Genomic DNA, 72,089 nt, shown 5'->3' with positions numbered 1-72,089 from the left:
GAGTCGATCTTGGGCAATCCGAGCCCAATTTCCGGAGACACTCCGTCCATGGAATCTGATGACTTCGTGCGCAAGTTGGAGGAGTATGGTCTCGGCGATCAGCCTGAAGTCAACTCCGCCCAGCCGAAGCAGGTTCTCGCAACGGTAGCAGCGCTGGGACAAACCGGATCTGGAGACCAAGTTAGCCAATCCGAGCCATCTCAACAAGGATCCCCAATGTCTCGGGTGCGACCCCAAAGGGATTCTCCTTCGGAGGAAATCCTGTCAGCAGAAGAGGTGGCCGCGCGAGCAGTTCTTAACACACCTATAACTCCGGGCCACGCCGCAGATCTGGAGGCTCTAGAAACCGCCGTGAAAGGAGATGCCGGCCACGGCCAAGAGGCTCGCCGACGCCGAAGCTGCATTAAAGATAGGAAGGGCAGATCATGCCGCCCGGCTGGAAAACTTCGACAGACAGGACCGCGAGATTACTAACACACTCGAGCATGTCAAGAGCATGAGGGCTGAGTGGGAGGTAAAGATGACCTACGCGCAGGCGGAGGCTGATCGTATTGTCAGAGAAGCAATTCCGCCTCGCAGGATAGCCTTCAACACGCCCGCAGCTCACCAGCCGCTGGAAACTCCAAAAGACAACATGCTGAAAGCAGCGGAATTGCTGAAGAAGAAGGACGAAGAAGTTGATATCAACCATCTCCGCACACTTGTCGCTTCAGCAATGCAGCAGCAGAGCAAGGCAGATACTTCGCGCAGGTTGGAATCCAATCCGGATAACTGTGTATCTACCGCGCAGAAGGACGCCCGCGCTGATCGGCATCCCGACGATGAATCACATACCGGATCCTCAGAGCGCAGAAGAAGGGCCAGGGAACACCCAAATCCGATCCCCGTCCCATCACAGACGCCCCCGTCGGATCCAAGAAAGGGAAAGGATGCGATGTACTCCGGACGAGACAGATACCGCAACCCCTCTCCTCCGCCCAACGGTTACCCGCGACCCCCTCGCCGCCGTAGTCCAGCCGGAAACACCAGGCCCATAGGGCACGGTGCGATTGTTATCCGCGACAACGTGCTGCCAAGAAACAGAAACAGGGAGCGTTCGCCGGAACCTCGCCGGAACCAGAACAATGTTCCTGAGCCCGAGCCCAGAAGGAGTCGGAATGAAGACCGCGGTCCAGAACCTCGCCGGAACCGCGATCCAGAACCTCGTCGAAGCCGCGACCCAGAGCCTCGTCGGAGCCGTGACCCGGAGCCTCGCCGGAATAACCAGGGCAGCCAGCCGCCAAGGCGAAGGCAGCCACGAGCCGGAGTCGGCACCAGGAAGGTCGTGGAGATTCGGATGGCGGAAGCAAGAAGTCGGACCGCCCACCTCGCAGGTCTCCTCACCACCACCTAGCGGTGGCGGCGGAGGTGGAGGCGGAGGCAATGGCCGGAGATCTCGCTCGCGCTCAAAGTCTCCCCGCCACGGCTCACGCGACGCACGGGACCGCCTTAACGGGTACAGAACTGACTACATTGGTCCGAAGTGCTTTGGCAGAATGATTCGAGAGGAACCAAAGCCAAGGAGCTCCCTCAAGCTACCCGGAAATCTGAAGCATTATGATGGCACCGAAAGGCCGGATACCTGGATTGAGGACTACTACAACGCAAGAACCTTTGCCGGAGGAACCCCTAATATCGCCCGCCGCATGCTCCAGCTTGTACCTTGTAGGACCAGCCCGGATCCGGCTCGGTGACCTCGAGAAAAACTCCATCTTTTGTTGGTTCGATCTGAAGACCGCTTTTGAGAAACACTTCAGGGGCACCTACAAAAGACCCGCCACAGCAAGCGACCTACAAGCTTGTATCCAGAAGAAGGGAGAAACCTCAAGAAACTTCCTCACACGATGGTTGGCATGCAGGAACGAGTGCGAAAACGTCGATCACACCACTGCCATGTACGCTTTTATTGGTGGACTGCAGAGAGGAGGATTGCTGAGGCATAAGCTTACATGTTTGGCTAACGCCAACAAACTGACTCTGGATGAGATGATCTCCATCGCCGATGATCACACCGCCGCCGATGACGATGCGGGCGGTGACATCGCAGCTACAAGCAATCCCCCTGCACCAACAGAAGAAGAACCGTGATAACGGTAACAATAGCGGCCACAAACGCAAAAACCCTGATGACCAGAAGAGTGGCGGATCCGAGATGGTCGCCATGGCGTTCCAACGCGGAGGTTCAGGAGGCGGAAGAGGACGCGGCCGTGGAGGCGGAGCCGGCAGGGGGCAGCATGGCACCGTGGTCACCGCCGGCGGATCCCGCGCCCCGCAAACCTACGAGGAGTACGGAGACATGCCCCTGCCCGGCCCACTTGGATCCGGCTACGGGGAAGTCCACTCATACCAACCGCAACTGCAAGTGGGTCAACGACCTCAAGAACGACCCGGAGGCAGGATACAAGCGAGCCCGGAAGCACCGCCCACGCGGCAAAGGAGGCAAGGGCAAGAACAAGGACAAGGAGGAGGACAGTTCCGAGGCGATGGACGAGGATGATAACTCGCCGGATCCCAAAGCCGGATCCGCAGGAAAATCCAACCCCTTCGAGACAAAGAGCGTGGGGGCTTACCACACCTTCCTCGGAACCCCCACGATCCGTGCTACAAAATCAGCTACCCGGTTCCCGAACGCCACGGTTCCGGCTGTGCCGCAAGTATGTCGGTGGTCGGAAGTTCCGTGCACATTTGATAGGGGAGATCATCCCGCCACCGTGCCAAAAGAATACTACGCCTTGGTTGTGAGTCCCCGCATAGACGGGTATGACTTCTCCAAGTGCCTCATGGATGGCGGAGCCAGCCTTGAACATCATGTACCCGGAGACTCGGAGCGGATGAACCTCACCAAGGAACAGCTCAAACACAGCACCACCGAGTTTCACGGCGTGGTTCCGGTAAGAAGGCGAACTCCCTCGGCAGCATCACACTTCCCGTGGCTTTCGGTGATGTTCATAATTTCCGCGAAGAAAAGATCACGTTTGAAGTTGTTCCCTTCAAGAGCTCCTACCACGTCATCTTCGGCAGGCCCACCTACCACAAGTTCCACGCAAGAGCATGCTATATCTACAACAAGCTCAAGATGCCGGGTCCCAATGGTATGATCACCATAACCGGAGACTACAAAAAGGCTCACGAGTGCGAGTTGGGCGAAGCCGCCTTCGCAGAGTCCGTCATATCCGGAGAAGAGCCGAAAGGCTACTAGGCCGCGGTGGATCCGACCGAGATGCGGACCACCAAAAAGCAAATCTCCGAGCAGTAAAACCTCCTTCAAGCCCGCGATAGAAACCAAGAAGCATGACCTTATTCCGGGTGACTCTTCCAAGCAGGTTTCGGCCGGGGCAAACATGGACCCCAAATAGGAAAGCGCGCTCGTCGAGTTCCTCCGCGCTAACATGGATATCTTCGCATGGCAACCTTCTCGACATGTCCGGAGTACCTAGGGAACTCGCCGAGCACTACCTCAACATAAATCCGGGGGCTAAACCGGTAAAGCAAGCTATGCGACGCTTTGGAGATAAGAAGCGCCGCGCCATAGGAATGGAACTAGCAAAGTTACTAGAAGCAGGTTTTGTAATAGAAGTTATCCACACCGATTGGGTCGCGAATCCCGTCCTTGTACCCAAAAAGAACACTGGAAATACTAAGAATGTGCATCGATTACTCTGGCTTGAACAAACACTGCCCGAAGGATCCGTTTCCCTTGCCGCGCATTGACCAAGTCATTGATTCGACGGCGGGGGCGGAGCTTCTGTGTTTTCTTGATGCGTATTCCGGGTACCATCAGATCCGGATGAAGGAATCCGACCAAAAGGCGACTTCATTCATTACCCCGTTTGGTACTTACTGCTATGTTACTATGCCTTTTGGTCTAAAAAATGCAGGTGCTACTTACCAACGTACGATGCAGCGGTGCCTGAAGGACCAAATAGGCCGGAACGTGCACGCTTACGTCGACGACATCGCGGTCATGACCCGGAAAGGATCCGACTTGATCAGCGACCTCACGTGAAACCTTCGACAACCTCCGCAGGTACAAGATGATGTTGAATCCGCTGAAGTGCGTCTTTGGCGTGCCAGCCGGAAAACTCCTTGGCTTCATAGTCTCTCACGGAGGCATTGAGGTGAACCCGGAAAAGATCAAGGCAATCCCGTGCATCAAGCGACCAACTTGTCTCAAAGATGTGCAACGACTAACCGGTTGCGTCGCAGCAATCAGCAGAGTTTGTTAGCCGTCTTGGCGAGAAGGCGCTACCTCTGTACAAGCTGCTGAAGAAAACAGACAAATTTGTCTGGGACGACGCAGCCGACGCAGCTCTTCGTGGGTTGAAGGAAATACTTACCTCCCCACCTATCTTGGCAGCCCCAGCAGAGTCAGAGCCAATGCTCCTTTATCTGGCGGCTACCAACAAGGTCGTCAGCCTCGTCATCGTGGTGGAGCGAAAGGAAGAAGGTCATGAATATGACGTGCGAGACCTGTCTACTACATTAGCGAGGTGCCGACAGAATCAAAGCAAAGATACCCTCACTTTCGAAGCTAGCTTATGGAGTTTTCCTAGGCAGCCGGAAGCCGAGACACTACTTCCAAGAGCACCCAAGTAATCAGCTAGGAGCAAAGCTCCGCCGTCAACAATTCTCAACAACGCCGACGCAACAGACGAACAGCTAAGTGGGGCATCGAATTATCCGCCTTCGACATCGCTTACAAGCCAAGGACTGCGGTCAAATCCCAAGTCTTGGCAGATTTCGTTGCAGATTGGACGAAGCTCCGGATGCAAGTCCGGAGCCGGAACCGTAAACATGGGTCATGCACTTCGACGGATCCAAGCAGCATCAAGGCTCGGGAGCCGGAGTCACCCCGAAGTCCCCTAGCGGAGAAGAACTCGCAGATGTTCTGCGATCCACTTCGAAGCTACAAATAACATGGCGGAATACGAGGCTCTACCGCACGGACTGCGCATCGCTAAGGAAATAGGGATCAAGCACATCATTTGTTGCGGAGATTCCGACCTGGTGGCACAGCAAGTAGCCGGAACCTGGAACGCCAGAAATTCCGTCATGGCGGCCTACAGAGATGAAGTTGACGAGATCGCCAAAAGCTTCCTCGGATACGAAGTCAAGTACGTCAGAAGAGACGACAATACAGCGGCAGATATGCTATCCAAGCTCGGATCCGGCAGAAAGCCAATTCCGCCCGGAATTTACCTAGAGCACCTCCGGATACCCTCGGTGAAGGGCGCTAACCCGGAAAACCCAGAAGTGGCAGTGTCTCCGGCTAAAGAGGTATTAGCTATCATTCCGGCTTGGACACAGCCTTTCCTGGACTACCTCATCGATCGAAGTTGCCGGAGGACGAGGTCCTCGCACGCCGGATCATCGACGAGCACGATCCTACACAATTGTCGATGGACAGCTCTACAAACGAAGCGCAACAGGGGTATTTCTCAAATGCGTATCAAATCAAGATGGCATTGAAATCCTCGTAGAGATCCACGCAGGGACTGCGGGCACCATGCCGCTCCCGGATCACTCGTTGCAAAAGCTTTTCGGTTAGGCTTTTATTGGCTCACAGCCTAAAGAAGACGCTGATAAGATAGTCAAGACCTGCCGAGGTTGTCGATACTACGCTACTCAACCAAACGCTCCAGCCCAAGAGCTGAAGACCATACCTATCACCCGGCCATTTGCGGTCCGGGGGCTCGATATGGTTGGTAAGTTAAAAAGATCATCTCCCGGTGGTTGTGAATACCTCCTGGTCGCTCGTTGACAAGTTCAGCAAGTGGATCGAGGCCAAGCCAGTGAGAAAAGCCGACGGCGCTACGGCACTAAAATTTGTCATCAGCCTCGTAATGAGATTCGGCATCCCACACAGCATCATCACAGATAATGGCACAAACTTCGCTCAGGGAGAATTGAAGGATTACTGTGAGACAATGGGGATTCGATTGGACCTTGCATCCGTGGCTCACCCACAATCCAATGGTCAAGTCGAAAGAGCTAACGGTCTAATATTATCGAGAATCAAGCCACGCCTCGAAGAACCGCTGCGAAGAGCAGCCGGAGCTTGGGCCGACGAACCGGACGCTGTTTTGTGGAGTTTGCGAACTACCCCTAACAGGTCAACAGGGTTTACCCCTTTCTTCCTGGTATACGGATCCGAAGCCGTGATTCCCTCCGACATCATCCATGATTCACCGCGAGTTTCCGCCTATAACGATGAAACAGCTGACGAGGCCAGACAGCTATCTGTGGACCTGATCGAAGAAGCTCGGAACCTAGCCGACCAGCGTTCCGCCATCTACCAGCAGAAGCTCCGACGCTATCACAGTCGTCGAGTTCGGAAGCGCTCCTTCATGGCCGGAGACCTGGTCCTCCGCCTTCGACAGGTGAAAGACCATAGGTTGCAATCTCCATGGGAAGGACCCTTTGTCGTTAGCAAAGTGCTTCATAACGGATCGTACTACCTTGTCGATTTCCGCGAGCTGAGGGATAGACCTGCTAACTGGCGCCGGAAACGCAAGCGTGAGGATCCGGATGACATCTACGACGAAACAGATCGCCCTTGGAATATAGCACAGCTACGTCCTTTCTACACTTAGCATATTTTTCCGAGTTACAAACTCTGTAATAGTTATACATGATCAATGAAATAAAGCTTATGGTTCACTCCTTGAGTCTTTTACCTCCTTTACTTGTTCATTTTAGATCGTGTATGTTTTTTTCCGACTAAAACCGCAGAGCTGGATGTTTTCCGCCTAGGCGTGTATAAAAGTTGTGATTTCTAAAATCGTCCTTTAGGACGTAAGCTTAAGTTTTCTGATTAAGTGGTTATCTGTTGCGAACTCGTGGATTCCTAGTAGCGATTTCCGGCACCTATGCCTGGGGGCTTGTTTCCGCGGTTATGGACGGATTGCCATTGGGCTTCGTCGCCACTGGCGAGCGTCTCCGGCTAAGGTTTTCCGGCTCGCGGAAGGTCAAGCGGGCAAGCCGGAGAATAACGAGATCAGCACTTGCTTTCCGACAAAAAACGAAACATGCACATAATATTAAACGGATAGCAGGATAAGTTTTTCCGCCCCATGCATAATCGTTTCGTTCCTAGCTACTTAAGAATTTAAAGTTTTATTACAAACCCTCGCTGGGGCCAAAATGATGCATTGTTTTTCCCGCAGGAATAAAAGTTCTCATTCCCCCTTAGCCGGAGAAGTCTTGCCCTCCGGATCTTGTTCCTTGGCGCCTTCGGCCGGAGAAGACACATCTTCTTCACTTTCTTTTTCGAAGCAGCGAAGCACCGGTCTTGGGTTCCTCTTGGGGAGTTTCCTTGGAGCTGGTCCAGGTGAATTGGGTTCCGGATTCCGCAGGTCGTGCCTTGGCAGCAAGCTCCTTCCGAAGTTCAGCCTCGCGGGCTCGTCAGCAGGGAGGACGACCTTGTCGTAGAATTCCTCATGCCGGATCCTGCGCGCGATACGGGTGTCGTAGCCGCTCACTGCATCCAGTAGCGCGTTGACATCCGCATCCGGAGGAACGCCCGTGGTCACTACATCAAGATCAAGATTCGGAGCATGTGCCAGGCACATAGTTAAGGCCATTGCAGCTGCGCCTCGGGCTGAGGATGCTTGCAGATCTGTCACCAGCTCCGGCAGGACATCCATCTTTCTAATAAGTTTCCGGACGTCGCAAGTGCGGCTCCTCTTGATGGATAAGTTGTAACATATCTTGCGGGAGGCGGAGATAAGATCTTTGCAGTCATCGCCTGCAAGTTGAAGAAGGTCGTCACGGGGGTACAAGTTCCGGCGTTCTTCGGAATACCCAAGCGGCTCTGCATAAAACAGTGAGGATATAAGCATACAGTTTTGAGCATAAAGAAAAACGTCGGAGCAAATATCTGGGCAAGGTGCTAGTCCTGGTACCCAAAATGTTCTCATTGAGCAAGTCCCAGTGCTGCTCCGCCGTCCGCATAAATTTCCGGAGCCCGTCAATCTCTTTTTGTTGCCTCTTGATGGTCTCGCTGTCAGCATTCTTTTTTAGCACCAGCTCGCCCTTTTCTCTGGCATGCTCGGAGTTTTTCTCCGCCAGCTGCTTTTCGGCTTGCTCCCTCTTAAGTTCCGCCTCCTTTAGCTTCGTCTCCAATTCTTGGTACGAGGAGCGCAGGTTCTCAAGTTCGGTTGAGGCTGTAGCAAGGGAAGAGGATGCGCCTATAATAATATAAGTTAACAATAAGTTCAAAGTCGGAATTTGGTTAATAACGAAGAAGGCGGAAACCAACCTTGGGCGTCCGCCAGTTGTTTAGCCAAATCTGCTTTTTCATCCTTCAGGGTCCGGATATTTTCCGCTTGACTCAGAGTAACGCGGCGCTGCAAGGCAATGTTCTTATGCAGCTCGTAGTGCAGCGCCTGCTGTTCCTGTAAAAGTTAAACAGTGTGCGAGAGTAAAAATTCCGCCTGTAGCAGTGGTTTCTCTTAAAAGCATCATTGCCGGAACCTTTCCGCCATGATGCTTGGGGGCTACTGGTCCATTCTAAAAAACTTTCCCGGAAGTAATCTTTCTCTAAGCATCTAAGCGCTAACTACTTTTTCAGTTTCCGCTTACATGCTTGGGGGCTACTGGGGAGTACCTTTTGCTTGCAGATGAGTTGGTCGCAGAACTGGCCAACATTTTTCTTGAAGTCTTGGATTTCCGACGTCCTGGAGTCAGGCTTCCCCCAGGCATTGTTCAGCATGGCGTTAAGCAGGTCTTGTTGAAGCTCCCACTTTTCCGCCTCAGTCAGCTTGTTGAAAAATTTGGTGGCGTAGGCCTTTGGGTTGGAAGTGATGTCAGCCGGATCTCCAAAGTTCTTCGGAAAAACGACCATGTCGCCAGCACCTTCTCCAGCTTTCTCAGAAGAAGTTACTTCCGCCTCTCCTTGTACTTGTTTTCCCGCCTCCTCTTGGGCTGGGCCTTTGGCCTTAGGATCTTCGTCGCCCACATTCTCGCTGCTAACCGGAATTATTTCCGGTGGAGTGTTTGCAGCAGGTGGGGAGATGGATCCGCCCGAGGGGGCGACGGTTGGGGAGTTGGGTGGGGGACGCTTGGTGGAACTGGGGTAGAGGGACCAATAGCCGGAGATTTCTTCATATATTTAGTGATGGGCTCTTGGCTGGTGGTCCGCGTGGCAGTGACTTTCGGGTTCCTGCGAACAAGAGGAAGGGTTTAGACAGGAGATAATTTCGTTAAGTTAAAATCGCATCATAACTCGGAAACTTACGGGGCGCCGGGGATGATGGGGCGCGTGCCTTGGCCGGCCGTCGAAAGCATCCTTATGCGTGCACGCTCCGCTTTCCTTGAGTCTAGCGGAGGTGGTTTTACTGTTTTCAGTTTCTTGGCGGAGCCCTCGCCGCTAGCTCCGGCTTCGGAGCCGGAAGCCTTGGCGCGGGGACGCTTTGTAGGTCGAGGGGCCGCCTTGCGAGGTGCCTGCTCCTCTTCCTCCTCGTCGTCATCCGGAACCTCCTCCGCCGTGTCTTCGGTGACGGGGACGCGGAGAATGGCGCGAAAGTCTTCCTCCGCCAAAGTGTTGAGCTGGAAAGAAGATGGATAAAAGTTAAGTTAAACATCTAAAAACTTGTGAAGTCTGAAGCACTGAAAGGAACAAAGCTTACCGGAGGACACTGATCGTTTGTAAAAATGTCTTTGGTCAGTTCCGGGACCTGTTGGCCCCTCGGAATCTTCACCAGCGTCTTGATCCTTCTCTTCAGAGAATCGGCCGGAAGGTCGTGGCGGGTTACTCGGAGAAGATCATCCGCCCCGGTATAGGCGCACATCAGGCGCGCGTTATAGCGTAGAGGCTGGATTCTCCGAGAAAACCAGCTAAGTGTGAGCTGGGCTCCGGTTAGTCCGTCGTGGACTAGCCAGGAGATTCTCCGCGCAGCCTTCTCCAGAATTGGGGTCTGGGCGAGCGAAGGGACGAAGCTCCAGCTTGCAAGCTCTTCCGGAGGTTCGTTGACAAACTGGGGGAGGCCTTCATGGACCTTCGGAACTGAGGCGTTCCTCTCATAAAACCATCCGGCGTTCCAGTACCGGACGGATTCGTGTGAATCATGAGGAGGGTACATGCGACTAGGGCGGAGCATAAATGTCATGCTTCCGCAGTTCACCATAGCTTTCTCCTTGGTTTCTTTCTTTACCCGGAAAAGAACTGCCACAGCTTGACGTCTGGTCGGATCCCAAGATGTCCTTCGCAGAGAGTCACGAAGTTGGACAAAAGAAGGTATGAATTTGGGCATATGTTATGGGGCTGGAGCCCGTAGGTGCTGAGGATGGAGAGGAAAAACTCCGAACAAGGAAGTGAAAGTCCGCGTTCCACCCAAGCCTTAGTCATAACAACTTCTCCGGCTTCTGGCTTGGGGACGATGGAGTCACGTGTGAAACTCCAATGAGTGGAGATCATTCCTTCGTTCGGAGCTCTCTAAGCTCCACGTCGGTGGTTTCGCAAGGCCACCATTGACCCCGTTCTCCTTCGCGGATCCGGGCCTTGGACGCCTTCTTGTTTTCCGCCTCCTGCACTTTAGCTGCCATCCGAGCTTGCCCTTCGAGTTCTTCTTGGAGCTCTTGTAGGGTAGGAATCCGGCTTGGAGCGGTGCTGGAAGATGCGGAAAAAGGTTGAGCTAGTCTGATGTCGGAAACATATGGTGGCAGGAATGATATGGGATCCGGGCATATGGGTTCTATCTGATTGGGATCCGGGCTACTCGAAGAGCTACCAGTGCAAAATGACGATTCGAGTGGCATGCTTCCGGCTGCACCCATACAAAGTGTTTGAGTACCCGGATCACTAAACCTATCTTCTACACTAGGTTGTCTTCTACAAAGCCGATGAACTTACCGCTAATGGCGCGGTGGCTCGACGGAGCTCCGGCGGAGATGGGGTCGCCGAACTTGGAGGAAATCAACCTGCGTGACCACGAATCGGCGGCGGAGCAAGTTTCTCGTTCAACCGTGAGGATCTTGGTGCGAGGGGAACCTTGGTTTGGCGGCGCGCGAAGTTCGCTGTGGCGAAGGTCGCCGGAGTTGAGATCTGGCGAGCGGCGCTGGCGCGAGGTGGAAGACGATCTGGTGAGAGGGGGTGAAAGAATGATTTTTCACCGAGCCGCGGGGTATTTATAGGCCGCGCTCGGAGATTCGGGATCCGGATCCAACGGTGGAAAATGAACGGTCACGCCGTTGGATGGATGACACGTGTTTAGGTCAAATGCGGTAAAACGACGTGGAGGTAATTTAACCATGCACTCCCGAAAATTCCGGCTGAAGATTTGCGTCTGCGAAAATTTAGCGCGGGAAACAAGGAAGTTGTGCGCGGGAAATACGGATCTTCCGTTGTTGAGCATGATCTGAAGATAGAGGATTTCCGAAGCCGTTTGAGTCTTTTAAGATTCCGGATATAGTTTGTCTCTCATTCGAGCAGGGGGTAACCCGGAGATGTTCTTTGAATGTCGATGGATGAAGTCCCGCGGGGTGGGAGCATTTTCCGGCTATAAGTTGGAAAAAATAAGAAAATGCAAAGTTGGAGCTCTTCAAGTTTCTCCGCGTTACCACTGTTGCCGGAGATTATAATGAACCAGCAAGGCGGAAACTGCAGGTGAAACTCGGAGAACTCTGGGGGCTACTGTTGTGGGTATACTTCATAGGTGTACCATCGACAGTGCCTAGATCCGGTAAGCCCGGGTGGCCCACAGACGGTGATGAGGCATGTGGCCCATCGGGCGGCCCAGTTGCTGTTGATCATGAAGGAAGAAGTTCAGCCCAGGATCAGCAGGCCGGATCCGTACCGACATAGAAGTAATCCGGATCCATGGAGGCCCATGAGGAACCCGGATCCAGTACGACGTATGTGGAAGGCGGATCCGTGACGTGCACGGCAAGATATTGTACCGTAGTTAGGCTGTCTGTAATCCGGCTAGGATTCTCCGTGTAAACCCTAGATCCGTGCGCCTTTATAAGCCGGATCCCGGGAGCCCTAGAGGCACAACCACAACTCATTGTAACAACGCGAAAGCGCCCGGATAATTCCGGACAAGCAGCAGTAGGCCCCGTCATCGAGCAGGTGTTCCGAAGCTGGGTAACTCGCGTACCACCGTCCCGTGTGCACTCCGCCCTATGGCCCCTACTTCTTCTCCCCCTCGTGAGGATCCCTCCTCCGAGGTACCGTCGATTAGGCAACGACAGTCGCCGTGCCCATGAAAATCTGTATCTTCCTATGGCAGCTCCTACAGAAGCGCCTACCATCGAACGACAATATTCACCGTAGAAGGAGTCCATCGTCGGGGCGATGTGCCCTTTGCTCGGAGGCGGAGGATACCACTCACATTTTCTTCCTTTGCCCACTGTCGAGATTCATGTGGAGTGCAGTTCGGGAACTGCTTGGTGCTCTTGGAATCCTACCTGTTTTGCGGAGCTATATAGGATTCTTGATAACCTAACAGGCCAAACCAAAAGGGTTTTGTGGATTTGTTGTGCGTCCCTTTGTTGGGCTCTTTGGAACATTAGAAACAAGTTTATAATCGAAGGGACCTTCCCATCCCAACCAGCTCACGGCTTGTATAAAATGTTGTTGTACTTACAGGTGTGGAAGCCAGTGGCTAGGCGGTAGGATCGCGAGGTGCTGGAGCTGGTGACTGGGAGACTTCGCTCGCTCCATGCCACCATCAGGGATCGCCCGGTGTGAGGAGTGCTGCTGGCGGCCCGAGCTACCTTTTTCTTATCTGTTTTACCATGGTTGGACTCGCTGTTCTTGCATGTTTGGAGGTTGCGTTGGGGCGTGACCTTTTGTATCCGTGCAGCGATGGTGCCTGCTCGCTCCCGTCTGCTTGTGTGCTTGTAATCTTATGACTTTGTGTGTGTCGGTGTGGTTGTGTTATGTGTACTCTGCCAGTTAAGGCTTCATTAATTTAAAGCCGGACTCATCTCAAGCCTTCCATCTTACTAACATACGTGTTACAGTGGGACTTAGTGTCAACCAGGAAATGCAAGTTTTCGGTCACATCCTTCCTCTAACAACAAATCAGTGTGTACTACTGGAACTACAAATAGGGATTTATCACACACGATGAACAACTGACCAGGAGAAACAATGGCAGTGTGCTGACGACAAGCCCAGTAGTAAATTAAGTAGGGTTTAGCTAGCGAGCGGCCGCATGCCCATTAGTTATTCTGAGCGGTCGTACCAAAATGGAAAGTGCTCACATGGAAAGATGTATACAGCTGTCAAAAAAGGTAGGCTAGCTGATATCACTTTGTTGTTTAAAAAAGCTGTAACTTTTAAACCGTGCGGTGAAATTACAATCCGTTTTCACTTTTAGAATCCGAACGACGAGAGCTTCGAAACTAGACCATATTTTCATATGTTTTGACACAATTTTTTAACAAGCAACTTTGATGCACGATAGAGCAACTTTGTTGCACGGGAAAACAATTTTGGTATGCGGCAAAGCAACTTTGGTGTGCAACAATTCACAACAATGGTATGCTTCACAACAGCTGCAGCAACAACTCCTAATGTTACTCTACATGACACTAAAATTGCTCGGCCGAGTACCAAAGTTGCTCGCAGGACACTAAAAATTGCTCGGTCGGGCGCCAAAGTTGCTCTGCAGGGTTCAAAACTACGTCGTCGGGCACCAAAGTTGCTCTGCAGGGCACTTAAGTTGCTTCGTCACACATTTAATTGCTCCCATGGACACCAAAATTATTGTCGGGCACCAAAGTTGTGCCTTCGTGTACCAAAAAATATGCATGTTCGTTGCACACCAAAGTTGCTTTGTCGCACATCAAAGTTGGTTTGCGGCACAATAAAGTTGCTCAGCCGCGCATCAAAGTTGCTTGTTAAAAAAATTCGCCGAAACATATGAAAATGTGGTCTAGTTTCGAAGCTCTCGTCATGGGAATTTTAGTAGTGAAAACGAATTGTAATTTGGTCGCACGGTTTAAAAGTTATACTTTTTTTAAAAATGACACATGATACCAGCTAGTCTACCATTTCATTGACAACTGGACTGTCTGGTGCGTGTGCCCGGAACGTCCATCCGGCACACGCCCGCCAGTGAGATTTCAGGAATTAAGTAACCCATGTAAAGAGCATCATCCTTTTCTTTGGATCTTAGTTAGGAGCCTAAAGACACGCGAAACCTAGATAACAAGACCACACAGATAAATCAGGCAGAACCCCTCTTTGGTATCATACGTCATTTATTCTTGTTAAGGTATGACCTCAAGTTCTACTTCCATCTTCTATCCCGCAGCATGGAAGCGTGAGCTTCAGTTAGAGGCGTGAACCGATGAGTGGTTGAGGCCCAGGCAATTCGTCGCACAATGCACGGACCCATCCGATCTGTGCTCCCTCATCTAAAGGTATAAACGATGCCCCCCATAGGGGGATTCACAGCGATTAGCGCTTCTCATCCGTTGGATCTTACCTGATGCTGGATCTTGGCCGTCCATTGTTTGCACCGCAGCAGTATAAAAAGGGACCCCAAAGTGAGAAACCCTAGCCGCCTGCAGTCTCTCCCCCAATCCCACCTCTCTCACCCTCCCCCAATCCCGTCTCTCCTCCTCCCGTCTCCCTCTCTTCCTCATCCTCCCTGTACGTCTCTTCTTCCTCCTTCCCCATGGACACAAATGGCAATGGATGACCCGAGCTTCACGCAGCAGATCTCCTTAATGGCCGGCCCATGGGGAGGAGCACGGGAGGCCGCCGGCCGCCGTCATGGCCGGCCGCCGCCATCGCCGGCCGCCGCCATGGGGAGGAGCACCGGACACAAATGGCCGGCCCATGGGGAGGAGCACGGGAGGCCGCCGGCCGCCGTCATGGCCGGCCGCCGCCATCGCCGGCCGCCGCCATGGGGAGGAGCACCGGAGACCACCGGCTGGTTGGCCGCCGGCGGGAGGCTCATGTGGAGGAGAACGGGAGTCCACCGGCCGCCTCCATCCCCGGCTCAACAGCGACCTAGCCATGGCTGGGGGAACGGTTGGTCGCCGGCGGGAGAAGCGCCGCCATGGCTCGAACCACCGATGTGTGTCAGATCGAGTCACGTATGTGAGACATCCAATTTTTCGTGGTGCTAATTCCTTGCAAGGCTATTTTTACTATGTAATTTATTCAATTGTTTGCTCTATGTATTTGTATGTATGATTTAACATCAAATCGTTTCTCTAGCTGAATTGGATTTGGGACTACAAGGCTTGGGAGGTCAAGAGGGAAGGCCCTGCCATAAATGGTCGCGGAGAAAAATGATGTTGCCACTGATGATAAGCTGGAGGCTCTGTGATTATGCAATATATACATAATTACTTCTGGCCAATCCCACTTTTCCCGGTCATTTTCTCCTTAAACAATATGGCTTGCCTTGATCTATCTATCAATCTCCTCTACTGATTGTAGTTGTTTATTAGTGAAGTACATGTGCCTTTTTTAAACAAAATCTCACCAGTAGTTATTTTTGGGTATATTAGATCTGACTGCGAGCTCGTAATGGCTATTCAGCTGGGAGTATGAGATAAATGGGAAAAAAACTCTGGTTTGTGACTTCTTGTCATGTAAAAGGGATTTAGTTTCTATTTGGTTCACAGCATGTAATATCCCAGGTTTAGAGACAATAAAATGAGAGAACACCAAAGTGTGCATTGCATTCATGCATAGAAAATCCGGGGAATTTTCGCGCTTTCAAATAAAACTTACCACAGTCACTGAAGTTTCACTTGACTTGCTGGAATTGAAGTAGATCATCAAGTCAAGCGCTATAAACTTCACTGTGATCTTTGCTAAACCTTGTTTTGGGTAGAGATGATTTGATCTATGGATTAGATCAAATGGAATTAGATTTACAACAACACATTCTTTAAGAATCAAACCCTAACTTATTAACACTTAAAAGTTAGCAACTACCTTTGTGTGTAAATTAATTCACTTATAAATAAGTTAAACCACAGGGTCTAAAGTGCATAAAAGCCACACATTCTTATTTAAATCATAACTTATTAAATACATGGAATATCATAAAACTAAATCCATTTACATTACGAATTATAGTTCCAACTATTTGAATAAAACTAACTATGAGTATTTTGAAACTCATATGATCATGCCTTGGTGAATTCAAACACCAACTATCCATACTTGAGAAATAACCCTCAACATTAACCTTTTCACCAATATTATACTATAAATCCAATCAAATATAATATGATAACTCATCCACAATAATAAAACCATCCACATGATATTTAGTAGCAAATGCCACTTGGCTATCCAAAAATAAATCATATGAGTGGATAATGATCTTGCCACATGGGATGAAAATATCTACATGACTTGCTTTCCAAGCTATGCCACCTCATGCCCAAAGGATTGCTATGGATGAGGGCATGACACCCAAGCACCTTACTCATCAAACCAAATCAAGAGTCATCACCTATGTGTCATGATACTAGAGCTTGCCCAAGCCTATAAATAGAGCCACACCCTTCATCCCTTTGCTCATCTTGTAGCATGATACATGTGAACAAACACATAGAGCCACTCCATATGAATTAGCTAGGATCAAGATGAAGAAGCTAGGAGGTGGAGGCATACCACAAGATGCAGGTTTATCATATTTCCTGAAGAACAAGCTACAGAAGATACCAAGGTAGAATTCCTAGGCAAACCATTTATGTAGAGGATCATATCATCATCTCTTAAGTAGGACCTTAGGATATTCCAAGACATTGAGAAGTGAAAATTATAATACTAACCATAGTCATGTTCATACAAGAATATTAGAGAAGTACTAATCCTAGTGTTCAAGTCAATATTTGATCTTGGAGGTGAGAACCCTATTCCTATAGCAATACCTTAGGAAACCAATTCCATAATCATCACAACTTAGTATTAATTATAAACCCTAAGAATCTAGGATGAGTGTGATAAGAGGAATACTAAATTGGGATTAGTGAGGAATGAGTGGATCTTGTCTAATGCATAATCATAACTTGTAGATATAGATGATAAGTTAAACCATATGATTAATAGATCTCATTTATCACATAAAATAATAAGTATATCACTAGTAGTTAACCCCAAACCAATCCTCATGCCTTGTATGGAGTAGTAGGGCATTAAATCTAAATCTTGTTTATCCAAACATTAGAGACAAACCTAACATTGCTTTTATACATCAGTCCTAACTAAGTGAGGAGTAACCCTAGCCAATCTAGCATAACCCTAGCTTATGCCCACATCCAAATACTAATTGTGTATCACATGGGTGATCACCACTAAAACCCTAGATCACCTTTGCATTTCAATCCAAGTATCACTTTGGATTATAAGTAAAACCCTGCCATGCCTCATGCCTATTTCATACTTCAATTAATGAAGCATTATCAAATTCTTAAACCCTTAGAAATAACTATCCACATAAAATCATAACACAATTCCATTTCCTTTACCATTTGTTAAACCCTAGCCATAATTAAATTATATGTGAATGATCACTAGGGTTAAGCACTAGAAAAATAGAATATGTTCACCTTCACATGTTCTCAATTTCAAATCCCTTAAAACAGAATTGATTCCTAAATTTAAAAGGCAATTGAGATGAACCCTAAATCTATAACTATTTTAAATTTTGAGTTGTGCTTCATAAGAACTAAAATGAATCAATTATAAAATGGTTGTTTACAAACAAAACAATACAGTGAGAAATAGTATCAAATTGTTGATATTCAAATAATTTAGAACCTGCAAAAGAAAACAGAATTCAATTTGAATTCAAACCAGTAAATAAAAATAGAAAACAGAAAACAGAAATTTGAAAAGGAAAATAAAAGAGAGGGAAACTTACCTGGTGGACCGCAGCAGCCCACACAGCAGCCCAAGTCGAAGCCCAGCCCGCGAAGCAAATCGACCCACGACCACCGTACCGTTTCGGGTGCATCAAAATTCGTGCGAAGAGATACACTCTTTTCGTTCTTCTTCTCCGCGAGACGACACGGCGACGGCGAGCCACCGCCACCTCCTCTCTCGCGGATAGGGATGATCCCGGACGCCAGAGATCATCTCAGAGCCTCGCCAAATCTTCTCGCGTCCGTCTCATCCACTTCTCGCCAAGATTCGCGCCCCAGAGACCTCCATTGTCGGCGAGGCATCCCGGCCATTGCCGCCGGTGAAATACCGATACGGACCTCGACCTAGGCTATAAATAGGAGCTAAAGAACCGCCGTGATCTCCTTGTTCTTCGCCGCCCTTCGATTATCTCTCTAGCCCTCTCTATCCCTCACCACTATCCACTCACCGTCGCCGGCGTCGAGGACGACTCGACGGAGGAGACCACCCCAAGCTCCGTGCGGTAGCTCGTTGGAAGCGCCCGGACTCAAGGATCATCATGGTGGAGCCAATCGTCCAAGGGGAGCTCGGGATCAGGCCAATTTTGCAATTCCCTTTCGGTGTACTGTGGCGGTATCGGCGAGTTCGTGCTCGATTCCGTCCACGATCCACCTCACCGATCACACCATCAGCATCACGGTATGATTGCGCATCTGTAGACCTCTTATTTGCATCACCTCATCGTCTGTAGCTCGCTTTCGAGACCTCACCGGACTTGCTCCGCCGCGGGCTCATTCTCCGGTGATGTTCTGGTGAACTATTCGAGAAACCAACGCCACCATCGTGTTCAGTAGATCAAGAGGAGTCGGAAAATCCTAGTCGCGCGTCCCGGGGGGCCATAAAACGGCGGCGCCGTCGTGCGCTGACCGTCGGCGGTCATTGACCGGCGAGGCCGACGTGGCCAGTAGGTCCCGCGCGTGCCTGTTGACCAGTCTTCGCCAACATGGCGTGTGAGTTGGACTTGGCCCCACATGTCAGCGTGTGTGGGTAGAAATGAACCGGTACGTTTAGAATTTTAGTGTTAGTTTAAAATTCCAGTAAATAGTTAAAACTTTGCAAAATCATATAAAATTCATATCAACTCAGAAAAATATGAATTATATATCAAAATGTTCACAAAAATAAACTCTATTCAAATAAAATATAAAATAAAAATATGTGTCAAAATAAAAATTCACTTATTTTTAATTTTGTTAATTATGCCTTTCCAATTATTTGAAATCCAATTTGAAATCAATAAATTAGATAAGTTCAAAATTAAATATTAGTTATTCAGAAATTAAGTAAAATGTTAGGATTAATTTTATTTATCATATCTGTATTAACTTAATTATTAGTGGTAATTCATAAACCCTAATTTGAAAATTCTAAGTTACTATTTTCTTAAATAATAATAAATCAAGAAAATACTAAAAACCAATATTAATTTAGTAACTTAAATATTGTGAACTTAACTAATTTTAATTTGCATGTTATTATTTTTAAAACCTAGTAATAATTGTTAAACCCTTATCTCTGAATTAAACCTAATTAGGAGTTACCCTAATTATTAATTCTTGTGGAGATTAATAAAATATCAAATCATCACTAATTTTGATTCAAAGTAATTAGTAACCACAACTCTATTACCAATTATCATTTTAGGAGATATACCATAGCTTCGAAACCCTAGTTTCAATTTGAGTAAGACATTGATCCCATTATTTCATGTGATTATACCAACTTAGAAGCAATTCCAAAACCCTAATTATGTGTCACATGTGATCATGTGAGAGGTACTTGACATATAGAACCTTAATAAGAAACCAATGAATGCATGCTTATGATCCACTAGCATAAACCCAAGTCACATGAAATTGTCATTTCATGTTCCTATTCTTAATTAAAATCTATATGATTCACTAGTATCCCCTAGGTATAAACCCTAGCTTGCTACCACATGTTAGCACCATTGATCATCAATCCTATATACCATACCATTAGGATCAACCTCAACCATCAAACCCTAGTTAAACCATGATGATAAATCCTAATACCAACCTTGTGTAGCAAATCACATCACATGCTCCTAATCAACTAAACCCTACTTAGGAAATGATAAGTCACTTAACTTAGAACCATTAGAGATTACTTAGTAAGTAGTTGTGAAACCATAGTAAACCCTAATAGCTAATTTATAGAACCATCTTAAACAACCATCATTTGATATGATGCTTAGAAGAAACCATAGCAATAAAACTACCAATACTTGCTATATAGAAACCCATTCCAAGTTAAGAACCAACTAGTTCCTATTAGTGGAACTAAATGAATTCAATAGTAAACCCTAGAAAGCCATAGCTCCTATATATGTATAGTTCATATTCTTATTTAACCTGTTCTTCAAAAGTTATTCTTTTGAAGTATAAATATTAATCAAACCTTAGAAGCCTTAATCCTTCTTTGAAATACTTATTATCACTTAAACAACATGTTCTTCAAAAGTTATTCTTTTGAAGTATAGTATAAGTAATCATCAACCATGTCTGTAGAACTTAAAATTAACAACTGTTCTTTACCTATTATTCCACCATTATTCTTTTATGTGTAGGATTGTTATGATGTCTTATATCACTTGATTATGATGCTAATATAACAAAACCCTAATAAGAACCTTGTTTGAGAACCATCCTAAAAGTGCAACACACCCTAAATAAATCTTTATAACTCATTCAATCATAAATCATCGAGGTTAGGTTACGCTCGGGACGATTGCATCTCATACTATGCATTATAGCATCTTTGCCAGTTCTTTAAACATTGTCCTTACCGGACGATGATGGTATTTCAGCATTTGGAGTTCTCACGTATCGAAGCTTTTGCCTACATAATCTTGCAGTCAAGAAAGGCAAGTTCATCGCTTGCTCATGTCATTTGATTATTTGTATCAAACTATATGCAAAGTACTATACTTATCACTCATGCATTGAAAAGCAAAGTATTATTTTACAATTATGAATATGACTATGTGGTGGGCAATGGAACCATGGTATGTGTTGATATGGTGGAGGTTCCATTGCATGGGTTATATCACCCTAGGATTAATTACCAATGCCGTCCAGGTGATTCTAGCGCCGTACAAACCGCGTTGACCATGAGATCTATAATGGCTCGGGGAAGCCAGCCGTATCTTTTCCCTTCCGCACGCCAACGGATTGGTAGAGCCGGCGGGGTGTTGGAGGCACCGCCGTAGGTTGGGATAGCCTTTTAAATCCCCATCCATTAGTGATGATGGCTCTACGATCTATGAAGGATTGTCCAAAGTACACCATGAGTAAAGCCGTATTATCTGGGGAAGTCTACTGGAGGTGTGCGGGTGGACAAAAGGGTGGGTTTGCAGTCGCGGAGAAGGCGGTGTGGGCTTGAATCTTTATACCCGGCCTCACACCCAAGGAAGTGTGAACGGGGGCAAGTCCCCGCGGATGGCAAAAAGGGTGAGATCTCTTGTGGGAAAAGTAACGCACCTCTGCAGAGTGTATCAAATTGTGGCTGTCACTCCTTGTTCCGGGAAGGGAACTGCGAACGCGGCAGGAAAGGAACTCCACGAAGTTCGGTCAACTCCGTGAAGACCGACGGGCATAGTTTTCGGAATAAAATAAACCTTTTGAAGAAATGTTTATGAAAACTTGCATTGGCCTATGACTTTCCGGTCTATGGCTGTAGCTAGTGCATGATACACATATTTCCTAATATGAACTTGCTGAGTACGCTCGTACTCATTCTATCTCGTTTGAACCCCCTTCTTAGAGCAATGCACCGAAGGAGAAACTACCGTGGAACTCGAAGACAAAGGAGTCAACTCGCAACGAGATGAAGAATCCAATCAAAGAAGTCAATGGAGTCAACTTCTGCATCAGTTATAATGAAAACCTAGACTAGCAATAGAAGGGAATCTTTCCCTAATCCTAGCACCTAAGTAGCTAGATTTCTATAGCAAGCCAAGTAGCTCTTGAACTTAAGCTAGCAATAAGATAGATTACGAGTCGTTCTTCTGGAGCTTTATTTGAAGTTTTACCTCACTGTAAAGTAGGAGGGTGTGTGGATCTTATGTAAACTGTTCGTGTGTACTTCTATAGACATACCTTGGACTCGCATATGTTTCTGTTGTACCACTCTGAGAGATGTAATATAGGTGGAACGGTGTTTCACTTGTGTTATGTCAACGACTTGTGTACTACACCATGCAGTGGTACGCTGGGTCATCACACAGCATGAGATTACTGATTTTGCTTTAGTCTTTGTATACAGCTAAACATGGTTGAAGACAGAGTCCAGTGATTTCATTTCTTATTGATGGCTCAGTTGTGTTTGTGCTAATTGCCTACTGTTTTGCCTAAAAGCAGTTTTCTTACGGGCTGAAGAGGAGGATATTATTGCAGACAATTATGGTGCCAAAAATAACGAAGTCTCGGGATGAATGGTCCCAAAATGGCCATGAGATTGGGTCTAATGGTATGCATGGAAAATCTGGATTTATTTCATAAGTTCTAAGGGAAGAGCAGTAGCTTCTTGAACAAGTTTTCCCATAATGCAAACATAATGTCACATCCGATTTGGATGGCGAGACTCTATTCCACATGGTAACTTGTCTTTTACTAAACAACTATTATGGTTCCCACATTGGAATGCTTACCTATTATTTGTCATAAGCATTCCATTAGTTTATTTATGGGATTGTATTTCGTTCTATATTTACTTTTTTTTGTTATGTGTCGTGTAGTGATGGAGGTTGAGAAGCCAACTTTGCAACCGTATGGTCTTCTAAAAGGGTTTTTGGGTGCTTGTTTATGTCAGCGGAGGTTGTTCACATATTCAGACTAATTGTATACGCCCTTATGACACAAAGTTTGGAATCAGATCTTGGACCCTATGGGCGGTGTCGTTGGTCTGTGGAGCTCACGAGGCTTGGTATTCACTCGGATGCAATAGTTCTAAATCATAGGGCCGAGAAAGTTCATCGGCTCCTATATGCTTGAGAGGCACAAGGTTAGATGGTTTCAGTTCTTTGTTACTACCAAAATGAGAAAGTTCATCAGCTCCTATATGTTGTGCTTTGATATTTATTGAATAGCCACATAAATCAACCTCATGCCCCAGCTAATGTATCTTACTTCGCTCTCTCAGAAAAGCTACTGAACCTTACTTAAATCCAGTAATCGCTTGGTGCTCCAAGAGATACATGTATTGGGCATTGCCGGTTTTGATTGCTTTATTTTATCAGATAGTTGTTGATGAATCTTCTTAATAGATCAATAATTGAGATTCCTTTGGTACACAAGAGGATATCATTTTAGAGCTTTAATTCACTTACCATTTCCACATTTATTTGTGAACACAGTGGATTCAAAACCTTTAATTTGTTTTACCAAACAATTGTAATGGAACTTTACATAAGTTTTCAGTTTGTACATTTTGTTTTTCAAACAGCTGTGTATGGTTATGCGATGCAGGTGTCCCAAGCCAGTGGCAACATCATATGGCCGGTGCCACTATAATTGAACCTTGCCGCCCTCCTGCATACATAGGTGAGTTGCGCTTCCTATGTAGGATCTAACTTGGTGTTGTTGCTTTCCTCTATTATACGGATGATTAAATTTTGTCTCTGTCCTTTGTCTCCTGCTTGGAAGAAAAGTTCTATGTGATTCATAGCATTTCCCTTCCAAACTAGCGCATTGCTTGAGACCAGTCGTTGAAATAGTCGTAGAATTTTGCATGTACTTCATTTTGCAACTTTAGGCATCCGGACAGTTTGGTACTTTGGTTAAGCTCGGAATTATCCATATGCTCTTATAATTTTATCATGTAGTGGAGCTCTTCCACCTTTTGTTTCAAACAACTGAGATCAAGGCAGAGACATATTTACTAAGAGTATATAGCTAGGTTTACAGAAAATCTCATGAGAATACGATTTACTTCTCTTGGAGACCAGCAAAATAATTGTATTGTTCATGTCTTCTTCTTGGATGTAGGTATTTTAATTTCATCTCTATTGCTCTCCAATTGATAGGCTGAAGCTATAGGGCAGTCTGCCACATCGTCGATATCTCCTTCACCTCATTCACTGCCTCGCTCTATTGTGTGTTGTATACGAGTATCTACCAACTACCATATCGACTTCATGTATTGTTGCTTCGGGTATGGACAGGTAAAGTAACCCTTTTCGTGTTTTCTTATTTATGATTGTGCTGCTATAACTAGGTGTCTTCTCCAAGGTTTTCAGTTGTAATTTTAGTAACTTTCGAGGCATGGAAGCAAGATGAGAATAGGTAAGAACCATGTTTTGGGGTTTCTCTTCTAAAAGGGCACTTCAGTTGTCAAGTTTCTTGAATGTTGTCTTGCTAGCCGATAAATTTCAATGCATCAAGTTAGTTTCCACTGTTGAATTCTTATTTGTTAACTGCACGGTTGGCATACATAACTTTTGGTTTTAAGAAGCTATTGCTTCCCGTAAATTCATAGTTGCCTCGTTAGATACTCCGGGTGATATCACTTGGACATTTTGTTTGAATAAAAATGAAATCACTTCTTGCCTCTGTATTCTATTTATTTATTGGAGTAAATGTGTATCGGGGTGTACTTTGCTCCACCATATTTATATTTACTTCGAGCAAACCGAGTGAAACCTGAATTTGTGTATGTTTTGTCGGAATCATCGAAATATTAAAACTAATTATTGATGTGTCTTGGTGATGGTAATGTGTTGGACATGGAATTTTTACGGGTGTGTGCGACCGTGTCAGTGGTTTTGGATTCTCAGTACATGCTGGCAAAACTTTCAAGTCAGGGGTTCAGGTTTGAATGTTTTGAGTTAGAATTGTCCCTATTATTGTAGGAAGTTTGACGCATCTCTTATGACTACTTGCACTCGTTTCGATAAAAAAATAGCTGTGTCTATGGCACATTGCCAGCCTGCAATGCTTGGCGAGGAGCATCCACGTCATGATACTATTGTAATGATGTTAAACCTTTTACTGCATACTATAGTAGGTCCATATAGACCATACCAATAATAATATGTGGCTGCTTACATGGGAAGAAAACTTGTTTTGTGATGCTCTTCAAGCACTCGCGGATACATAACTTCTGTTCTTAGCTGTTAATGTTTTGTGTTTGGTACCCTGGATATTGACGTCTCGCAAGTTTGCATTTACTCGATGTTTCCGGATATACCACTATTCCGTCCAAGACTGTTGGTAATATTGAACGAGAGGTTTGCATAGGCTATAGACTCGTACATGTCAAAGATTTTGATGCATAAGTAAATTTGGATTCGAAACTGATAATCCCGTGTCAAACCACCATGCCACGATTCATATAAATATTTAGAAATTTCATACTAGAGCAAGGCTGGAAGGGGGTGGGGGGTATTTTGGCTCAAATTTCTTGCTGATATGGATAGGGTAAATTCTACGGGGAGATAGGACGATATGAGTATTAGAAAAGCTGTGTCAAAGATAAAAACATCCGCGATCAAATTGGAAACATCACATTTATTTTCTTGAACTCAAAAATAAGAATTTTGGGTTAACTGATACAATCAACTGGTGCATGTAAATAAAATATGATTTTTCTTACTCAGGAAAGAGGAACATACCGTTTAGCAGCAGGTTGGCTCTCATTGTTGACTTAAATGGATGATTCCAAACGTGGCTTTCAGTCTAATTGACAGGATCCGAAGAACCAAATATCCAATGACCTTCATTATATGCCTCTTCTTTCTCTATCGGTGTAGGCTTGTGATGAGGAAAATGGGTTAGGCAGGAAGAACTAATAATAAAAATATAAATAAATAAAAGAAAAATGAGCCATAGTTGATAAATAAAACACGTATGGGCCGAGTGTGGCTCAGTCCATTATGTAAGAGAACCCCACATTATCGTCGCTGGGCCGGCTCATGAAACTAGACATTCCACCCTTTTCACCGTCCACTTTCTAATATAGTTTAAAATTTACATAAAAAGTTCTACTTCTCTGAAGATCAAAAGAGAAGCAACATGCAAACTTCATTGGTCCAGGATATCTCGCTTAATTCTCATCCTTGAGAAGTCCTTGCATGTATTGGCCAGATCTGGGAGAATAGAGACTAGCAAACATGACATAAGTGAGGTGATCTCTTACAATTTCATGCATTGAGATCACTTTTACTCCCCTTTTGATGAAAACAATACATTGCTTCGCCTTGTATATTTTTCTCTCTATACAAATTATTTTTAGCTTCTAATCAGCAAGTAAATGTTACAAATCCTTATCCAGCATTATTTCCATCTTCCTAAATTACACACTATTTCTAATATTTTCAGCAAGTAACAACTGTTCTTCCTAATATTTTTTGCACCTTTAAATGCAGTTGTTGTGGCTATTCATTTTAGGTCAGTATATGCAATCTATGCTTTTCTTGCCATTGTGTTGTGTTTTATTTGGCTTCTCTAACTGACCTGGGTTTTTGAGCCCAAATATATTTTGGTTATTTTATATATAAGTGCATGTATATACTTATTTGGTTTGACATTCCATTGTAATAGTAGCAGTATGTTCTTTTGCAAGTCACAAAATGTGGCAAAATTATTCAAGATCGGTCTGGCCAGGTAATTGCCTGCATATTATCCATGTTTGTTCATAGTTATATGTGCTCAATATGAATTTTTTCTTCATGGTTTACTCAACTCGCATGCCAGCCCATTCCATCCCTCGCCTGGGATGTGAAGTAACCACCGGAACCATCTGACATGTCTTCATCGGATAAGAGGTGACCCGTCTTCTTCCTTGCGAAAACCAGTTTTTGTGTACATGTATATAGAGTATACCCCGCGCAGCACTAGCTTGAACTAAGTTCATTATAATTGTTCCCAGAATCAGGCAGCCGTCGAGAGAAAGGTTTGTTGGATCTGCAGCCCAAGAAAAACTAAGTTCATCCAATTATGTGTAGGATTTTTTTTTATTACGATATGGCCATCGGTGTTACTCTTGTGTCGTTCGCATGCTCTGGACTATGAAGGTTGTGGTGTTCACTGTTGTACTCTTACTGTAAATTTGAACTAGCTCTATTTCTTCCTCCATGCAATTCCTCTGTTAGCTATTTTTTTACTTTCATGTGTGCAAAATTTCTTTGGCGAGGGACTTCTTGCTAAACTGCATAATTTGCGAGTTCTGCTTCTTATGTAAATCAATAAATGTACTGATTGTTGATGATACTTCCAAATATGTGAATTATTCATTTGACATGTTTTTTGAAACATTGTATTGATAAGGCCTTGCTGTTTGACATGTTTTTGAAACCCATGACCATGGAAATGTGACACCTTCAAGGAAAGTACACTGGTTTAGGATTTCGGTTATACCTTTGTTGCACACTGCTGCAGCCAAAACCCAGCAGGTTGGCCATCATATGTATTCAGTGTGACATCTTCACTGCCGCAACCAAGGCCCAGTAAGTTTAGCATCATATGTATTCGGTGTGACACCTTCAAGGAAAGTACACTGATTTAGGATTAAATCATGTATACTTCTATTTTAAATAATTGACAAATGTCATGTAGCATACAAGAAACTTCAAAACCTGGCAGCTAGCCATCGCACCATTTACCTGCTCCATTGTTCTGATTTGACCCTTACTCCGATCAAGAGTATCATAATCACCTTGCTTTCTTAGGAAGAAAGAACTTCATCTGAAATTTTGAAAGCTTTTCATAAAAATAAGCCCCAATGTAAAATATGTGTAGGAAAAAGGGTATGCAAGGACACAGCCCCAACCTACCACTAAAACTCAGGGCCTGAGTTTCTTATCAAGAAATCACACATAAAACAAATAATCCAAGGAAGATCTTGTATTACATGGTGCTTCTACTTGTTTTCCTTTTAGATACTATGATTACATGCATGTTTCTAATTTGCTGAATTAGACCCAGTAACGTTATGAGGAAGTTTGAATTGTCACTGCATTTCATCACTACCATTTTGAATGATGCGTTCATGTCATTTTAGGCGAATCATACAAGTTTGTGAAACCAAAGAAGACATGCCAAAATACAGACTTGGAATATCACAAGACCAATATGTTCCTGGAACCTGCAAAAGATAAAGCAGCAAATTACTCACCGAGGAACCAGTAAATTTGATGTTCGAGTTGGGGGCTACGAATATAAAGCAGATTTCAGTTCTAAGACTCATGCAGAAGATAAATTCAGTTACCCAATAAGGTGGGGAGGCCGTCGGCGATTCACCCCGGGAGGCCTGCGACACGACCAATATGCCAAGCCGGGCGTCCTCACCGGCGTCCCTCGGCTCTTATTCCGATTTATCAGCGTGCCGCGGGAAGAGGAGGCCGACTCTGTGGAGCCCTCTGATGTGGGATACCTGCGGCCGCTGATCTGGTGGAGATGAGTCCCGGGCCTCCGCGTCCACCCGCGAGCATGCCGAGCTCGAGCGCCCACATGGGCACTTCAGCGACCAGATTCAACGAGGCGAACCACGGGCACCTTGAAGGCGCCCACGGGGACCTGGGTCATGAGGCTCGAGGAGTCGTCGAGCAGCTCCGGGCGGGACCCTAGCATCCGCAGCAGGGCCTGCAGGCCATGGCACTCGTTCGGGAGGTAGATGTACAAGGAGAATCACCGTCGGCTCTTGCCGCCGCGGCTACCGAGCGCGTGCGGGAGCCTGAGCACCTTGTAGCCGGAACGGCAGGCTGCCGCTCGCCGCTCGACATGAAGGCCGCGCGGACGTGGTGGCCGAAGGCGTGCATGTAGAAGGTCGAACTTGCTGCGCCAGGCGCCCTTGAACTACATCGCATTCCCGAGGACAGCCACCATGTAGCTGTTGATGGTGCCTTCGGGCACGAGCTCCGTGATCCGGCCTGCCGTCACGCTCTCGAACCACTGGTTGATCTCGGCTCTCGCTTCCTCGGGCATGAAGCAGATTAATTGTGAGAGATTGGGGCGAATTCCTGGGAAAAAGCTGCAACGATCGACAGGGGCGGACTGGGACTCACCATGGCTTTGAAGGACGCCGGGCGCGTCTGGGAGCGGTAGTGCTCGGAGACGACGGCGGCGTAGCCGGCCTTGAGGCGCATCGCGTCGTCGACCCACACGCCGTTGGCGAACCGCACCGTGGGCTCCCCGTCGTCGCCGGCGCTGTCGGAGAGGACGGGCAGCGCGACGTGCGACGCGAGCGACGCGTGGGCGCGGCCGCCAGCGGGGCCGAGGAAGGCGACGATCTGGTCGAGCGTGTCGCCCTTGGCTCCCGCGCCGAGCAGCGCCAGCGCGGCGTGGATGGAGAGCGGAGAAGAGCAGGGGCGTGTGAGTCTCCTGCCGACGATGGGGACGAAGGGAAAGGGTGGCCTCACGTGGTTGGGAGAGAGCAGCGGTGGGGAGTGAGCTGCCGACCACTCAATAGGGAGCGGTGGGGAGGAGACTGGAGAGAGAGAGCTACAGAGCGTGGCTTGTCCTTTTTCTTCTGTAAGCTCATTTACCCATATTCGATTCAGCATGCTTGCAAACTGCTTGGTTAGTACCGATGCAACACACACGCTCTAATTGCGACTTAGTCAACACTCAGCATGTCGTTGTAATGGAACACAACGTGATCCTTTCAAGAAAATAAACTTACATACAAAAGTGGTAACGTAATCATCTTTGAAAGCAAAAATAGAAGAAAAAACATACTTTCATCGTCCCATAAAAACATTTATCTAAATTTAAGTACCTACATACATTTAAATTAGACAAAGTTACGAAATATTTATGGAACGGGGGAGTATTAAACTAAATATGATATATGTTTGTACATCGCCAATTTTGAGTGAACACGTGTGTGGATCTTTGTGTAACACACACGATTTCATCGTCGGGCCATGAAACCTATCTAAGTGGCTCCAAATAAAAAAGTTGATAAAAAGAAGGAAAATATGAAATACATGTTTATAATATAGATTAAGAGGCCTATGCTTACGCTTACTAATAAGATTGAAAAATGAGCTATTTTTTGCAAACAATAAGTTACCCTCAAACCATGAATGATGCAACAAGCTTATGTATATGTTGCTTTTGCTTCTCCTTCCTTACTTCTAATGCTCCCGATAAAACTGGAGTGTTGGTTATTGTAATATATATTTCTCTATTTCCATGATTGTTTATAAGAATGTGCTGCTTCCTTTATGATTCCATGTGTTTTATCCTAATTTCATCCTATTAACTTAGTTTTGTGAAACCTAAGCAATGTATATCATTCAACTACCTGAAATTTATCGTTGCTACACAAACTGTAAATCAGTGAGGATTACACGGGATCGTGCACCAAGGTGGCATTACTATATCTCCACCAACAGCGTTAGATGGACCGCTGATGTGACAACACTCAATCTCCGTCACCACCAGCGGACGGACAGCCGTCACGCATGTGTTCCATCTCCGCCACCACCATCGACGGTACACCGCCATCGACTGTCAGCGCGGCCATACCTCCACCGAAAATGCTCGCTCGCATGCCAGCTAAACTGTATTTTTTTTTGAGAAACACAGTACAAACGCAGGCGCTCACATACGTGCGCATACACTCACCCCTATGAACGCACACACGCACACCCTACCCCTATGAGCACCTCCGCAAGACTGAGCCGGCAGATTGGATCTTCAAATTGACGAAGTCACCACAGGCGCCTCACTGTCGACGGGAACGTCGCCTCCCACTGAAAGAATATTCCGCCTTTATGAGACACACAGATGTCAAACTTGGGGTTTGAACTCTGGTGGGCTGGGGGTACAACCACCCTCCTAACCACCCAACCTCAGGTTGGTTCTCAGCTAAACTGTATTTCTATTCTCTCACTCTCCAAGCCCACAATGACAAGTTGGTCCTTCTTCTCCATTCCATTCGTATCATCAGACAAAAGACCACTTGGATTGGCTCAAGGAGTAAAAACAGTTCAAATCTCCACATGAAAAGTACGTGCAATACTGCACGTTTATATCCTATAATATTATCTACTCATATCACTTCAAATAAAATAAAATCAACATAACATAAGCATTGAATTAGAATTAGGTTTAGATTTTATGTGCGGTGTGGCCTCTAAAGACCGAACTGCAGCGAGCTTACCTTTTAGTGTATTATATTTTGCTTTTTTCTGATTATGCATAAAAATTATTGTTATATTCTGATTTCGTGTGTTCATTTTATTAACTTTGTTTTCTAAATCTATATTCCCATTTATCTATAGTCTGTAGATCAGTTCGAATTTCACGGGATCGTGCGCCAAGGCGCACATTTAAATCTAGTTGTCATAAATCACAACATGGTTCTGCGTCATGATGTCTGCACAACATAATGTTAATGTGGAAATAGTTAGAAAGGTGCATGGTGTCCGAAGCTCCGAAGGTGGAAATGTTTGACAGAAGAACGTCACACCTCCAATTATGTTAAAGTCGTGAATACCATTCGCCGATCCATTGAGGATACCCAAGCACACATTCCCGCTTTTCTGCGATAGGAAAATTCAAGCTTATTAGCTGATGATCTGCCATCGATCCATTTCGGGTAGTTAGTGGATGAAGGATTACCGTGACAACAATATAATTTTCAGGAGAGATCTCCACGGTGGCCTGGTTATTCCCATGGGCAAAGGACCATTCGAGTGGTTTGAATTCATTCTTGACGTCGTCAATAGACTGTATATTGGCTCGTTGCGTCCCCAGCATTTAGGAAGCGCAGAATCGGTCACCTCCCAAAGTGATGAGCCTTGGAGAGTGATATCCACCTGCAAGATCCAAATTAGTGATATTTCTGCCCAGGTAATTAAGGACTCTGATCAAATGTATGTATCCAAGGACGCTGTGATGTGAAACCTACAGCCCAAAGAAGGCGCGCGTATGCATCCTTAGGCACGTAGGAGTAGGTGCTACCACTATCAAAGACAGCATCCATCGGTGTCACGCTAATGGGGTATTCCTGTTGTACCTCGAGATTCAATGTTGATCTGCCAGGTGACTAGTAATTCCTGAAAGGCAAAAAAACGAGGACAGTACTTTGAGGTGCACCCAAATGAGAAGAAAAACAAAATGTACATTCTTATTTTACATGCACGTTCTACATATTGAAGTGCTAGCTTACCGGTACTCCTTAACCATGGGAAACCATGTTACACCAGCAGATGGAATCCTGTCGCTCTCGCGCCCAAAGAAGAGGAAGCCCCCTCCATGGATGCCGAGGCACTGGCCGAGGACATTCTCGTCGATCATCCCTTGCAGCTTGAGCTGCGAGACAAAGTTCCTCCTTCCCTTACCGATACCAAGGACGCCGTCCACGGGCCTCTTGTCCAGCCCACCTTCCTGGTCGTACCCACAGCTGCACACATGCATAAGAACAACTGGATCATTAATAATTTGCACCTACCAAGTACGTAATGGTAATTTAATTACTTTGAAGGTACCCAAGAGCAAAGTTGACTAGTTGAGGCGGTCATTGGTCGTGGGGAGGGAGAACTTGTCGGTTAAGAGCATGCCCAAGGATGACTCAGAGCAATTCCAATAGTGTAGCCAGCTGGTGGCTATGAGTTAAGTGTCATGTCATCTATAGCCAACTTAGAGTCAACACATACAATAGTGAGCTATACAAATGTAGTACTTTATCAATGTATGACCCACCTTTCACTCTCATAAAGTGCCTAGGAGCACGTGCTAGAGCTGGCTCTTGCATAAGAGCAAGTACAATAGAGTCCAGTCAGCTGACTATAAGACATTAAATAATATATTTTAGATGAGTTGGAGGAGAGAGAAGATGAGAGAGAAAGGAGGTGGGCTACTATGCAATAGCCAGCTCTTGCACGTGCTCCTAGGCACCTTGTGAGAGTGAAAGGTGGGCCATATATTAGTAAAGTACTACATTCTTATAGCCAACTATTATACATGTTAGCTATATGATGACTACAAATGATATGACATCTTGTTATAGCCAACAGTTGGCTATACTATTGGAATTGCTCTAAGAGCCCACTCTCTTTCTCTCTCCTCCTCTCTCTCCCCCAACTAAGCAATAGTATACTATTTTAATTCTTATAGCCAGCTGACTAGAACTTGTCACGGCCGAGGTAGCCTGACAGGTAGTTGCATTGGTTTGGGTAATTGGTGCAGTGGTGCTTAAAGTCCACGTCCCAGTGCACTGCGACGCCAGTTGGTTCCTTCTAATAGGACAAGGTGAAATCTGGTGTTAGATGTCATAGAAAGCTATTTATCAGATAATAGATTACTCGTTTAACAAAGCGAGATGGTGAGCGAATTTTTCAGTTTGGTAGCTTTTCTGTTACCTAAATTTGTTATGCTTTTGTAGGCTTGAGGTTTGACAAAGGGAGAGGATTTGAGCTGTTGAGGGATCTGATTATTCCGACGCAAAGCAATAGTACCATTTTCCATTTAATCCGTCAATGTTGCTGCTATTTTTGTTGTTGGGGTCATGTTTAAACTTTAGTTCTAAGCGCGCCAAATTTCAGAGCATAGATTTTAACACAAGGATACTCTTTTGTCCGTTTTGCTGGTATGTATCATTTATAATTGACTTCATATCTTATGTGCATTAGTAGCGTCAAGATTTCTGGACGAACCTGGTTTATCAGGTGTGGGAACTTAGTTTATAATCTATTGCAACAAACATCGCTGAAAATAGAAAATTGGTGGCTAGCCACATGATAAAACAGGTTAAAACTAGTTAGTCAAACTGGATTGTCATCATCAATTTACATCATATATAGCAAAACCCCACTAACATTTATCTTTGATAGTCTATCTAACATTTATTAGTCAAATTGGGTTTTGCGTAAAGTTTGACGAAATATTATAAATCAGCAATATTAGAACCATCAAAATGCTATATTTTCATATTATACACATTAGCTAGGTATTATATATGTTAATATTTTTCCATATATACTTTGTCATTTTTTTAATGAAAGTCAGACTTGTTACTTTCATTGATCATGGATGATAGAAAAAGAAAGTTCTAGTACAAGTGTGCCTAACCACAAAGAAACAGGAAAGCAACGAAATGTAAACAAAGAAAAAGGACATGAAACAGCTTGGTCTAGGTTTGAATGTTATTTATCAGTCTGGCTCTCTTGGTCTATTCAGGAGATCATGCACCAGCACCTTCCCAGCTACACACCATTCTGAAGCAGTTTTAATGATCTTATCGAAACCCAGGTAGCAGGTGAACGCTGGTTGAAAATATGATAATTCCATTCCTTCCAAATCTCCGAGGAAACAATTGTAACTAGCGAGTTGAGATAGTGCCTGGACCCAATCACACATTCTCCAAAGGAACAACAGCCGCCATGTTGGAGCACCAAGTGACACCGGTTGATGACCATGTCCAGGACTTGCTGTGCAAAGGAGCAGATCAGGAGATGGAGAGCAGACTCTTGATGGATGAAGCAAAGCTGTCATATGGGGTTACCTGCCCCGCTTTGTGAGGTTATCAGCGGTAAGACATCTTCCAAGTGCTGCAAGCCATAGAAAGAATTGCCATTTGCGGTTGGTAGCAATAGATCGGTCAAACTCAATGTTGTAGGCTGATTGGACAGAGAAGGTGCCATTGTTGGTCCATTTCCAAGTCAAAGAATCCCTCACACCATTTTCCAGCATAACAGGTTGAACCGCGTCCCATAAGACAGTGAACTGGACAATTGTGTGTGCAGCCATATCATGCTTAAAATGCAGGGTCTATCTGTTGAATGTAGATGGGCTGCAGCCCAATAAGGCAGCCCATGTAGTCTACAATTTCTGAAATCTCAAGGCCCATCATGTTGGCAGCTTGGGACAGTCTTGGTGGACAAAGTTTAGTCTCACATTACTAGTTGGGAGAGAGTTGGAGTGGTATATAAGGGCTGTTGTTCTAGTCCTTCCAAGTGAGTGAGAATAGAAGGAGCCCTCACGCACTCCTCCTCCTCCGGCCGCCGCACGCACGCATGTCGCGTTTCGTGACTCAAGTTCGAGTTCGAGACACACTCAAGGAAGCCTAAATTTTTGATTGGTGCACCAACTGAGTTGGGCACGTGTCGACCTGCATGTGCATGCTCGCCGCGTGTCCCTGGCTTCCTACGCGTGGCAACACGGTCGGGTCGGCTCTCCTCCCAGGCTATACAAGGAGATAGATCAGATCTGGAGAATATAGTTCTCAGAACTCTCTAGTCCGTCTCTCTCACGAAGTTCCTTTTGCTGCGCTACTCTCTAGTCTTCCCCATCCCGGCGACTGCGTGCACAGTCGTCCGGGAGAGCAGGCCTCCGAAACTTCGTCCGTTGAGATCCTGCACCGGGAGACGGGCGATAAGGTTTTTGGGGAGCCTCTCGGCGCGACTACTCGCTGATGTTCGACTGCTTCATCGATGACTCCAACTACACCATGGGCGACATCAACAACTCCCATGGTGGTGCTGCTGCTGGTGCGACCTTCCGGGTCGTGATGTACGTGCTTTTCCTCTCCTACCTTGCACTGCTACTTGTTCCATGTTCAGATGCATGTGCTTAGTCTGATGTGTGTGGTTAAGTATGCTTGTGCATCTGTAATGTTGCTTTCGGTAATTAAACTCACACGGAAATTGCCTAATAATCCAACAATCCAAAAACCTTATATTCTTAGGCAATTTTCACCGTCTGGTTTCTATCGCTTGCGCTCAAACCGAGCCCGTTTACGGGTTCTCATTTCAAGAGATGGCAGAATAAGACCCTCTTGTGGCTCACTTCTATGGGCGTGCACCGCGTTGCGGAAGGTACTCCCAGAGGTCTGCTTACTCCTGAAGAGGATAAAGCGTTCGGGGATGCCACCGTAATCTTTATGGGTGCCGTCCTAAGTGTGGTTGGAGACAAGTTGGTTGATGCTTATCTGCATATCCGAAATGGAAAGGAAGCTGTGGGATGCACTTGGACGCTAAGTTTGGTACTGCCGATGCCGGAGGTGAGCGTATGCTACGGAGCAGTTCAATTACTACGAGAATGGTTGAGAACCAATGCTGTAGTAGAACAGAGCTCATGAGATACGAGATCATGGCAAAGGAACTAGAGATCCTCAAGTGTGTGCTACCGGACAAGTTTGTCGCGAGATGCATTGTCGCTAAGCTTCCCCCTTCATGGAGGAACTTTGCCACTTCTCTGAAACATCAGAGCCATGAGTTCTCTGTTGAGAATATCATGGGCTCTCTGGATGTTGAGGAGAAGGCGAGGGAAAAAGACAAACACACTGGAGGAACCGAGGGACGTTCTGCTGCCAATATGGTAAAGAAAAATGCCCACAAGTCCAAGGGAAAGAACAAGGGAGTCTCCCAGACTACCAACTTCAAGAAGAAGGGGAAAACGGAGAAGAAAGATCCTTGCTGGGTGTGTGGCGAGACAGGCCATTGGGCTAATCGTTGTCCACAGCGCAAAGGAAAGAAAGGTCAGGCTGGACAGAACTCAAATTCTGTGTCAGCATGGTCATTGGCAACACAGAGGAAGGAACTATCGGGTATGGTAATATATTACCTACTGTTCTTTTGGTGTTTCAGCCCACATAATGGTGGGTTGATACAGGTGCTAATGTTCATGTGTGTGATGACATCTCCATGTTTACCACTTATCAGGCTCGAGGTTCCTCAGTAATGATGGGAAATGGGTTACATGCTATTGTTCGTGGTGTTGGCACGGTAGATCTGAAGTTTACTTCGGGAAATATCGTGCAACTGAAGAACATGTTGCATGTCCCTTCTATCAAGAAGAATCTCGTTAGTGGCTCCCGTCTTATGAAAGATGGGTTTAAGTTGGTGTTTGAGTCCAATAAAGTTGTACTGTCTAAGTATGGAACTTTTGTTGGAAAGGGCTATGAATGTGAGGGAATGTTTCGCTTCTCTTTAGAAGACTTCTGTGATAATGTTGTGAACCATGTAAGCACTAGTGTTAATGAAACTAATGTTTGGCATTCACGACTTTGTCATGTTAATTTCTGTTGTATGACGCGGCTTGATGAAATGAGTTTAATTCCAAAATTCACCTTTGTCAAAGGCTCTAAGTGCCATGCTTTTGTGCAAGCAAAGCAGCCTCACAAGCCTGCGAAGGAAAGAAACTTGGCACCACTAGAGCTCATACATTCAGATCTATGTGAGATGAATGGTGAGTTGACAAGAGGTGGAAAGAAATATTTCATGACTTTGATTGATGATTCCACTAGGTATTGTTATGTGTATCTACTGAAAACTAAAGATGCGGCTCTTGATTTCTTTAAAATCTATAAGGCTGAAGTTGAGAATCAACTTGAAAGAAAGATAAAAAGGGTTCGGTCCGATCGTGGTGGAGAGTACTTTTCTAACGAGTTCAATTTATTATGTGCGGAACATGGTATAATCCATGAGAGGACGCCTCCCAATTCCCCACAATCCAATGGGATTGCGGAAAGGAAAAACCGTACTCTAACCGATTTGGTTAACGCCATGTTAGATGTTTCGGGTTTATCCAAGGAATGATGGGGGGAGGCTGTATTGACTTCGTGTCATGTCCTAAACCGTGTTCCAACCAAGAATAAAGAGATTACCCCTTATGAGGAATGGGGAAAGAAAAGACCAACACTCTCCTACCTACGAACTTGGGGATGTTTGGCTAAAGTGAATTTGCCAATCACCAAGAAGCGAAAGCTTGGACCAAAAACCGTGGACTGTGTCTTTCTTGGCTATGCTGCCCATAGCATTGCTTATAGATTTCGTGTGGTGAAATCTGGAGTGGACGACATGAATGTTGGTACCATCTTTGAATCAAGAGATGCTACATTCTTTGAGGATATATTTCCTATGAGAGATATGCATGGCATGTCTAGTTGGGAATCTGATCCAATACATGAAACTCCTATGGAGTCTGATGAGGAATCTGATGATGAGAATTCAGATTCTGATGAAGATGACAATGAAGCTCCCACAAGGAGTAAGAGACGAAGGACCTGTTGACGTCAGAAACCCCTGGCGGGCAGAGACGGTCAACACCGTAGAGCCGGGAACAACTAGGGCTGCGGCTGGCCCCAGTCCCTCAGAGCGACGGCCCGCAAAGCCTCCTGGTCGCACGCGCCGATGTTTATCACAAGGGCGTGCCACCTGACCTATACCTGGTCCGGAAGGTGTGGATGATGCCTCGCTTAGTTTCTGCGGGGGCACACACGTAAACATTAAATACGAGCCTCGATCGGCTCTCAGGTTATCCTGTGAATCGGCTCAAAGAGCCGATCCACCCATGATTCAGACGGGGTGTCCGAATATATGGTGGTCCTGCTTGATCAAGGTAAAGCTAATGAGATCTACGACGATTTAGGGTTCTCACCGCATAATCGGATCGTCCTACTCCAGGTTGGGCCTCGCGGCCACGCACGGTGATCGTAAGCCGATCCTAAACAAGGCCTAAAAACCAACACGAGGTTGATCCCCGGAACATCCTGCTTAGGGCCAACGAACGACACCCTACGTGCCGGCTGGATCCTCCCCCCTTTGTAAGGCCTAACTATTGCAGATATTAAACTAATACTTGCGAGAACAAGGAGCAACCGTAACGGATCGAGATCTACTAAACTATGATCAAGCGGGGTGCCGCCCCTACACCTAAGATAGGTGTAAGGGCGGCTAGACATGCAAGGGTTGCACTACGAAAGCATGTAATATGAAGAACAATGCTAACCCTAACATGTCTAAGATAACTACGTTGCTCGCCATCAAAAAGGCTTCGGTACGAGCAACGCATGAACAACGTGGGCAGGCTTGTCTTGCCTAGATCGCAAGATGCGATCTAGGCAGCATGGTGCTTACCGGTAGAAACCCTCGAGACGAAGGGGTTGGCGATGCGCCGAGATTTGTTTGTGGTTGAACGTTGGTTGTTGTTTATTCCATAAACCCTAGATACATATTTATAGTCCAGGGGACTTTCTAATTCAGGCGTGCACCGAACCGTGCACGGGTAAAACTCTAACTTCTAAACTAAGATGTGATCTACTATATTAAGATACACGGGCTAACTAGCCCAAACTTTGCATATAAGGACGATTCATGTATTCCTTCCATGTATATCCATCTTGATCGCGGCCCACCTCTGACTCGGTCAAATTCTGGTGATAACACATGCCCCCCTGGTTTTGGAATTGATAATTCCAAAATCACTCTGCTTTTTTCTTCATCGGGTCATGTCGTGGCAGAACCATCGCAGTATCCTTTATCATGATGCCTTGCCTTCTGAACTTCTCTACACGATTTGACACTGTAGTTCCTTTTTCGTGGTAGGCGGCTTCATTGTGCGCACTTCCTCCTGACTTTTTAGGCCGATCTCAATTCCGCGTTCATGAACCAAGAAGCCCAAGAATTGACCGGCCGTCACTCCAAATGCACACTTCTTCGGATTCATCCTTAGTCCAAATTTCCTAGTTCGGTCCCGGATGCGTCGTAAATCCTCCAAGTGTCCCTCTACGGAGACGAGACTTGACCACCACGTCGTCAATGTAGATCTCAACCAGTTTGCCGATCAGATCATGAAATATGTAGTTCATGGCTCTTTGGTACGTTGCACCGGCGTTCTTCGATCCAAATGTCATGACTACATATTCAAACAAGCCCACTGAACCTGGTACTACGAATGCGAGTCTTGTGTATATCTTACGGATATTGTCAACATAAAGTAATATAACAAGTGCAATATGCAAGTATGTAGGAATCAATGCACGGTTAACACATGTGTTTGCTTTTTTAGATAGAAGGAAATGGGTAAACTGACTCAACAATAAAAGTAGAAGAAAGGCCCTTCGCGGAGGGAAGCATGGATTGCTATATTTGTGCTAGAGCTTTTATTTTGAAAATAAGAAACAACTTTGTCAACGGTAGTAATAAAGCAAATGAGTTATGTAAATTATATCCTACAAGTTGCAAGCCTCATGCATAGTATACCAATAGTGCCCGCACCTTGTCCTAATTAGCTTGGATTTACATGGATTATCATAGCATAGCATACGTTTTAACCAAGTGTCACAACGGGGTACCTCTATGCCGCCTGTACAAAGGTCTAAGGAGAAAGCTCGCATTGGATTTCTCGCTTTTGATTATTCTCGACTTAGACATCCATACCGGGACAACATAGACAACAGATAGTGGACTCCTCTTTAATGCATAAGCATTCAACAACGAGATAAAATTCTCATAAGAGATTGAGGTTTGTTGTCCAAAGCTGAAACTTCCACCATGGATCATGGCTTTAGTTAGCGGCCCAATGTTCTTCTCTAACAATATGTATACTCGAACCATTTGATCATGATAAATCACCCTTACTTCAGACAAGACGAACATGCATAGCAACTCACATGATATTCAACAAAGACATAGTTGATGGCGTCCCCAGGAACATGGTTATCGCCCAACAAGCAACTTAATAAGAAATAATATGCATAAGTACATATTCAATACCACGATAGGTTTTAAGCTATTTGTCCCATGAGCTATATATTGCAAAGATAAAGAATAGAAATTTCAAAGGTAGCACTCAAGCAATTTACTTTGGAATGGCGGAGAAATACTATGTAGTAGGTAGGTATGGTGGACACAAGTGGCATAGTGTTTGGCTCAAGGATTTTGGATGCATGAGAAGTATTCCCTCTCGATACAAGGTTTAGGCTAGCAAGGTTGTTTAAAGCAAACACAAGTATGAGCCGGTACAGCAAAACTCACATAAAAGACATATTGAAAGCATTATAAGACTCTATACCGTCTTCATTGTTGTACCTTTTATCATTATATCGAAGCCGATCGCTTGAACCGGCCTCCTCTTTGTCCTTGCCACCGAAGTAGCTTGCTCTCTTTTTTGTCTTTGCCATGGCGGTAAACGAGAATGAGCTACCATGTAGTTAACTTCCCGGCGCGAGCTGCGAGTCCGTTCTTCGAAGGGGTGGACGGATCTACTTGGTCGAGGGCACCCTCGGCTGTAAAGCCGTTCCACCTGATGCCATGAGAACGGGTCTTCGAGAAAGAGCCGATTAGATCGGCTTCAAAGAGAGCCTTGAGCTCATCGTACTTCTTGTGCTCATCAGGTAGCTCTGCGTACGTGACTGGGTCGCCAGCCATCTCAGCTGTGGATGTCGACATGGTTGCTGAAGACGGTCCCACCGGGCGTGCCAGAATGTGTTGACGTCAGAAACCCCCTGGCGGGCAGAGACGGTCAACACGGTAGAGCCGGGAACAACTAGGGCTGCGGCTGGCCCCAGTCCCTCAGAGCGACGGCCCGCAAAGCCTCCTGGTCGCACGCGCCGATGTTTATCACAAGGGCGTGCCACCTGACCTATACCAGTCGGGAAGGTGTGGATGATGCCTCGCTTAGTTTCCTGCGGGGCACACACGTAAACATTAAATACGAGCCTCGATCGGCTCTCGGGTTATCCTGTGAATCGGCTCAAAGAGCCGATCCACCCATGATTCGGACGGGGTGTCCGAATATATGGTGGTCCTGCTTGATCAAGGTAAAGCTAATGAGATCTACGACGATTTAGGGTTCTCACCGCATAATCGGATCGTCCTACTCCGGGTTGGGCCTCGCGGCCACGCACGGTGATCGTAAGCCGATCCTAAACAAGGCCTAAAAACCAACACGAGGTTGATCCCCGGAACATCCTGCTTAGGGCCAACGAACGACACCCTGCGTGCCGCTGGATCCTCCCCCCCTTTGTAAGGCCTAACTATTGCAGATATTAAACTAATCCTTGCAGAACAAGGAGCAACCGTAACGGATCAGATCTACTAAACTATGATCAAGCGAGGTGCCGCCCCTACACCTAAGATAGGTGTAAGGGCGGCTAGACATGCAAGGGTTGCACTACGAAAGCATGTAATATGAAGAACAATGCTAACCCTAACATGTCTAAGATAACTACGTTGCTCGCCATCAAAAAGGCTTTAGTACGAGCAACGCATGAACAACGTGGGCGAGGCTTGTCTTTGCCTAGATCGCAAGATGCGATCTAGGCAGCATGGTGCTTACCGGTAGAAACCCTCGAGACGAAGGGGTTGGCGATGCGCCGAGATTTGTTTGTGGTTGAACGTTGGTTGTTGTTTATTCCATAAACCCTAGATACATATTTATAGTCCGGGGGACTTTCTAATTCGAGCGTGCACCGAACCGTGCACGGGTAAAACTCTAACTTCTAAACTAAGATGCGATCTACTATATTAAGATACACGGGCTAACTAGCCCAAACTTTGCATATAAGGCCGATTCATGTATTCCTTCCATGTATATCCATCTTGATCGCGGCCCACCTCTGACTCGGTCAAATTCTGGTGATAACAGGACCGCAAAGTCTTTTGGTAATGATTTCATTGTGTATCTTGTGGATGATACTCCCACTACCATTTCAGAAGCTCTCGCATCTCCTGATGCAGACTACTGGAAGGAAGCGGTTCAAAGCGAGATGGATTCTATATATCTTGGCTAATGGAACGTGGGAGTTAACTGAGCGTCCTTATGGGTGCAAACCTGTAGGATGTAAATGGGTATTTAAGAAGAAGCTTCGAGCTGATGGTACTATTGAGAAGTACAAAGCTCGGCTTGTAGCCAAAGGCTATACCCAAAAGGAAGGCGAAGATTTCTTCGATACCTACTCACCTGTGGTGAGATTGACCACCATTCGAGTACTACTGTCACTAGCTGCCACACACGGTCTTCTCGTTCATCAAATGGACATTAAGACGGCTTTCCTAAATGGAGAGTTGGACGAGGAAATTTACATGGAACAACCTGATGGTTTCGTACTACAAGGTCAAGAAATGTGTGTAAATTAAAGAAATCTTTGTATAGTCTCAAACAAGCTCCCAAACAATGGCATGAGAAGTTTGAAAGAACTTTGACATCTGTGGGATTTGTTGTTAATGAAGCCGACAAATGTGTGTACTACCGCCATGGTGGGGGTGAGGGAGTTTTCCTATGCTTGTATGTCGATGACATACTAATTTTTGGGACAAGTCTCAAAGGGATTGAGGAGGTAAAAACCTTCTTATCTCAGTGTTTCGAGATGAAAAATCTTGGAGAAGCTGATGTTATATTGAACATCAAGCTATTGAGAGATGGTAATAATGGGATTACACTTGTGCAATCTCATTATGTTGAGAAGGTGTTGAGCAGATTTGGCTATGTTGATTGCAAATCTTCTCTCACACCTTATGATCCTAGTGTCTTACTTTGAACGAATGAAAAGGCAACTAGAGATCAATTGAGATACTCTCAAATCATTGGTTCACTCATGTATTTAGCTTGCGCTATGAGGCCTGATATCTCGTTTGCTGTATGAAACTTAGCCAGTTTGTGGCCAACCCGGGAGATGATCATTGGCATGCTCTTGAGAGAGTGATGCGCTACCTAAAGGGAACCATGAGTTATGGAATTCATTATACCGGATATCCAAGAGGACTTGAAGGGTAGTGATTCCAATTGGATTTCAGATGCTAAGATGAAGGCCCCAAGTGGATATATTTTCAATCTTGGTGGTGGCGCTGTTTCCTGGAAGTCTTGCAAGCAGACCATCTTAACGAGGTCAACTATGGAAGCAGAACTCACAGCATTAGATACAGCTACTATCGAAGCGGAATGGCTTCGTGAGCTCTTGATGGACTTTCCTATGGTTGAAAAACCAATACCGGCCATCCTCATGAACTGTAATAATCAGACTGTGATTATCAAAGTGAAAAGTTCTAAGGATAATATGAAAAGTTTCAAACATATCAAGAGAAGACTGAAGTATGTCGGAAAAGCGAAGAACTCCGGAGTTTTAGCATTGGATTATGTCCAAAGTGCTAAAAATCGGCGGATCCTTTCACGGAAGGACTATCAAGAAACATGATAGACCTTGCATCAAGGGAGATGGGTTTGAGACCCACTTGAGTTGCCGAGGGGTAACCCAAACTATGTGATCGGAAATTCCGTGAACTAGGACACGGGAAAACAAACCGGAGCAACTGAGTTGAGAGAAAATTTAATACTCCCACTCCGCTGCAGATGCAATTCTCTCATAGCTACTGTAAGACAGGTTGACAATGTCTTAATGTGTTCTGAGCGGCTCTTAATGAGAGAAGACGCTGTCCTACAGGGCGATCTTTGAAGAACACACCTATATGAGTGACACTACTGGTCATAGTGTGGGAGATTTGGGTGAATCTCTAGTAAGCTCATGAAAGGCCGAGGAGTATGACTTATAAGCTTAACCCGAGGGGAAGGCTATGGTAGCCTAGTACCGTGTCGGCATTGAGCGAAACTTGCTGCACAAAGACTGACAATTCAAGCCATAGTCCATTGTTCAGTTGTAGTCAAGCATAGCACCTTGCCTAGGTAGAAGTTCAACTTAACAGTCTCCACTGAAGTGCAGGTATATTAAATAGTGAATGGAACTAATGTGTCATCTGATGTGCATATGAGATCTGGTGGGGGATTGTTGAATGTAGACGGGCTGCAGCCCAATAAGCCAGCCCATGTAGTCTACAATTCCTGAAATCTCAAGGCCCATCACGTTGGCAGCTTGGGACAGCCTTGGGGGATAAAGTTCAGTCCCACATTGCTAGTTGGGAGAGAGTTGGAGTGGTATATAAGGGCTGTTGTTCTAGTCCTTCCAAGTGAGTGAGAATAGACGGAGCCCTAGCGCACTCCTCCTCCTCCGCCCGCCCCGCCTCGGCTCGGCATGGCACGTCACGTCACGTCACATCACGCACCCACGCACGTCGTGTTTCGTGACTCGAGTTCGAGTTGGAGACACACTCAAGAAAGCCTAAATATTTTGAAAATTAAATGACCACCTGTTGCGGTCAGAAACCCACCGGCGGGCAGCGACGGGCAACACCGTAGAGCCGGGAATCTCCCAGGACTGCGGCTAGCCCTGGTCCCTCCGAGCGACGGCCCGCAAAGCCTTCTGGTCACACGTCCGATGCTGTCGCAAGGGCGTGCCACCTGACCTATACCTGGTCAGGAAGGTGTTGGATGATGTCTCGCTTAGTTTCCTGCATGGCATACACGTAAACGTTAAATACGAGCCTCGATCGGCTCTCAGGTTGTCTCGTGAATCGGCTCAAAGAGCCGATCCACCCATGATACGTACGAGGTGTACGATCGGATGGTGGTCCTGCTTGATCAAGATAAAGCTAAAGCGACCTACTACGATTTGGGGTTTTCACCGCACAATCGGAACATCCTACTCGTGATTGGGCCTCGCGCTCGCGCACGGTGATCGTAAGCCGATCCTAGACGGGGCCTAAAAACCAACACGAGGTTGATCCCCGGAACATCCTGTCTAGGGCTAGCAAACGGCACCCTACGCGCCGCTGGATCCTCCAACCCTTTGTAAGGCCTAACAATGCAGATATTAAACTAATCCTTGAAGAACAAGGAGCAATCATAACGGATCGGATCTACTAAATAATGATCAAGCGGGGTGCCGCCCTTACACCCGTGACAGGCGTAAGGGCGGCTAGATGCCTAAGGGTTGCACGACGATAGCATATGATACGAAGAACAATGCTAACCCTAACACACCTATGATAACTACGTTGCTCGCCATCAAAAAGGCTTCAGTACGAGCAACGCATGGGAGACGAATAAACGCGTGTGCTGCCTAGATCGCAAGATGCGATCTAGGCAGCATGGTGCTTACCCGGAAGAAACCCTCGAGACGGGGAGTTGGCGATGCGCCGAGATTGGTTTGTGTTGAACGTTGGTTGTTGTTTATTTCATAAACCCTAGATACATATTTATAGTCCGGGGGACTTTCTAATTCAGGCGTGCACCTAACCGTGCACGGGTTAAACTCTAACTTCTAAACGACACGTATCCTACTATGTTACAGATATATGGGCAAACTAGCCCAAACTTGGTATGGAAGGCCGATTCATGTATCTCTTCTACATATATTCTTCAAGCCCATCTCCAATCGCGGCCCACCTCTGATCCGGTCAAATTCTGGTGATAACACATGCCCCCTGGTTTTGGAAATGACATTTCCAAAATCATTACGCTTTTCTTTCGTCGGGTCATGTCGTGGCGGAGCGAACTGCCGCGAGAATCTTCCATCATTTCGCCTCGCCTCCCGGGCTTCTGCGCACGAATTGATAATTTCGGCATCACGTCCTCGAGAACCGTCATGGCATTAAATTTCCACTACACCCCCTTTATTTATCCGTGCCGAACGGTTCGCCACTTCATCCCCTTGCTCTGTTCTGTCCACCAGCGCCCAAAAAACCCTCTTCCCTTGTAGCAATGTCTTCCTCTTCCTCTTCCCCCTCAGGCCTCCCCCTCCAATCTTCGCCGAAGAACAAGAATGAGGACGACCTCCACTCCGGGGCGAACCCCATCTCCTCCGACAAGGAGGAGAAAGAAGGAGAAGTAGAGAAGAGAGAGGCCTCCCCCTCCGCCAGGCTCCCGCCGTAGAAGCGCTCCCGCATGTGGGCGGACAGCGAGGACGAGGATGATGACGAGGAAGGAGAAGAGGAGGAGGAGGATGATTCCTCCTCTTCCGCTGGGTACCCTCCGACGAAGCGCTTCCGCGCTTGGGCGGACAGCGAGGATGATGATGATGACGAGGACGACGAAGCTCCGGCCGAAGGCTGGGGCAGCAGCGACGAGGAATTCTCCGACAGTAGCGCCGAGGGCGACGCCGATGATGATGCTAGCGAGGATTAGTAATGTAGGATAAGTAGCCCCTGAGCAATCGGCTCTTCTTTTGCTTGAGCAATCGGCTCTTCATTGTAAAAAATCCTCTCTTATTAATGAAGAAGACTTTTCCTTAACTTGATTCTGCCGATTTCCCTGCGTGCTGATTCTGCCGATTGTTAGTTTGATCAACGCTCAATGAGCCGATGGCAACTCATCGACCTCTTACGATAAATTTCGAGATAGACCAATTTAGCCACCTCCTCAAATGGTAACCTGTGAACCTTGCTCAACCTCAAATCCCCAACTTCCAACCGAGCAGGTCCAAACCGCAGTCACTGAGCGTATTATTAACGGCAACCTTTGTCTTCGGGAGAGCTCTAGGACCATTGCCGAATCAACCCGGAGGGCGGAGTTGTTACTTGTGCAGGAGAGGCTCCTGCTCCGTTTTCCCGTAGCAACCATTCCTCAAAAAAGTTGAGATGCAGAGTCAGCCGATTTCAACCAAATCGGCTTCCTATAGCAAAGGGTCCTTCAGGACAAGCTGCCCCCCGAGCCTCAGTTAAGGCGAGAAAAGTAGTGAGTCAGCCAAATGTGCCACCATTGGCCTCCAAGTCATAATGCAGAGCCAGCCGATTTCAACGAAATCGGCTCCCCAGAGCAGAGAACCTTCAGGGTGAGCTGCCCCCTGAGCTTCTCCAGCCCACTTCTTGCGCCTCGCTGGTCAGATCGGCTCCTTTCCTTAGGCGGATTTGATGCAACCCATCCTTAACCTGGTCTGTACGTCCATGCTGCTCTTGGCATTGGTCAGGGTCATGATCCCTCAAACTTGCCCCAGCTGATATTGCGGACTCGAATACTTGCAAAAGGGATTTGGAGGTTCTTGAAGAGAGGATCTGAGCCACCAAACCATTCCATCGAGGAGTTTTTTCAGTAGAGTCTCTCTTCGTGACCCACTTCCTGCTCCATTAAGCCTCTGCTTATAACAGTTGTACCTCTGGAGTCGATGGCCATGCATCGGCTTTCTATCCTTAAGTCGATGTCTGCGCATCGGCTGTGCTTAAATTTTTTTTTTAATTTTTTACGGCCGATTCATGCATCGGCCCCCATGCTTCAATACCCATCATCAAAGAATATCTTGGGCTGTCGGGTATTTGAAAGACACTTCTACTTCATATCCTCGTGTATTATCCACCTAGGTGCCCCCCGAGCCGATTCTTTCAAGGGATTTGATGGTATCGGCTCTTCAGGTATTCCCTGTTGCATCAAATGCTGAACCCAGGCAGAATGTATGGTGAGGATAATTTTGGCCGATTGCTGGAATCGGCCTCCATGTTGTTTGCTCGATGAAGGTTTTGTAACGTTCCTCCATAGATCCTTGGGGCCGATCTCCTGGATCGGCATCGCCACGTTTGTCCATCGATGCTGCTGTTGTTACACGGTCAGGCCGGTGGATAAAACCAGCCTAACCCCATCCTTTGTCACGTCGATGCTTTCTCGTGGCTTCTCAAAGATGACCGGCCGTGGGCCGCGATCAAGTTGTGCCACGGGTGCTTCGTCTAATCTCGGAGCGCTAAACTCCGTTGGAAGGATGAAGACCATGTTTGTGCCAGCCGATGCCTCATCATCGGCTTTCTTTTGTCTGGGGCGCCACTCTTTCCTTTGTGGCCGACCTTCTTCGTCCAGGGTTCGCTGAACTTTAGCGGCCAGATCAGGCCGCGCCTTCCTCAACGTGTGCAGGTATAACCTTTCAGCTTCCTCCAACCCACGTAGACGCTGAACCCTTCGCTTTTGGGAACGGCTGAGCCCATCAGGGCACCACCTTGGCCGATGATACTTGTCTTCTTCTTCATCATCGTCCTCTAGTTCCTCGAGATCTTCCACCCGAGTGGACTCAGCATGCTTGTTCCGAGGCGGGAGAGGCCCTAGACGTTTGAACACGGACACGTTAGCTGCATCCTTCTTCTTTTGTTTACACTCTGGGCAATTGCTGATTGTAGGCAATCGGCTCATTCCTGAATCCCAGCAGTGTCTGAAGAAGGGGCAGTCCCAGTGCCTATCCACGTCGTCTTGCTCCCTCGACTTTTCCTTGGCGTGGCGCTCATATCGCTCCTCGTCGCGATCATGCCGACGACGTCTCCTGTCGTCCCTAGCCAGACGATCTCTTTCATCATCGTCGTTGTATCGCCGGTGTTGGTCGCATTGACCCACATACTTGTTGAGGAGGTGATCAGAGAGAGGTCGCTGATATCTTATGTTCCTCACTTCTCCCTCTGTGATGTAGCGCTTGCCGTCGTGGCGGAGCCGATCGCGTGGAGCGGCTTCCTCTGTGTCTTTGCTATGAGAGCAGCTGCCCTCATCTCCGTCCTTACCGCAGTGGTGCCCGGGTCCCACCATGTTGATATTGCACGAGAAATCTGGCTGGCACCCTCCATGGTAAGTATACTCCACCATGTTAACGGCGGGGAAGGGGTGTGTGTCGACCTTCATGGCGTACTTGGTTGAAAATTAGCCGCCCTTTTTCTATCGCCATTTGGATCTGCCGACGCCACACCCTGCAGTCGTTAGTGGCGTGGGTGAACCGTGTTATGCCACTTGCAGTATGGCTTTCCGTTCAGCTCCTGCACCGTGGGGATCTTGTGGCCTTCGGGTACCTTTAGCTGCTTCTCCTTGAGTAAGAGGTCGAAAATCTGCTCAGCTTTGGTCACGTCGAAATCGAACCCTTTTGGAGGGCCTTGTGGCTTAACCCACTTGCAGGACACGGGGCTTGCCCCCCGAGTCCATTTAGCCACTGCTACCTCTTGATCTCCCGCAGCACCTTCATCCTCGTCCGCCTCAACCGGGACCACCGCACGCTTGAATTTGTCCTGGTAAACATCCGGGTGGCGCTGTTCATATGCCGACGGCCTTCGCACCATGTGCGCCAATGAAGGGTAGTACGCTTGGGAGGCCACGTCCTTGATCGATGATGAGAGACCCACCACCGCCAACTCGATCGCTTCTTTTTCACTTACGTGAACCGAATAGCATCGGTTCCTAATGGTCTCGAAGCGCTGGATGTATTCGACACTTGTTTCCCCGCGCTTCGTCGTACTTGTGCTAGATCGGCAATACCAGCCTCGGAAGCCTCCGAGTGATACCGTATGTGGAACTCGCTCTTCCAACCGCTTCCAAGTCCGGATTGAGTTCGGTGGCAGCGATGTGTACCACCCGAAAGCCGATCCCGTGAGGGATCGTGCGAAGAACCTCACACGCAGCTCGTCCGATGCTGAGATCGTGCCCAGCTGTGCCAAATATCGGCTCACATGCTCGATGGAGCTGGAACCATCTGATCCACTAAACTGTGTGAAGTCAGGGAGCCGATATTTGGGTGGTAGCGGGATCAATTCGTACTCGTTGGGGTACGGCTTGGTATAGCCGATTGTCCTCCTTTTCGGCATCATGCCGAACTGATCTTTCAGAATTGTAATAATCTGATCCGCGGTGATGGCTGAAGGTGTCGAACCCTGAAGATTCGCCGGGGTGGCATACTTAGCCAGCCATGCTTGCTTTTCCAGTTCTGAGCCAACTGCAGGAGCTGAGCTCTGGAGGTTTGTCGGAGTGGCGTATTTAGCTAGCCACGTCTGCTTCTCAAGATCTGCCCCCGACGTTCCTCCTGCTGTTCCAGAAGTCCCTGCTGTTGCAGCCCGGTTCGAGGGTGCCCAGTTACTGCAGTCTGGCACGTATGCGCACGTGTATCCGTGCGGGATTTCCTTGGGCGCCTCATGTAGGAATTGGTAGTCACTAGGGTCACCACCAATCTTGTAGACGACGTATGCCGATGAGTTCGGCACTTACGGTGCTGCCAACGCGAACGGCAGCGGTGGACGGGACTAGAGTGGCATCTCTCCTTGGTAAGTCCCCAGAGCTGGTCCTGACGGAGAATACTGATGGCCCATGATTTCCTGGATCACGCGCAGAGCGACACGCTCCAAAGTGTTCACCAGGCTCTCAGAGTGGCGGTGCAGCGAATGAGCCACCATGAAGTTGATCTCTCGACGCAGCGACCTGGTGCGTTCTTCGACGGGGAGGACAGGTCCACTCCATCGAGCGCGCCTTCAGGTGAGAACCCCTTCCACCCGATGCCATGGGAGCGGGTTCGTGGAAAGAGCCGATGAGGTCGGCTTCGAGGACTGCCTTGATCTCGTCATGCTTCTTCTTGAGCTCGTCGGTCGGATCCTCGTACTTGACCGGAGTGCCTTCCGCCATCTCGGATGTAGATGGCGATGCGGTGGATGTCGAAGATTGTCCCACCGGGCGTGCCGAGAATGTGTTGCGGTCAGAAACCCACCGGCGGGCAGCGACGGGCAACACCGTAGAGCCGGGAATCTCCCAGGACTGCGGCTGGCCCTGGTCCCTCCGAGCGACGGCCCGCAAAGCCTTCCGGTCACACGTCCGATGCTGTCGCAAGGGCGTGCCACCTGACCTATACCTGGTCAGGAAGGTGTTTGATGATGCCTCGCTTAGTTTCCTGCATGGCATACACGTAAACGTTAAATACGAGCCTCGATCGGCTCTCAGGTTGTCCTGTGAATCGGCTCAAAGAGCCGATCCACCCATGAGACGTACGAGGTGTACGATCGGATGGTGGTCCTGCTTGATCAAGATAAAGCTAAAGCGACCTACTACGATTTGGGGTTTTCACCGCACAATCGGAACATCCTACTCGTGATTGGGCCTCGCGCTCGCGCACGGTGATCGTAAGCCGATCCTAGACAGGGCCTAAAAACCAACACGAGGTTGATCCCCGGAACATCCTTTCTAGGGCTAGCAAACGACACCCTACGCACCGCTGGATCCTCCAACCCTTTGTAAGGCCTAACAATGCAGATATTAAACTAATCCTTGAAGAACAAGGAGCAATCATAACGGATCGGATCTACTAAATAATGATCAAGCGGGGTGCCGCCCTTACACCCGTGATAGGCGTAAGGGCGGCTAGATGCCTAAGGGTTGCACGACGATAGCATATGATACGAAGAACAATGCTAACCCTAAACCACCTATGATAACTACGTTGCTCGCCATCAAAAAGGCTTCCGTACGAGCAACGCATGGGAGACGAATAAACGCGTGTGCTGCCTAGATCGCAACAGCATGGTGCTTACCCGGAAGAAACCCTCGAGACGGGGGAGTTGGCGATGCGCCGAGATTGGTTTGTGTTGAACGTTGGTTGTTGTTTATTTCATAAACCCTAGATACATATTTATAGTCCGGGGGACTTTCTAATTTAGGCGTGCACCTAACCGTGCACGGGTTAAACTCTAACTTCTAAACGACACGTATCCTACTATGTTACAGATATATGGGCAAACTAGCCCAAACTTGGTATGGAAGGCCGATTCATGTATATCTTCTACATATATTCTTCAAGCCCATCTCCAATCGCGGCCCACCTCTGATCCGGTCAAATTCTGGTGATAACACCACCTGAATGTCGAAAGAGCTCAAATATTCTGTACAAACAATTGATTCCAGATATAATCTAGAAGTAGCATACTCCATCTGTCCTAAAATAAATTGCTCAATTTTTTCTAGATACGAGGGTATCTACACACTAAAACATGCATGTAATCTGGACACTTGGGCAACTTATTTTTGAACGAGAGGAAGTATGAAACATGAAACAAACGTGCTTAAAGATCCGGTCATCCAATTGTCGTAAGAAGTACTCGGCAGCCAAATCTCGAGGAGTGGAGGCACCTGTCCACGGGAGCAGCTAACCATCACCCCTTGGCGATGGTTGGGGAAACCGGTTAATGGGTCTGGCCCATTAGTTCAGTTGTTTCAAAATTTCTTTAGATTTGAAATTTGCTTAGAATTGAGGTTTTCTCATATTCGAAATTGCTTAGATTTAAAAATTGCCTAGATTCAAAATTTGCTCAGATTAAAAATTTGCTTACTTTAAAATTAGCTCAACTTTAAAATTTGTTAAAACAGGAAAAATAAAATCGAAAGAAAAATGAAAACCAATAAACCAGAAAAAAACTCGACAAAAACCAGAAAAAAAATCCGAGGCCTACTGGCTCCCTGCTTGTTGATGGGCCGCGGTCCAAAATTCCCCGTTGGCTGAAACCACGCGGGCGATGGTTTGTACCCATCACCCGCGGGTGATGAATAGGATTCGCCCCTGTCCACCGCATGGGCTATGCCTGGATGGCAGCTTAATCTTAAAACTGACCCACAATGGTGAATTTCAGCCCAGACTAATGCAGAAGGTAAAACAGCAGAAACCAGAAGTATTGACAAAGAGCCGAATCATCTTGTTGTATTTCAACTGGAGCTCTATAGAAAATGCTCCCTCCAACAAACCAGCTGCTAACTGAGATTATTTGGGTGACTTGTTCCTTTGGCCACCGTGAACTCCGACGCCATGTTGGTGAGACGACTAGCCGATGGCCACAAAGGTGCCAATGTTGGAGTGCTAAGTGCGTTGGTTCACGTTGCCACAACTACTGGATATCAGGATACTATGGTTTAACGGCAGAGGATACGCTTGACGTAACAACAGCCAACAGGAAGGAGCGTAAATTTCAAAAAGGAAACAACATAATCTCCCCGAAATCATACCGGATACCCCGCTCTTGACCGTTCCGATTTCGGATCGGTTTCCTTTCCAGCAGATCCTCCTGGCCTAGTGCTATACTTTATCGCAGCCTCCATCGCTCCACCAAGCCAGCATCCATCTGCAAGGCATGAGGGGCGCCGACCTCATCGGCACGCTGCCGGACGAGGTCCTCCAGCACGTGCTCTCCTTCCTTCCGTCGCGCGATGCCGTCCACTCCTCCCTGCTCTCCCGGCGCTGGCGCGACATCTGGAGATCCGCCCCCGCCGTGCGCGTCAGCGGCAAGGGAGACGCCTTCCGCCTCTTCGTGGACAGCCTGCTTCTCCACCGGAACGACGCCTCGCAGCTGCGCTCCTTCGAGATCGACGACTACGCCGCCACCACGTCACTCCTTGACGTCTACGAAGGTGAAGACGACGACGACGAAGATGACGAAGATGGCTACCTCCAGCTCCCCCGAATGGAGATCGATCCCAGCGTCGACCGCTGGATCGCGCACGCCCTGTCGACCTGCCGCGCCGCCTCGCTCACGGCGCGCTTCGACGAGGAAATCGCCGTGCCGTGGCGGCCGCGGTCCCCCGACGCCTTCGCGTCCCAGCACCTGACCACAATGCAGCTCGAGCTCGTCGAGCTCACCGACGGCCTCCTCGACTTCTCTCCCTGCCCGGCGCTGCTCAGCCTCACCCTCAGCGGCTGCCGCCTCAACGGCGACGCCCTCGTGTCGCCCTCGCTGGAGCGCCTCAGCATCATCCACTGCGACATCCCGATCGGTCGGTACACCAGCGGTGGGACGACGACGATGAGGATCTCCACGCCGAGCCTCCGTCAGCTGGAGATATCCGATAGTTATGACGAGGAACAGACACCTCCATTCCTTGACAGCATGCCTCGGTTGACGACGGCCAGCATCCGGCTTACCGGCGCCACCAAGTTGTACCCTGGCAATGGCTGCTTGCTCCTGCACGGCTTGTCAGAGGCCACCACCTTGGAGCTTCTAGCTTCGACTCCAGACGGAATGGTTTGTCAACTGAATATTTTTAACTTTCATTTTCATCATTCATTAGATAGTACTAATGGATAATTTAGAATGAGTAGGTGTAGAAAAAATGCTCTTTGTACTACACTTAAGTAGATTGCTAGCCGCTTCGTTTCTACTAAGTTTTGCAATAGTTTTCAGATTGACTTTTCAGTAGATAGTCCATATATATTTAATATGCTCAAGCAAAAACTGATGCTTGATTATGCTAGTGAGCCTTAAGTGTCTGTACTTAATATGCTCAAGCAAGAACCAAGCATAAATCCTATTAATAATGAAATATTATGAATAAATATGCTAATATTTCATATAATTTATTTATACGTACATTTTTACTGTATTGTTCATTTTTAAAACCCTTCTTATAACATATTCTGGGGTCTCTATCAAGGGTACGTAACTTTATCGCAAAAGAATACCATGAAATATATAGCTTTAACTTGGAAAACAATGTGATTTATAAGGATGAATAGGCTAAAACAAAATTTGGGAATGATGCTAGTTGAGATTTTGCATACATATATATTGTTAGTATGCTATACTTCAGATGGTGTTCTCAACCTTTCATGTGCACTTTATCCAGGAAATCCTACAAAGGGACTTGACATGGTGCCCTACTTTCACAAAATTAAAGACTTTGATACTTAACAATTGGTGCGTGTGTGGCGATGTAACTGCGCTTGCGTGCCTTCTGCGGCACACTCCAACACTAGAGAGGCTAATCTTGCGACTTGATTTTGAGGTGCGTACTATATATATTCATGTATTCAGATGAATTACTCTGTGCTACTGTGTTCACCATGCAAGTTTTTAAGTTATATAATGTAATCCTCATATGCGCTTGCATGAAAATAATATATGTCTTCTTCTTTCTTATTCTGCAGAACCATGGACTCGAGAAGAAAGCAGAATGTAGTAGTATACCATCGCCACAATTGCATCCTACACTTGAAAGCCTGAAAACTGTGGAGATCAAGAGTCGATGTCCATCTTCTGTTAAAAATGATCAAGAGATTTTGAAGCTGTTCAGTGACTGGGGTACATGCCCGGTAAAGTTAGAACGTATAAGCTGATTAACAACCCAGCCGAACTCTGAAGGTAAGCCATCCATATTTGTTTTTCTTTGCGTGGATTTTAGGCATAAATAAATTATACGTAAAAGGAAGCCCATTCAACAATATTGAAATAAAATTGCTAGAGAAAAAAATCTGTAATGTTTTTTGAAACGAGGGCAAAAGCTTTCCCCATTTAGTTGATTAAGATAGAAATTTTACAAGAAAGTAAAATGTTTATGACATAATACTAGTTTACTCTCCCGGCATCAAATGACCCAAACTTTTAGCACCAGCTAAACCCATAAACTAGCATCCTTTTTAATCCTATCGAAGACGGTTTGCGATGGGGCGCGCTTCTTCTTGAACACTCTATCACTTCTTTCATTTCAAATCTCCCAAATGATGAGCATTGATAGGGATGGTATATATCGAAAACTTCCTAATCATTTTTCTATTGTGCTATTAACGAGTCACACCCTCATAAGTTGATTTTTTTTCAATTGCTCATCAGCCCATTGTTAGTTAAGCTAGATGAATATTTTCAAACCTTTTAGATATATCTCTTAATTAACATGGGTGTTTTACCTGTACCAGTGCATGGGTGGTATAGAGTTGTATGTAGAACAGCAAATATATGTTGCTTTTAAAAGGTTGCTAACGGATTTTTGTACACTTGATTGATATTTGTGCTTGTTAATTGCAGCAAGAAGAAACGTATACCAAGTGCTTCTGTTGGGTTCAATAGCTAAGTGAAATAAATGTTGAGCGCAGGTGGAACATGTCGATGAGAGCAACAAGCCAACAAAATGTTATGGAGGAGATGGAAGTTGTTATCAACTAGGTGGGTTTTATTGTTAGTTCGTCCTTGATGTTTTCTGTTTCTATAAAAAGCTTTGTGGTGAGGATGTTCAATCACCGAGTGTCTGTGGTGTGTGCGCGCACGCGTGCTTGCTGCATGATACTACTAAGCACATTTTATTGCTCAAATGTAGATCGACTTCTTCCTGTTTTAGTGATACTTACATCCACGTTATATCCTTACAGAAATATTGAAAGGAACCCATAAAAACAAGATACATCTTATTTTTCCAAGCTCGTTTTTACAAACCTCTCAGTTAAATGTGCTTGCTTGGAAGTAGGGGTGGGCATTCGATCATGACCAATAATTCGGTTTTTGTATTTCGGTCTATTTAGAATTCCTTCATAAAAAAATGAAGACCGAAATATACTTACTTGTTTTACTACCTGATAAATTCGGGTACCCAATAATTCGGGTTCGGGTTCGGTCATGACCGAATATCTTGGTCAATGTTATCAACACAAATGTTATATTTAGTAAAAAAATGGCAATATGTTAGATGTATTTTCGACGCTTTTTCATTGCATATATTATTATCAATTGGCGGAATAAACGTTGAATAATCTAAACAAAAATGTAACAATACTAGAGAAGTTTGATTAACATTCAAGAATACCACATCTCACGCGCATCACATAATTCTAAAGATTGGGATACTCTCACGTAAAATTTGGTCAGTTCGGTCTATTCGGTTACTTGGAAGAAATAGCCGAATTGACCACCTTTCGGTCTATAAAAATTTCTATCCAATTTCTTTATCGGTTATTTCGGTCTCGGTCTTTTTGGTTTGGTCTTGTTCTTTTCGGTTTCGGTCTTTGGTTATCGGTTTTTTTGCCCACCCTACCTGAAAGTAAGCACAAAGTTTATTGCGAGAAAGGAATGTGCCTTTTTTATACTCCATCCGTTTCTTGATATAAGCTATATAGTCTTTTGAGAAAATGTAGCACCCTACCTTTTTAATAAAGGCAATATACCTGTGTATAGTGCTATTCCCGGGATCACTGATAGCACACACATTACAAAATATAGTAATCATTGCAATAGTATCAAATTACTACATCGTTGATCCAGAGGGTAAAGTAAAGCCTTACAAATTGCATAGTCACATGGACTAGCTCAGTACAATGTTCAGAACAAACACAGCGGAATGTAAGTCATCAATGAGCCTTCATCATCTTCATGTGCCACAGGCAGTCATGTTGGAATGTAGACTCGAGATCCTACCACGTACTTCTCCTCAGAAAATCCTGCACGTTTGAATATGCAGCCCCACGAATGGAGGTCAGTACAATGATGTACTGGCAAATGACACTTATTTGGTGGCAGTTTTAGGCATGACTATCTACATGATATTTGGCTAGTGGAGTTTAGGCAAATTTGCATAAAGCCAATTTTATCCTACATTTTATTTAAAACAAAACTTTTGTAAAACTTGTAATGTTGTCATAAACAGTATCATGGTTACATCTCCCATGTACTATCCGACAGTTGCTACTCAAATTTTAACTCATTAAGAAAAGGTGATGAGATTCCTCCGTACATTCCCTGCCTAGAAGCTCAAATTGTCCATAACCGGGGACACGGCTAAGATCTTAGGTTTAACTCTCGAGAGGTGATACGTCTCCGACGTATCGATAATTTCTTATGTTCTATGCCATATTATTGATGATACCTACATGTTTTATGCACACTTTATGTCATATTCGTGTATTTTCTGGAACTAACCTATTAACAAGATGCCGAAGAGCCAGTTGTTGTTTTCTGCTATTTTTGGTTTCAGAAATCCTAGTAACGAAATATTCTCGGAATTGGACGGAATCAAAACCCAGGGTCCTATTTTGCCACGAAGCTTCCGGAAGACCGAAGAGGAGTCGAAGTGGGGCCACGAGGTGGCCAAACCATAGGGCGGCGCGGCCCAAGCCCTGGCCGCGCCGACCTATAGTGTGGGCCCCTCGTGTGGCCCCCCACGTTGCCCTTCCGCCTACTTAAAGCCTCCGTCGCGAAACCCCTGAGGCGAAGAACCACGATACGAGAAACCTTCCAGAGCCGCCGCCATCGCGAAGTCAAGATCTGGGGGACAGGAGTCTCTGTTCCGGCACGCCGCCGGGACGGGGAAGTGCCCCCGGAAGGCTCCTCCATCTACACCACCGCCATCTTCATCAACGTTGCTGTCTCCCATGAGGAGGGAGTAGTTCTCCATCGAGGCTCGGGGCTGTACCGGTAGCTATGTGGTTAATCTCTCTCCTATGTACTTCAATACAATAGTCTCATGAGCTGCCTTACATGATTGAGATTCATATGATGATGCTTGTAATCTAGATGTCATTATGCTAGTCAAGTGAGTTTTACTCATGTGATCTCCGGAGACTCCTTGTCCCACGTGTGTAAAGGTGACGAGTGTGTGCACCGTGTGGGTCTCTTAGGCTATATTTCACAGAATACTTATTCACTGTTATGAAGAGCATAGTGAAGTGCTTATTTATATCTCTTTATGATTGCAATGTATTTTGTATCACAATTTATCTATGTGCTACTCTAGCAATGTTATTAAAGTAGTTTTATTCCTCCTGCACGGTGTAATGGTGACGGTGTGTGCATCCGTGTTAGTACTTGGTTTATGCTATGATTATGATCTCTTGTAGATTATGAAGTTAACTATTGCTATGATAGTATTGATGTGTATTATTCCTCCTACATAGCATGAAGGTGACAGTGTGCATGCTATGCTAGTACTTGGTTTAGTCGAATTGATCTTTCATGCACTCTAAGGTTATTTAAATACGAACATTGAATTGTGGAGCTTGTTAACTCCGGCATTGAGGGTTCGTGTAATCCTACGCAATGTGTTCATCATCCAACAAGAGTGTAGAGTATGCATTTATCTATTCTGTTATGTGATCAATGTTGAGAGTGTTCACTAGTGAAAGTCTAATCCCTAGGCCTTGTTCCTAAATACTGCTATCGCTGCTTGTTTCTTGTTTCTATGCGTTACTATCTGCTGCAATACTACCACCATCAACTACACGCCTGACAAGCTATTTTCACGGCACCGTTGCTACTGCTCATACTTATTCATACCACCTGTATTTCACTATCTCTTCGCCGAACTAGTACACCTATTAGGTGTGTTGGGGACACAAGAGACTTCTTGCTTTGTGGTTGCGGGGTTGCATGAGAGGGATATCTTTGACCTCTTCCTCCCCGAGTTCGATAAACCTTGGGTGATCCATTTAAGGGAAACTTGCTGCTGTTCTACAAACCTCTGCTCTTGGAGGCCCAACACTGTCTACAAGAATAGAAGCACCCGTAGACATCAAGCACTTTTCTGGCGCCGTTGCCGGGGAGGAAAGGTAAAAGGTACTCATTCTCCGGATCTCGGCTACTAAGCTATTTTCGCCGTTGTAAGTACTCGAAGCTATTTCCTTTAGATCCTGCAATTGCATCTTTTTGTTTCTTGTTTACACTAGTTTGGCATAATGAACAACAATGAGCTTCTTATTCTATTTCCTGATTTAAGACATGGATGGTTTGATGCGAAAATTAAAAAACCTATGGAATCTTATTTGCATGTTGGTAGTAATATTAGTATGAACGCTTTGAACACCATTGTTGATAATGATATAGAAAGTTCTAAGCTTGGGGAAGCTGGTTTTCATGATCTTTTTAGTCCCCAAGCATTGATGAGAAAATTTACTTTGATGATACTTTGCCTCCCATATATGATGATTATAATGATAGTAGTCTTTTGTTACCGCCTGTTATGGAGGATAAATTTGATTATGATTACAACATGCCTCCTATATTTGATGATGAGAATAATAATGATAGCTACTTTGTTGAATTTGCTCCCACTATTACTAATAAAATTGACTATGCCTATGTGGAGAGTAATAATTTTATGCATGAGACTCATGATAAGAATGCTTTATGTGATAGTTATATTGTTGAGTTTGCTCATGATGCTACTGAAAGTTATTATGAGAGAGGAAAATATGGTTGTAGAAATTTTCATGTTACTAAAATGCCTCTCTATGTGCTGAAATTTTTGAAGCTACACTTGTTTTATCTTCCTATGCTTGTTACTTTGCTCTTCATGAACTTGTTTATTTACAAGATTCCTATGCATAGGAAGTATGTTAGACTTAAATTTGTTTTGAATTTGCCTCTTGATGCTCTCTTTTGCTTCAACTACTATTTCTTGCGAGTGCATCATAAAAGCTGTTGAGCCCATCTTAATGGCTATAAAGAAAGAACTTCTTGGGAGATAACCCATGTGTTATTTTGCTACAGTACTTTGTTTTATATTTGAGTCTTGGAAGTTGTTTACTACTGTAGCAACCTCTCCTTATCTTAGTTTTGTGTTGTGTTGTGCCAAGTAAAGTCGTTGATAGCAAGGTTGATACTAGATTTGGATTACTGCACAGAAACAGATTTCTTTGCTGTCACGAATCTGGGTCTAATTCTCTGTAGGAAACTCAGAAAATTAAGCCAATTTACGTGAGTGATCCTCAGATATGTACGCAACTTTCATTAAATTTGGGCATTTTCATTTGAGCAAGTCTGGTGCCCTAATAAAATCTATCTTTACGGACTGTTCTGTTTTGACAGATTCTGCTTTTTATTTCGCATTGCCTCTTTTGCTATGTTGGATGAATTTCTTTGATCCATTAATGTCCAGTAGCTTTATGCAATGTCCAGAAGTGTTAAGAATGATTGTGTCACCTCTGAACATGTTAATTTTTACTTGTGCACTAACCCTCTAATGAGTTGTTTCGAGTTTGGTGTGGAGGAAGTTTTCAAGGATCAAGAGAGGAGTATGATGCAATATGATCAAGGAGAGTGAAAGCTCTAAGCTTGGGGATGCCCCGGTGGTTCACCCCTGCATATTCTAAGAAGACTCAAGCGTCTAAGCTTGGGGATGCCCAAGGCATCCCCTTCTTCATCGACAAATTATCAGGTTCCTTCTCTTGAAACTATATTTTTATTCGGTCACATCTTATGTACTCTACTTGGAGCGTCTGTATATTTCTTGTTTTTGTTTTTGTTTGAATAAATTCTTGTGTGGGAGAGAGACACGCTCCGCTGTAGCATATGGACAAGTATGTCCTTATGCTCTACTCATAGTATTCATGGCGAAGTTTCTTCTTCGTTAAATTGTTATATGGTTGGAATTGGAAAATGCTACATGTAGTAACTCTAAAATGTCTTGGATAATTTGATACTTGGCAATTGTTGTGCTCATGTTTAAGCTCTTGCATCATATACTTTGCACCCATTAATGAAGAAACACTTAGAGCTTGCTAATTTGGTTTGCATATTTGGTTTCTCTAGAGTCTAGATAACATCTAGTATTGAGTTTTGAACAACAAGGAAGACGGTGTAGATTCTTATAATGTTTACAATATGTCTTTTATGTGAGTTTTGCTGCACCGTCCATCCTTGTGTTTGTTTCAAATAACCTTGCTAGCCTAAACATTGTATCGAGAGGGAATACTTCTCATGCATCCAAAATCCTTGAGCCAACCACTATGCCATTTGTGTCCACCATACCTACCTACTACATGGTATTTATCCGCCATTCCAAAGTAAATTGCTTGAGTGCTACCTTTAAAATTCCATCATTCACCTTTGCAATATATAGCTCATGGGACAAATAGCTTAAAAACTATTGTGGTATTGAATATGTACTTATGCACTTTATCTCTTATTAAGTTGCTTGTTGTGCGATAACCATGCTTACGGGGACGCCATCAACTACTCTTTGTTGAATATCATGTGAGTTGCTATGCATGTCCGTCTTGTCCGAAGTAAGAGAGATCTACCACCTTAATGGTTGGAGCATGCATATTGTTAGAGAAGAACATTGGGCCGCTAACTAAAGCCATGATTCATGGTGGAAGTTTCGAGTTTTGGACATATATCCTCAATCTCATATGAGAATAATAATTGTTGTCACATGCTTATGCATTAAAGAGGAGTCCATTATCTGTTGTCCATGTTGTCCCGGTATGGATGTCTAAGTTGAGAATAATCAAAAGCGAGAAATCCAAAATGCGAGCTTTCTCCTTAGACCTTTGTACAGGCGGCATGGAGGTACCCCATTGTGACACTTGGCTAAAACATGTGTATTGCAATGATCCGGTAGTCCAAGCTAATTAGGACAAGGTGCGGGCACTATTAGTATACTATGCATGAGACTTGCAACTTGTAAGATATAATTTACATAACTCATATGCTTTATTACTACCGTTGACAAAATTGTTTCATGTTTTCAAAATAAAAGCTCTAGCACAAATATAGCAATCGATGCTTTCCTCTTTGAAGGACCATTCTTTTTACTTTTATGTTGAGTCAGTTCACCTATTTCTCTCCACCTCAAGAAGCAAACACTTGTGTGAACTATGCATTGATTCCTACATACTTGCATATTGCATTTGTTATATTACTCTATGTTGACAATTATCCATGAGATATACATGTTACAAGTTGAAAGCAACCGCTGAAACTTAGTCTTCCTTTGTGTTGCTTCAATACCTTTACTTTGATTTATTGCTTTATGAGTTAACTCTTATGCAAGACTTATTGATGCTTGTCTTGAAGTACTATTCATGAAAAGTCTTTGCTTTATGATTCACTTGTTTACTCATGTCATTACCATTGTTTTGATCGCTGCATTCATTACATATGTTTACAAATAGTATGATCAAGGTTATGTTGGCATGTCACTTCAGAAATTATCTTTGTTATCGTTTTACCCGCTCGGGACGAGCGAGAACTAAGCTTGGGGATGCTTGATACGTCTCCGACGTATCGATAATTTCTTATGTTCTATGCCATATTATTGATGATACCTACATGTTTTATGCACACTTTATGTCATATTCGTGCATTTTTTGGAACTAACCTATTAACAAGATGCCGAAGAGCCAGTTGTTGTTTTCCGCTGTTTTTGGTTTCAGAAATCCTAGTAACGAAATATTCTCGGAATTGGACGAAATCAAAACCCAGGGTCCTATTTTGCCACGAAGCTTCCAGAAGACCGAAGAGGAGTCGAAGTGGAGCCACGAGGTGGCCAAACCATAGGGCGGCGTGGCCCAAGCCCTGGCCGCGCCGACCTATAGTGTGGGCCCCTCGTGTGGCCCCCCACGTTGCCCTTCCGCCTACTTAAAGCCTCCGTCGCGAAACCCTCGAGGCGAAGAACCACGATACGAGAAACCTTCCGGAGCCGCCGCCATCGCGAAGCCAAGATGCCGGGGACGGGAGTCTCGTTCCGGCACGCCGCGGGACGGGGAAGTGCCCCCGGAAGGCTCCTCCATCTACACCACCGCCATCTTCATCAACGCTGCTGTCTCCCATGAGGAGGGAGTAGTTCTCCATCGAGGCTCGGGGATGTACCGGTAGCTATGTGGTTAATCTCTCTCCTATGTACTTCAATACAATAATCTCATGAGCTGCCTTACATGATTGAGATTCATATGATGATGCTTGTAATCTAGATGTCATTATGCTAGTCAAGTGAGTTTTACTCATGTGATCTCCGGAGACTCCTTGTCCCACGTGTGTAAAGGTGACAGTGTGTGCACCGTGTGGGTCTCTTAGGCTATATTTCACAGAATACTTATTCACTGTTATGAAGAGCATAGTGAAGTGCTTATTTATATCTCTTTATGATTGCAATGTATTTTGTATCACAATTTATCTATGTGCTACTCTAGCAATGTTATTAAAGTAGTTTTATTCCTCCTGCACGGTGTAATGGTGACGAGTGTGTGCACCCGTGTTAGTACTTGGTTTATGCTATGATTATGATCTCTTGTAGATTATGAAGTTAACTATTGCTATGATAGTATTGATGTGTATTATTCCTCCTACATAGCATGAAGGTGACGAGTGTGCATGCTATGCTAGTACTTGGTTTAGTCGAATTGATCTTTCATGCACTCTAAGGTTATTTAAATATGAACATTGAATTGTGGAGCTTGTTAACTCCGGCATTGAGGGTTCGTGTAATCCTACGCAATGTGTTCATCATCCAACAAGAGTGTAGTGTATGCATTTATCTATTCTGTTATGTGATCAATGTTGAGAGTGTCCACTAGTGAAAGTCTAATCCCTAGGCCTTGTTCCTAAATACTGCTATCACTGCTTGTTTACTTGTTTTCTTGCGTTACTACTTTGCTGCAATATTACCACCATCAACTACACGCCAGCAAGCTATTTTCTGGCACCGTTGCTACTGCTCATACTTATTCATACCACTTGTATTTCACTATCTCTTCGCCGAACTAGTACACCTATTAGGTGTGTTGGGGACACAAGAGACTTCTTGCTTTGTGGTTGCAGGGTTGCATGAGAGGGATATCTTTGACCTCTTCCTCCCTGAGTTCGATAAACCTTGGGTGATCCACTTAAGGGAAACTTGCTGCTGTTCTACAAATCTCTGCTCTTGGAGGCCCAACACTGTCTACAAGAATAGAAGCACCCGTAGACATCAAGAGGTTGCGCTCTTTACCCACAATTCGCAACCAAGCCTTTTTGGCAAAATTCTTCATCTTCATTAAGGCCAGGACGAGGTTACTACGAAGCTTTTCTTTAGTAGCCCCTCTACCTACCGGATCCGCCCGTACCCTGAAACTCCACCCACTGGCGGTACCCTAGGCGAGGTTTCCCACTAAGTACTTAGCTAAGACAGAGCCCATAATGTATTGTGGTTGCACTGGAAGCTATCTAAAACATGGACGACATAATAATCTCTTTAACCCTGGGTGGCAACTGATACGTCTCCAACGTATCCATAATTTCTGTTGTTCCATGCTTGTTTTATGACAATACTTACATGTTTTGCTTGCACTTTATGATGATTTTATGCGTTTTCCGGAACTAACCTATTAACAAGATGCCACAGTGCCGGTTCCTGTTTTACTGCCGTTTTTGGTTCCAGAAAGGCTGTTCGGGCAATATTCTCGGAATTCGACGAAACGAAGACCAAACCTCCTATTTTTCCCGGAAGGCTCCGAACACCGAAGAAGAGTCGGAGAGGGGCCGGAGGGCCACCACACCATAGGGCGGCGCGGCTCGGCACGGGCCCGCGCCGGCCTGTGGTGGGGAGCCCCAGTGCCCCCGCGCGCCGCCTCTTCGCCTATAAAATCCCTTTCGACCTAAAAACACCGTAACTTTTGACGAAACTCCGGAAAGACTCCGGGGCGCCGCCACCATCGCAAAACTCCAATTCGGGGGACGAAGTCTCGTTCCGGCACCCTGCCGGGACGGGGAAGTGCCCCCGGAAGCCATCTCCATCAACGCCATCGCCTCCATCATGCTCCGTGAGTAGTTCCCTCATGGACTACGGGTTCTAGCTGTAGCTAGTTGGTATCATCTCTCCCATGTACTTCAATACAATGATCTCATGAGCTGCCTTACATGATTGAGATTCATCTGATGTAATTGGTGTTGTGTTTGTCGGGATCCGATGGATTGTTATGTTATGATTGTCTATCTACAAAGTTTATGAAGTTATTGTTGCTGCAATCTTGTTGTGTTTAATGCTTGTCACTAGGGCCCGAGTGGCATGATCTTAGATTTGAGCTCTATACTTATTGCTTAGATTGTATCTACAAGTTGTATGCACATGTCACTCGTCCGGAACCAAAGGCCCCGAAGTGACAGAAATCGGGACAACCGGAGGGGATGGTAGTGATGTGAGGATCACATGTTTTCACGGAGTGTTAATGCTTTGCTCCGGTACTCTATTAAAAGGAGTACCTTAATATCCAGTAGTTTCCCTTGAGGCCCGGCTGCCAGCGGCTGGTAGGACAAAAGATGTTGTACAAGTTTCTCATTGCGAGCACGTACGACTATTATTGGGAAACATGCCTACATGATTAATGATCTTGATATTCTGTCTTAATGCTATTTCAATCCTATCAATTGCCCGATCGTAATTTGTTCACCCAACACTTGTTATTGGAGAGTTGCCACTAGTGTAGATAGCTGGGAACCCCGGTCCATCTTTCATCATCATATACTCGTTCTACATGTCAACTGTTTCCTGGTGCCATTGCTCTCATATTACTACTACTGCTGCTGTGTTACTGTTACTATTGCTCTCATATCACTGCTACTTTCACATCACCCCTGTTGCTAGTGCTTTTCCAGGTGCAGCTGAATTGACAACTCAGTTGTTAAGGCTTATATGTATTCTTTACCTCCCCTTGTGTCGAATCAATAAATTTGGGTTTTACTTCCCTCGAAGACTGTTGCGATCCCCTATACTTGTGGGTCATCAAGACTATTTTCACGGCGCCGTTGCCGAGGAGGCATAGCTCTACTCATAAGTTCACCTGGGGAGTACACTCCACCTCTCTCTCTATTTTATTTTATTTTGTTTTGCTTAGTTTACTTTTATCTAGTTTATTTGTGTTTAGTTTATTTCTGTCTAGTATTATTTCGCTTAGTTTACTTTTGCCTAGTTACTTTTTGTCTTGTTTTATTTTCCTCATATACCCAAAAATCCATAAAAATTTGAAAAATCTAAAAATTAAAAACTGCTGTTATGGGAGAACCAACAACCTACTTGGAGCTTATAGAATGTTATAATAATTATAGAGAATCAAGAGCTGGTAAAATAATGAGTGCTATGATAGAAAAATTGAATACAATTGCTGAAATCTTGCTTGAACGCCATAATATAAACTGTTGCTCTCAACAGGATACTAAACATCTTAAATTTCAATGTGGCTTTAGTGAGGAATTTTTAATTAAGAACTATAATCGGAATTGCTATATTCATTATGGGTTCGAAGAGGTAGAACAATTTGTCTTATTTATGGGAGCCTCCGAGATAGAATCCTTCATGGTTGAGAACTATGAAACTTGTGTTGTTTGTAAGGGCCTTAAAGATTATGTCTCTACTATCCTTAATTCTTGCATAGAATGCTACGAGTAGGAATCCTTATATCCTTGATTATAAAGAGAGACACATTAATGCACAAGAATGCACTCACAATTTGCAGGAACCGGTGGAAGAAGAAATTGATGAACCTGAAAGCTCATTGGATGAAAAAGAGGAGGAAATTGATGAACCTGAAAGCTCATTGGATGAAAAAGAAGAGGAGAGCGACGAACAAAAGGAGGAAGAACGGATTAGCTACCCATGCCAACCTTCTAATGAGAGTAACTCTTTATCTCTTACATTATTTGATTGTCCTCCATCCTTACCGGAAGAGGTTGAATGTTATGTTCCTGTGGATTCTCTTGAAATAGTACCTATGAGTAATACTTGTGAGAATGATTATGCTACTGTTATTTATGATAATCCATGCTATTTTGATAAATCTTATGATAATGCTTTGTTTGTGCCTGATGTCGAAATGCATGGTACTAAAGAATTTTGCTTGGAAAATGTTTATGATAAAGCTCTAGATGATGGTCCTATGTTACTTGATAATATTAATTGTACTACTAATGAAAATGGGATTGGAGAGTTCTTGACTTATTCTATGAGTCCCATATCTATTGAGATTGATCAACTACCTTGTTATATTATTAATAAAAGTAAGTTTGAAAGTTTTAATTCCACTATTCTTGAACTTGATAAAAATTATGTGTTTGGAAATCATGAAAAGTATGCTGCATGTGATAGCTATATTGTTGAGTTTGTTCATGAAGCTACTGAAAATTATTATGAGAGAGGAAAATATGGTTGTAGAAATTTTCATGGTATTAATACACCTCTCTATATGCTGAAATTTTTGAAGTTATTCTTGTTTTATCTTCTTATGCTTGTCACTTTGTTCTTCATGAATTTATTTGTGTACAAGATTCATATGCATAGGAAGCATGTTAGGCTTAAACTTGTTTTGGATTTGCCTCTTGATGCTCTCTTTTGCTTCGAATACTATTTCTTGCGAGTGCATCATTAAAACTGCTGAGCCCATCTTAATGGCTGTAAAGAAAGAACTTCTTAGGAGATAACCCATGTGTTATTTTGCTACAGTACTTTGTTTTATATTTGTGTCTTGGAAGTTGTTTACTACTGTAGCAACCTCTCATTATCTTAGTTTTGTGTTTTGTTGAGCCAAGTGAAGCCTCTAATCGAAGGTTGATACTAGATTTGGATTTCTGCGCAGAAACAGATTTCTATCTGTCACGAATCTGGGCTGTTTTCTCTGTAGGTAACTCAGAAAATTAAGCCAATTTACGTGCGTGTTCCCCAGATATGTACGCAACTTTCGTTAGTTTTGAGTTTTCTGATTTGAGCAACGGAAGTATTTTATTAAAATTCGTCTTTACTAGCTGTTCTGTTTTGGCAGATTCTGTCTCTGTTTTTTGTATGGTCTCTTGTGGACTTTAAGCGAGGTTTTCTAGACGTAGAGGGCTGTAGCTAATGTTTTATTGAGTTCTTCCAATGTGCCACTACAGGACCAAGGTGGATTCAAATTTTTTGAGTACTAACCCCTCTAATGAAGTTTATGAGAAGTTTGGTGTGAAGGAAGTTTTCAAGGGTCAAGAGAGGAGGATGATATATGATCAAGAAGAGTGAAAAGTCTAAGCTTGGGGATGCCCCCGTGGTTCATCCCTGCATATTTCAAGAAGACTCAAGCGTCTAAGCTTGGGGATGCCCAGGGCATCCCCTTCTTCATCAACTTATCAGGTTTCTTCTATTGAAACTATATTTTTATTCGGTCACATCTTATGTGCTTTACTTGGAACGTCTGTGTGCTTTTATTTTTGTTTATGGTTGAATAAATTCGGATCCTAGAAATCCTTGTGTGGGAGAGATACACGCTCCGCTTTTTCATATGAACACTCGTGTTCTTCGTTTTACTTTTAATGTTCAATGATAAAAGTTGGAAGCTATTGCACTTATTTATATTTGGTTGAAAACAGAAAATGCCTCATCATGTCTTGGATAATTTGACACTTGGCAATTGTTTTGAGCTCTCAAGTAGATCATGATTAAGTTTTTTTCATGTAGTTTAAACCTATTAGTGGAGAACTACTGTAGAGCTTGTTAAAATTGGTTTGCATAATTGATCTCTCTTAAGGTCTAGATATTTTCTGGTAAAAGTGTTTGAGCAACAAGGAAGACAGTGTAGAGTATTATAATGCTTGCAATATGTTCTTATGTAAGTTTTGCTATACCGGTTCATACTTGTGTTTGCTTCAAATAACCTTGCTAGCCCAAAGCCTTGTACTGAGAGGGAATACTTCTCATCCATCCAAAACCTTGAGCCAAAAACTATGCCATTTGTGTCCACCATACCTACCTACTATGTGGTATTTCCTGTCATTCCAAAGTAAATTGCTTGAGTGCTACCTTTAAACAATTCAAAATGCTTTTCAATTTGTGTTAATGTTTTATAGCTCATGAGGAAGTATGTGGTGTTTATCTTTCAATCTCGTTGGGCAACTTTCACCAATGGACTAGTGGCTTCATCCGCTTATCCAATAATTTTGCAAAAAGAGCTGGCAATGGGATTCCCAGTCCCAAATTAATTAACAAAAATAGACACTCCTCCATGGTATGTGATTGTTGGACGGCACCCGAAGGATTCGGTTAGCCATGGCTTGTGTAAGCAAAGGTGGGGAGGAGTGTCATCATAATAAAACTAAAATAAAAGGGCACTCCTTCATGGTATGAAATTGTTGGCAGGCGCCCGAGGATTCGGTTAGCCATGGTTTGTGAAAGAAAGGTTGGAAGGAGTGCCGCCCAAAAATAAAAATAATTCATGGGAGCCGCTCTTTGAAGGTTTGTCTGGCAAGGGGGTTAGAGTGCCCACTACCATTCGTTGACAACAACAAACACCTCTCAAAACTTTACTTTTATGCTCTCTTTATGTTTTCAAAACCAAAGCTCTAGCACAAATATAGCAATCGATGCTTTCCTCTTTGAAGGGCCATTCTTTTACTTTATGTTGAGTCAGTTTACCTACTTCCTTCCATCTTAGAAGCAAACACTTGTGTCAACTGTGCATTGATTCTTACATACTTGCATATTTGCATTCATCATATTACTTTGTGTTGACAATTATCCATGAGATATGCATGTTACAAGTTGAAAAGCAACCGCTGAAACTTATATCTTCCTTTGTGTTGCTTCGATGCCTTTACTTTGAACTTATTGCTTTATGAGTTAACTCTTATGCAAGACTTTTGATACTAGTCTTGAAGGTATTATTCATGAAAAGTTTTGCTATATGTTATCTACTTGTTAGCAACTATAGATCATTGCCTTGAGTCACTTCATTCATTTCATGTGCTTTGTAATAGTATGATCAAGGTTATGTAAGTAGCATGTCACTACGAAATTATTCTTTTTATCGTTTACTGCTCGGGACGAGCAGGAACTAAGCTTGGGGATGCTGATACGTCTCCAACGTATCCATAATTTCTGTTGTTCCATGCTTGTTTTATGACAATACTTACATGTTTTGCTTGCACTTTATGATGATTTTATGCGTTTTCCGGAACTAACCTATTAACAAGATGCCACAGTGCCAGTTCCTGTTTTCTGCTGTTTTTGGTTTCGGAAAGGCTGTTCGGGCAATATTCTCGGAATTCGACGAAACGAAGACCAAACCTCCTATTTTTCCCGGAAGGCTCCGAACACCGAAGAAGAGTCGGAGAGGGGCCAGAGGGCCACCACACCATAGGGCGGCGCGGCCTGGCCTGGGCCCGCGCCGGCCTGTGGTGGGGAGCCCCCAGGTGCCCCCCTGCGCCGCCTCTTCGCCTATAAAATCCCTTTCGACCTAAAAACACCGTAACTTTTGACGAAACTCCAGAAAGACTCCAGGGGCGCCGCCACCATCGCGAAACTCCAATTCGGGGGACAGAAGTCTCTGTCCCGGCACCCTGCCGGGACGGGGAAGTGCCCCGGAAGCCATCTCCATCAACGCCATCGCCTCCATCATGCTCCGTGAGTAGTTCCCCCATGGACTACGGGTTCTAGCCGTAGCTAGTTGGTATCATCTCTCCCATGTACTTCAATACAATGATCTCATGAGCTGCCTTACATGATTGAGATTCATCTCGATGTAATTGGTGTTGTGTTTGTCGGGATCCGATGGATTGTTACGTTATGATTGTCTATCTACAAAGTTTATGAAGTTATTGTTGCTGCAATCTTGTTGTGTTTAATGCTTGTCACTAGGGCCCGAGTGGCATGATCTTAGATTTGAGCTCTATACTTATTGCTTAGATTGTATCTACAAGTTGTATGCACATGTCACCGTCCGGAACCAAAGGCCCCGAAGTGACAGAAATCGGGACAACCGGAGGGGATGGTAGTGATGTGAGGATCACATGTTTTCACGGAGTGTTAATCCTTTGCTCCGGTACTCTATTAAAAGGAGTACCTTAATATCCAGTAGTTTCCCTTGAGGCCCGCTGCCGCCGGCTGGTAGGACAAAAGATGTTGTACAAGTTTCTCATTGCGAGCACGTACGACTATTATTGGGAAACATGCCTACATGATTAATGATCTTGATATTCTGTCTTAATGCTATTTCAATCCTATCAATTGCCCGACTGTAATTTGTTCACCCAACACTTGTTATTGGAGAGTTGCCACTAGTGTAGATAGCTGGGAACCCCGGTCCATCTTTCATCATCATATACTCGTTCTACATGTCAACTGTTTTCTGGTGCCATTGCTCTCATATTACTGCTACTGCTGCTGTGTTACTGTTACTATTGCTCTCATATCACTGCTACTTTCACATCACCCCTGTTGCTAGTGCTTTTCCAGGTGCAGCTGAATTGACAACTCAATTGTTAAGGCTTATAAGTATTCTTTACCTCCCCTTGTGTCGAATCAATAAATTTGGGTTTTACTTCCCTCGAAGACTGCTGCGATCCCCTATACTTGTGGGTCATCAGCAACCACTATTCAACCGCGCACTCTCAGGCACCCACACGTCCACTGGTCCATCC

General features: G+C 45.4%; 1 long non-coding RNA gene and 1 pseudogene across 1 annotated transcript; one reads left to right on the top strand and one right to left on the bottom strand.

Moving 5' to 3' along the window:
* Nucleotides 1–27,771: 27,771 nt before the first annotated feature.
* Nucleotides 27,772–29,447, bottom strand: LOC124696670 (annotated as a pseudogene).
* Nucleotides 29,448–54,128: 24,681 nt separating this feature from the next.
* Nucleotides 54,129–55,285, top strand: LOC124701137. The gene is made up of 3 exons (XR_007001922.1): nt 54,129–54,224; nt 54,826–54,984; nt 55,127–55,285. It is a non-coding gene; the product is annotated as an uncharacterized LOC124701137 (long non-coding RNA).
* Nucleotides 55,286–72,089: the final 16,804 nt, after the last annotated feature.

Source organism: Lolium rigidum, chromosome 3, assembly GCF_022539505.1.
Source record: "Lolium rigidum isolate FL_2022 chromosome 3, APGP_CSIRO_Lrig_0.1, whole genome shotgun sequence".
NCBI classification, from domain to species: domain Eukaryota; kingdom Viridiplantae; phylum Streptophyta; class Magnoliopsida; order Poales; family Poaceae; genus Lolium; species Lolium rigidum.
Note: the sequence above shows the minus strand (reverse complement) of the source record. Positions and strands in the feature narration are given on the sequence as shown.